General features: G+C 44.5%; 3 protein-coding genes and 2 pseudogenes across 6 annotated transcripts; 4 read left to right on the top strand and 1 right to left on the bottom strand.

The window, feature by feature from the left end:
- Positions 1-4,510: 4,510 nt before the first annotated feature.
- On the top strand, positions 4,511-6,705 carry LOC138075627 (zinc finger protein 33B-like; annotated as a pseudogene).
- A 4,969-nt stretch (positions 6,706-11,674) lies between these two features.
- Positions 11,675-24,953, bottom strand: ZNF12 (zinc finger protein 12). Its single transcript, XM_068969516.1, has 6 exons — positions 24,760-24,953; positions 23,236-23,300; positions 16,278-16,404; positions 15,681-15,776; positions 13,420-13,524; positions 11,675-13,314 (listed from the first exon to the last, which is right to left on the bottom strand). The coding sequence occupies exons 2-6, from the start codon at positions 23,248-23,250 to the stop codon at positions 11,675-11,677; spliced, it is 1,983 nt and encodes a 660-aa protein (XP_068825617.1). The 5' UTR covers positions 23,251-23,300; positions 24,760-24,953.
- A 2,873-nt stretch (positions 24,954-27,826) lies between these two features.
- Positions 27,827-28,363, top strand: LOC138075626 (large ribosomal subunit protein uL11-like; annotated as a pseudogene).
- A 6,160-nt stretch (positions 28,364-34,523) lies between these two features.
- LOC138075624 (speedy protein E4-like) lies at positions 34,524-39,900 on the top strand. The gene is made up of 7 exons (XM_068967513.1): positions 34,524-34,607; positions 34,708-34,789; positions 35,475-35,675; positions 36,473-36,531; positions 37,189-37,274; positions 39,523-39,691; positions 39,841-39,900. Exons 1-7 carry the CDS (start codon positions 34,524-34,526, stop codon positions 39,898-39,900), a joined length of 741 nt encoding a protein of 246 aa, XP_068823614.1.
- Positions 39,901-46,974: 7,074 nt separating this feature from the next.
- RBAK (RB associated KRAB zinc finger) lies at positions 46,975-55,539 on the top strand. Of its 4 annotated transcripts, XM_068969514.1 has the most exons (6): positions 46,975-47,028; positions 52,633-52,759; positions 53,028-53,123; positions 53,290-53,404; positions 53,516-54,962; positions 55,035-55,539. In XM_068969514.1, the coding sequence occupies exons 1-6, from the start codon at positions 47,014-47,016 to the stop codon at positions 55,191-55,193; spliced, it is 1,959 nt and encodes a 652-aa protein (XP_068825615.1). In that variant the 5' UTR covers positions 46,975-47,013; the 3' UTR covers positions 55,194-55,539. The 4 variants fall into 4 exon arrangements, with proteins under 4 accessions (XP_068825615.1, XP_068825616.1, XP_068825614.1 ...); XM_068969515.1 differs by having other exon boundaries at positions 53,290-54,371; positions 55,032-55,539; XM_068969513.1 differs by having other exon boundaries at positions 53,290-54,962.
- The last annotated feature ends 8,204 nt before the right edge of the window (positions 55,540-63,743 follow it).

Genomic DNA, 63,743 nt, shown 5'->3' with positions numbered 1-63,743 from the left:
TCATACATATGTCTTACCGACATCTGCACCTGTTTTTGAGGTTTGCCTTTCCAGACCCTGAAGAAAGGATTTAGGACTGTGCGTGCTGTGTAGTTAACGCTTGTGTGTTTTACACTATTTGATGTTTGAGCTCAAGTTCACACCTGTTTTGAAGTGCTCTGTACTCTCTCCCCTCTTAGAATTCACATTTCAGTTAGTGGCTGAGCCACAAGGACTCAGACCTCACCATGCACTGTGACACCGGAGAGCATGTGGGGCCTCTTTTTTTTTTTTTTTAACTTTTCCTTCATTTGATGGGTAATATATAAGAGATATGCTCACCTATTAATATTCATAGGTTTGACTATTCAGAAAGCATTTCCTAAGTATACAGGCCTACATCACTTACTTTCAGATTCTGATTCATAAGGCATATAGATTGACACCAGGCTATGACAGTTTATCCTCCATGTTTTGAAAAAAAATTTCCAGGTAAATCTGGGGTGGGGGAGGGATAATTTAGGAGGTTGAGATTAATATACACACAGTACTGTATGTAAATTAGATAACCAACAAGGACCTACTATATAGTACAGGGAACTCTGCTCAATACTCTGTAACAGCCTACATGGAGAAAGACTTTGAAAAAGAACAGATATTTGTTTATGTATAGCTGAATCACTTTGTTATCTGCCTGAAACTGATGCCACATTTTAAGTCAACTATACTGCAGTATGAAATAGGTAATTCTGATACTATTTGAGAGCTGCCAACTATACATCTACTCAGAGGGACTCAAAGGCAAGTAGAGATACAATAAAACCTGCTAGGAGCATAGGATGTAATTGGGAGAGAACAAAATCATGTGATACATATTGAAATTCAGTGTTATCAAGTACTATTGGATAAAGTTAGTCCTTTCCATAGTGTGTTAATAAAAAAATATAGGCAATAACTGCTTCAGTGTTGGAGAAAATGGAGTTTAAGAGGCATCATTTTTTCAAAGTATGTGAGGAAAGGAGTTGGGAGAGAGAGAAGCAGAGGGGGAGGGAAAGGGAGATACATTTCCTGGAGGACTTCTAAATTTTTGTGGAAGCAAAGCTGAAAAGCAGACTACTGAGTGTAAAAACCTGTCAGACTGTGACTTGTGATTGGGGTGAATATTTAAAAAAATATTTTATCATGTATTTTTGTAAGGATATCTTGAACAAGTACTATGCCTTATTTTCCCATTGGCTTATAGGTAGTGGGCTGTATCTGAATACATACAATGTTTTATCCCATACCTAAGATTTCCTCTGCTATGTCGTCTGACATCCATGTACACTCATATTCCTTGTTCTACTTCCTATTCATGGTTTTTGTTGGGGTAATCACCCAGTTATCTGTGTGTTTCCCTCAGCTTTAGTTTCTTCTTTTAAGTTCTGATGGTCTTTGCAAAACAGCAAATCTATGTGTGTTCATTATAGTTTTATGCTCCCTTTTCCAATATAGCAAATGTTTTCTATTTTTCCTTTTTCTGATCAAAAGAGAAAATACATGCTCAGGATTTCATCATAGGAGCTTGGGACTAAAAAGTGAGAATCACTGATGTAATAAATTATATGTACATAAGAAATATGTTAGCTTTTCTCAAGTACACCTAACTTTTCTTACTTATGACCTTATAGACAAAGGCCGCTCAGTCGTGTCCAGCTGTTTGCAACCCCAGTGAGATAGCCTGCCAGACTCCTCTATCCATGAGATTCTCCAGGGAAGAATTCTGGAGTGGATTGCTATAACCTTCTCCAGAGGATCTTCCCAACCGAGGGATTGAACCCTGATCTCCTGCATTGCAGACAGATTCTTTACCATTTGAGCTACAGGAAAGTGCTAAATCTCATCCCATCATCCCTGGGTGGACAGAATGATCTCTGTTTGCTTCCAAGGCAAACCATTCAGTATCACATGAATCCAAGTCTATGCCCCAACCAATAATGCTGAAGAAGCTGAATTTGAACAGTTCTATGAAGACCTACAAGACCTTTTAGAACTAACACCCAAAAAAGATGTCCTTTTCATTATAGGGGACTGGAATGCAAAAGTAGGAAATCAAGTGATACCTGGAACAACAGTCAAATTTGGCTTTGGAATACAGAATGAAGCAGGGCAAAGGCTAACTGAGTTTTGTGAAGAGAACTCACTGGTCATAGGAAACACCCTCTTCCAAAAACACAAGAGAAGATTACACATCACCAGATGGTGAATACCAAAATGAGACTGATTATATTCTTTGCAGCGAAAGATAAAGATCTATACAGTCAGCAAAAACAAGACTGGGAGCTGACTGTGGCTCAGATCATGAACTTATTGCCAAATTCAGACTTAAATTGAAGAAAGTAGGGAAAATCACTAGACCGTTCAGGTATGACTTAAATCAAATCCCTTATGATTATACAGTGGAAGTGACAAATAGATTCAAGGGATTAGATCTGATAAACAGAGTGCCTGATGAACTATGGACAGAGGTTCATGACATTGTACAGCAGGCAGGGATCAAGACCATCCCCAAGAAAAAGAAATGCAAAAGGCAAAATGGCTGTCTGAGGAGGCCTTACAGATAGCTGAGAAAAGAAGAGAAGCAAAAGGCAAAGGAGAAAAGGAAAGATACCCGTTTGAATGCAGAGCTCCAAAGAATAGCAAGGAGAGATAAGAAAGCCTTCCTCAGTGATCAATGCAAAGAAATAAGAGGAAAAAATAGAACAGAAAAGGCTAGGAGTCTCTTCAAGAAAATTAGAGATATCAAGGGAACATTTCATGCAAAGATGGGCAAAATAAAAGACAGAAATGGTATGGACCTAAAAGAAACAGAAGATGTTAAGAGGTGGCAAGAACACACATAAGAACAATACAAAAAAGATCTTCATGACCCAGATAACCACAGTGGTGTGATCATTCACCTAGAGTCAGACATCCTGGAATGCGCAATGGGCCTTAGGAAGCATCACTACGAAAAAGCTAGTGGAGGGGATGGAATTCCAGTTGGGCTATTCCAAATCCTAAAAGATGATGCTGTGAAAGTGCTGCACTCAATATGCCAGCAAATTTGGAAAACTCAGCAGTGGTCACAGGACTGGAAAAGGTCAGTTTTCATTCCAATCCCAAAGAAAGGCAGTGCCAAAGAATGTTCAAATGATCGCACAACTGCACTCATCTCACACGCTAGCAAGGTAATGTTCAAAATGCTCCAAGCCAGGCGTCAACAATATGTGAACTGTGAACTTCCAGATGTTCAAGCTGGATTTAGAAAAGGCAGAGGAACCAGAGATCAAATTGCCAGCATCTGTTGGATTATCGAAAAAACAAGAGAGTTCCAGAAAAACATCTGCTTTATTGACTGCACCAAAGCCTTTGACTGTGTGGATCACAACAAACTGTGGAAAATTCTTAAAGAGATGGGAATATTAGAGCTCCTGACCTGCCTCCTGAGAAATCTGTGTGCAGGTCAAGAAGCAACAGTTAGAATTGGACATGGAACAACAGACTGATTCGAAATCTGGAAAGGAGTACATCAAGGCTGTCTATTGTCACCCTGCATATTTAACTTATATGCAGAGTACATCGTGCAAAATGCTGGGCTGGATGAAGCACAAGCTGGAATCAAGATTGCTGGGAGAAATATCAATAACCTCAAATATGCAGATGACACCACCCTTATGGCAGAAAGCAAAGAAGAACTAAAGAGCCTCTTGATGAAAGTGAAAGAGGAGAGTGAAAAAGTTGGCTTAAAACTCAACATTCGGAAAACGAAGATCATGGCATCCGGTCCCATCACTTCACGGCAAATAGATGGGGAAACAATGGAAACAGTGTGAGACTTTAATTTTGGGGGCTCAATAATCACTGCAGATGGTGACTGCAGCCATGAAATTAAAAGACACTTGCTCCTTGGAAGAAAAGCTATGACCAACCTAGAGAGCATATTAAATTAAAGCAGAGATATTTCTTTGCTGACAAAGGTCCATCTACTCAAAGCTATGGTTTTTTCAGTAGTCATGTATGGATAGGAGAGTTGGATTATTAAAAAAGCTGAATGCCAAAGAGTTGATGCTTTTGAACTGTGGTGTTGGAGAAGACTCTTCAGAGCCCCTTGGACTGCAAGGGGATCCAACCAGTCACTCCTAAAGATCAGTCCTGAATATTCTTTGGAAGGACTGATGCTGAGACTGAAGCTCCAATACTTTGGCCACCTGATGCAAAGAGCTGACTCATTGGAAAAGAGCCTGATGCTGGGAAAGATTGAGGCCAGGAGGACAAGGGAACGAAGAGCATGAGATGGTTGGATGGCATCACTGACGCTATGGACATGAGTTTGAGTAAGCTCTGGGAGTTGGTGAATGACAGGGAAGCGTGGCATTATAAAAATGTTTCAGATAAGGACTCTGATGAAATTAATACATGTGGGAAGTTGCTTCTTGGTAATAATCAAGAGGATACTCATCCTGGGAAGCATCCAACAACCATAACCAAGATGGGAGACCCCTAAATCATAATGAGGACCCTTGTGGGCAACAGAAGATTTGGCCTTCGGGACCACCTGTTGAAGGTCATGAGTGTAGAGCAGCCACCTCCAGTGAGGCAGCCACCATCCCACCACAGAAGACTCAAACAGAATAGAGTACCCAGGATTATGAGGAACAGGGAGGGGCAAGATACCAGTGACAAGTTAGCTCTCCAAATCCAGCAGGAAATGCACAAGGGAGAATCACCCTGAAGTTAATGAGCATGAGACATCAACCCTCTTTCAACATCAGGAAACTAATGTAGAGAAAACCCACAAATCTCATGGAAATGAGAATTTCAGCAAGAAATCTCATGTTACTTTAACCTCATAAAACTCACAAGAGAGAAAATATCTGAATGTAGTCACTGCAAGAAATCTTTTTACCAGGAGTCCCACCTCACTGAACATCAGAAAACACACAAGAATAGGAGCCATGTGACAATAATAAATGTGGGAAAACCTTCCAAACAGCACAAGACACCATCCAGCAAAGAACTGATGCAGGAAAGAAAACCTGTGAATGTGACAAAACCCCTGGGAAATCAGCCATTACCAACCAGCAAAAGAAGCTTCATGTGTGTGATGAATGCAAGAAATCTTTCCATGAGATCTCAGCCCTAAAGCTGAGCCAGAGTACTCACATGAGAGAAGCCCTACCAGTGTAAAGATTGTGGGAAATCCTACACAAAATCAAAATTCAACCATCACCAGAAAATTCCCACAGGGGAGAAAACAGGAGTGTAAGGATTGTGGGAAATTTTTCTGTGTGAAATCAAATCTAACTAAACACCAGAAGATGCATACAGGGGAGAAAGCTTTCAAATGCAATGACATGGGAAAACTTACTCACAGATGTCACAATTTGCTGATCACCGGAGCACACACACAGGGGAGAAGCCCTGCAAATGTGATGAATGTGGAAAATCCTTCTATTCTGTGTACATCAGCATTGCACCTTCACCAGGGGAAACAGACAGAGAAGAAACCCTATGAAAGTACTGAATGTGGGACATCCTTCTACTCTTAAGTCAGGCCTAATTATTCATCAAGTCTCTCATACAGCAAAGTACCCTTATGACTAATGAATGTGGAAAAACCTTCTGTGTGAAGTCTAATCTCACTAAACATCATAAAATTCACTCAGGGTTGAAACCATATGAATGTAGTGAGTGTGGCAAATCCTTTATGAATTTGACCCTCACTGTCCATCAAAGAACTCATACCAGGGAGAGACACCATGGGTGCAGTGAATGTGAGAACTCCTTCTACAAAAAGTCAGACCTCACAAAACATCAGAAAACACACAGGGGAGAAACCACACAAATATAGTGAATGTGGGAAAGCCTTCTGTATGAACTCAACCCTCATACACCAGAGGACTCACACTGGGGCGAAATCCTTTAAATGCAGTGAATGCGAGAAGTCATTCTATGTGAAGTTGCTTCTTAATAGTCATCAGAGAAATCACACAGGAAAGAAATCCCATGTGTGTAAAGTATGTGGGAAAGCCTTCTCTGAAGTCAAGCCTAACTGGTTTATCAGATGACACACTCAGAAATACTTTGAAAGTAATGAATGTGAGAAGTCAACCCTCAGCACCAGAGAATACACATGGGAGAAACCTTAAAAATGTAAAGAATGTAGTAAAACTTTCTTTCAGAAGTCACACCACACTTAACATCAGTGAACACACACAGGGAGAAACCTTATCAATGTGAAGAATGTGGGAAAAATTTCCTCCAGAAATCACATCTCATTGAACATCAGAGAACACACACTGGAGAGAAACCCCATGGGTGTAGTAAATGTGTTAAATGTTTCTGTTTTAAGTCAGCCCTAACCATGCATCAGAGGACTCACACAGAAGAGAAGGCTTATAAATGTAGTGAATGTGAGAAACCTTTCTGAAATCATACCTTACTGTGCATCAGAGAACTCACACAGGGAAGAACCCCTTCAAATGTAATGAATGTGGAAAAAGGTTTTATGTGAAGTCAAACCTCATTAATCATCAGAGAATCCACACAGGGGAGAAGCCCTATGAATGTAAGAGATGCGGGAAGTCCTTTCTGTATGAAGTCAACCCTCACAGTACACCAGCAAACACCACAGGGGAGAAGCTTTATGAATATAACAAATATGGGAAATCCTTCTACAAGAAGTCAACTCTAAATATGAAGTGATTCACACAGAAGAGATATCCTGAATGGCAGCAGATGTGGAAAATATTCCTGTGTAGAGTCATATGTGTCATACCTTTGAGAATTCATGGGAGAAAACTTGAGCTCATGTACATCATAGAGCTCATTAGGAGAGAGGGTCTCTGAGAATGTTATTTGTAGAGAGGGGGTGGAAGCAAGGTTTCTTTGATTTTTCCTTTTTATGAATTTTTAAACTTTGAACAAATGAGTGATTTACATATTCAAAAGTAAAAAGATTCTGAAATTGAAATCAACTTAATGCCAAATTGGCAACTTGACCACACAAAAGAAGTAATTCTTTGAAGAAATATTGCACTCTGTTATGATTATACATCCTTAAATGAAAGTGTTTAAGGACAAAAATGCCAGCCAAAAATTATAAAATCACTTATCAGTTTTCTTCCTGATAATATTGCTGTTTATTTGAATCTATTTTGTGTACATTGTAGGAGAAAGCTAAAAGAAATTATAAAAGTTACTAGGAATCAAAACATCCAGTTTAAGAGATAAGACAACCATAGAAATCAAAGAATTCATGTGACCTCCCTATGATGATAAATATGAATCAAAAAATATTATTCATTTTTAAAATTACATATTTCATAGCTCTGTCCACTGAGTAACACCCCCCAGAGTGGTGAGCAAAGTCAGTTCCCAACATTGGCCCCTACAAGGAACTCCTTGGAGAAACAGCTCAGTCTAGGTCACACCCCGGGTGTGCAAGGTGAGCCTGGGCCTCCTCGGTCAAAAACGAAGCAAGCACTAATCAATGGGAATGTGTCAGAGGTCAAATGTGAGTCAAACATGAGGCAATGTGAAGGCACTCCCCTAGTTTTGCAGGCTGGCTGTGTTGGGTACACCTCTAGTGCTTGACCAGGCTGGTTCCACTCTGCCTTAGTCTTCACTTCCAGCTTACAGAGTTGCTAGGTGAGTGCATAGGGACTTTCCACATCTTTTCTGAGTCATGTCCCACCCTGCACACATACAATGTGCACATGGAAGCTTTTAAAAGCTCTTATCCCCACACACGTCAGTTTTCCAACCTCTTCCTTCCCCGGCTTCTCAGTATGTCTGCTGCTCACCTTGACTATTATCCTGCCCCAGGTTGCTGCCCCCAGTACTTGTGCCTTTAAATGCCTTTGGCACCAGCCATCTGGGAAGACTGCTGTAAGCCCAGGAAGCAACAAAGGGAAGCCCTGCTCCCTTCTTACAGACAGTGGCCAACAGGTGAGATATACAGCCCAGTTCCATGGGAATGAAGTCTGATTCTTGCCTGCCTCAGGAGCCTGTACGTGGAGCACCAGTTGTCACCCATTGGCTGCTGACCTGAGGTGTGGGGGGATGTTGGCTGGGCAGCTCTGCCAGAAAAGGCACAGGTATCATTTAGGCAACTGAGCCATAAAATTCTGGTTAAAACTGAACAGAATAAAACATTATTGAGGATTGTAAGTGCGGGTCTTTAATTTTCCTGTGTGTATGTCTTCAGTATTTCTGGAGGAGTCCTGGGCACAATGTTAACTGTACTACTCAGCTCAAAACATGTATTATCAGTGTTGGTATCTGTGTGGACCCCATTCTTTCTTCATGCTAAACCCCAGTTCCATCTCTTCCCCCACAGGCACTCACTGATAAAGGTAGGACCTTTAGCACTCACCATTGTAACTTCTGTAAGGGTGTGTGTAACTTTAATTGATATAAGCATTGTTTACTTGTATGAAATCTCATTCCATTAATTTTTTCCATTCATATCTAAAAGTGCTAATTGGATGTGCTACATGGAAGTAGAACACACATTTCTGATTGCTAGACACCATCCCAATGCATGATCCACCTTTTACCCACCTCTTCTAGTGATGGTCACCTAGGATGCCTCAAAATCTTGCTGTGGTCAAACTCCCTGTATACACATTCTCTTGTGTATAGAACTTCTCAGGGGTTTATAAACATAGGGACTACTGCACGATACAGCATTAAATTTAAAATGTATGTCCAGGTCAGTATCATTTTATACACTTCTGTAGGATACAAACATTACCAGTCACCAGGACAGAAACATTATCACTGCAGTGGAATAAAGAAGAGAGGGTCACTCCACAGTCTCAGAATATTGCCCTGGTGTTAACAATGGTCTTCATTTTGACCTGTTTTGAGAGGCCAACCAATGAACCACCATTTCACTAACATTAGGATGACTGGGGCCAGGTGGGGTGGGTGAGAACCTTGGAGAATCTCTCACCTGTAGGTGCTGGCAGGGGTCAACCCCTGGCTTAGCCCCTGGAAATCCACTGGGAGTTCCTAATCTGCTCACGCTCCACAGGATGAAGTCACTGTGCATATAAAGAGCAAGCATTTGCGCTCTGCCCCAATTCCACATTCACTCCTTGCTGCTGGATGAGTGGGCCATCTCCCATGGTGCCTTCTTTCGTGAATGCAGGTCTTGCCAGGAATAGTTTAAAACTTTTCAAATATTGCATTCCATCCATCAAATATAAGACAAACCATTATTTTAAGTACCTCTAAGGAAGAAAAAACACCAGTTAAATTAGAATATGTTACACTATTTCAGAGATGTAATAGTATGAAAACACTGGTGTCTCTGAAACAATAGAGAAATTCTACAACCGTATTACTGAAGAGGCAGTTGAGGGCCACATACACATGGGCCCTTTGGTATCAGGCACTTTGTAACAGAAAAAAGAACGTGGTAAATCATTTATAAGCTTTCCAAATATTTTACTTAAAATGCATACTGGGTACTTAAGCTACTGCCCATTAGTGTGGGAAAGCTTCAACAAGTATACTATGAATATATACTTCCTACATAAAACTACACACTGTACCAGAATCTTAGTACCTGTTACATAGCAGACTCAAGATCATCTAGACAAATCTGATGGAAAAGTGATGAGCAAGAAAAACAGGAGCCATGAGTGACAGAAACACATGAGAAACATAGCATCTCATCTCTGCAGAAAGGGGTGGATGACTCAAATAATACAAGCTATCAGGCTAATCACTGGAAAAGAAACAAAAGTGAGTCCTTACCTTACCCATATATCATCAACAACACGGTAGCAATGACCCATGAATAACAAATTAACCTAAACAAAATTTATGTCATGCATTAGGGAAGGAAAGATATACCTGACATCATATCAGGCTCCAAAAGTTCTTAGGTCAGTAATGTAAAAATTGAGGAAAACACACACATTGAATTGTTTCAAGTTTTCTAATACTCAAATATTTGAGTAATATTTACACCAAAATTTACAGAAAATAAATCATCTCTATGTCAACACCTCAAAAAAAGTGATTTACCTAAAGCCCACTTCTCAATTACATAACTCCTACAAGCTCTATATCTTTAGTTTTCACTGGAAGCAACCTAAATCAATCTACAATTCAGTTTTTCACAAGAGAAACAGTCCAGAGATAGAGTGGCTACAAGGCTGGCTGGTTCGGTAGCTCAAGAGCATCATCCAGGTCCCAGGTTCTTCCAGACTTTCTGCTCTGCCATGCACAAATTATAACCATCGTTGAAAGACACAGCCAGGTAAGGAAACGTTGAACAGGATCCCACTGCACCTGGCATGATTCCTTGAACCTTTGAAGAAACCTTTTCCAGAAATAACCTGCTCAAGATATTTCCTTTACCTGTCTAGAATGGGGTCCTCCAAATACTCTAAACCAATTACTGGCTATGAGAAAGGGATTATCATTATTGGTTGAAACTAATCAGGATTTATCCCGTTTCATCAACAGGAATGGATACCCAGACTCAGGCAGCCAAAAACAAGGAATGAGTGACTAGGTTGGTCACTTAGCAACACCAGCTACAACCCGTATGAACCTGCTCTCTCAATCCATTCAGGAAGGAACAAACCATGGTGCTTAAAAACACCACCGTATCAAATAAAAATACAGTTAATTTCTAGGTTACATAGTACATGTGCTCTGCACACTTACACTTACAAAGGCATCTAAATATAAAACTAAGTGAAAAAAAATAGATTAAAACGAGACTATTTTAAGTACATTTTTTTAAACCATACTGATTGCAATGAGTCCTACAGCTGTCCCTTACTACAGAGACTTGTGGCATTAACTATTTTAAATTATCTATGCAATTTTCTACTTTATGCACAGATTTTTATCTCTTGCTGATTCAGATACAGTTAAAACACTATTAAAAACATTGGTTTTCTTATGGAAGACTTAATTCATTAACAATGATAAAATCCATTTATAAATGCCAGGGAAGAGCACAAAGAGAAGTATACTTCATATTTTTCAAATATTAGTTCATTATCTATACATATTTAGATGCTAGCATAGTGGTGCTACTTAAAATACCTTAGAAATTATTCTAATAAGGATACAATGCCTTTTCTAACATGATTCAAGCCGAACATACAACTCCTGTAATGCAGCATCCTAAAAAGCAAACAGAAACACCCAAACACCCTCAGGATCCACTCATGTGTGAGCTTAATGTTGCCATGCTGCCATCTTAATTAGCTACCCAGCGATTTTACAGCTTCTATGTACATAAGGAGCATGTTTATTCAAAACAACCATCCTCTGTGGTTTCTTTCTTTTTCACAAAAGCTTGACATTTTATCAGAAACAAATTTTAGTTTCATAATTTTCAACAGAATGTTTTCCATGTTCCTTGATATCTCCTTGATCTGAATTCCCTGATATGTAAAAGTTTGAATTCATAGTGAAACTATGTCCAATTTAAATACTGATAGATTTTTTTACTCCTGTCAGCATGTCATGTGGGCTAGTTACAGCTGTGGTTTCCAACCTGCAAACTTTCAGGTTCCAAGTCTGAAAAATACTCACAGGTTTGTTCACACCCACCTGTATGAACTCTCCAACTTGGGATGGTAGGAGTTACTTATTCATTATATGGAGAGGGTTCTGCGACGTTATGAGAGATCTGACTTCAGAGAAGCCTTCCCACATCAAGTACATTCATGTTCCCTCTCCTGTGAATTCTCTGATGGCTGTTGAAGGCTGATTTGTGGTAGAATTTTTTCCCACATTCGGTACATTCATATGGCTTCTCTCCTGAGTGAGTTCTGTAATGTACAGTGAGGTATGACATCCGAGAGAAGGCTTTCCCACATTCATTACATTCAAAAGGTTTCTCTCCTGAATGAATTCGATGATGTATAGTGAGATACGACATCTGAGAGAAGAATTTGCCACATTCGTAACACTCATAGGCTTTCTCTCCTGTGTGTGTCCTCTGGTGTCTGTTAAGGGCTGAATTCTGGCAGAAGGTTTTCCCACATTCGTTACATTCGTAGGGCTTCTCTCCTGAATGAATTCTGTGATGTATCGTGAGGTATGACATTTGTGAGAAGAACTTCCCACATATGTAACATTCATAGGGCTTCTCTCCTTTATGTATCCTCCGGTGTCTACAAAGGGCAGAATTCTGGTAGAAGGTCTTCCCACATTCATTACATTCGTAGGGCTTCACCCCTGAGTGAGTTCTGTGATGTATGGTGAGGTACGACAACTGGGAGAATAACTTTCCACACTCATTGCACTCATAGGGCTTCTCTCCTGTGTGGACTCTCTGGTGTCTCATGAGGGCTGAGTTAAGGTAGAAGGTTTTCCCACACTCGTTACATTCATAGGGCTTCTCTCCTGAATGAGTTCTGTAATGCACAGTGAGATATGACAGCCGAGAGAAGAACTTTCCACATTCGTTGCACTCATAGGGCTTCTCTCCCGTGTGTGTCCTCTGGTGTGTGGTGAGGGTAGACTTGCGGCAGAAGCACTTCCCACACTCGTTGCACTTGTAGAGTTTCACGCCTGTGTGAATTTTCTGGTGGTCATTAAGGGCTGACTTCTGGGAGAAGGTTTTTCCACAGTCATGACAAACATAGGGTCTCTCTCCCGAATGTGTTCTCTGGTGCTGTGTGAGGTGTGTCTTCTGGCAAAAGGCTTTTCCACAGTAGCTACATTCATAGGGCTTCTCTCCTGAGTGAGTTCTCTGGTGTTGAATGAGGTGTAACTTCTGGTAGAAGGTTTTCCCGCATTCAGTACATTCATAGGGCTTCTCCCCTGTGTGTGTTCGCTGATGGACAGTGAGGGTGCCCTTCTGGCAGAAGGATTTCCCACACTGATTACATTCATAAGGTTTCTCTCCTGTGTGAGTCCTCTGGTGGATAATAAACTTGGACTTTTTACAGAAGGATTTCCCACATGCATTGCACTCATAGGGTTTCATTTCCAAATGAGTTGTTGGGTGCACACTGAGGTTTGACATTTGGAGAAAGGCTATTTCAGATTCATTCCACTTGTAGGGCTTCTCCTCTATATGGTTAACAAACACTGTATCCTTCTGAAAGGCTTTCTGGCATTCGATATATTCAAAGGGTTTCTCCAAAATGTGAATGTTCTGATAAATACTTTCTCCATTTAGAGCATAAGCCTCCCTGTTTTGGTTAAATTCATAAGGTTTATCTCCGAGATGAGTTTTTTCAAGCTTCACATGGAGAAGTGATCTCCCACAAGCACTACATTCATCAGGTTTCATTCTTGTATAGCTGCCATCACTACTAATATATTCTGAAATAGACTTTAAACTCTTTTCACATGAATCACACTGATAGGATCTTTTTCTTGAAGGAACAGGGCTTGTTTCCACATTACAAGTCTTACCAAGACCATTACCTCTCCCTTCAGGCAGGGTTTTGATGTTAATGGATTCAGTTTGCCTTGAATGTTTGTCTTCATTTTCCTGGCTTCCCTCCATCAGATCATGAACTTTCCAGACTTCTAAAAAGAGGCAAGATTAACCAATTTTTATGCAACTTCCTAGGTAAGAAATGACATGTGATTTGTACACAAGCATTTCATTGTGGCACAGGTGCTAGCTCCTTGGACAGGTGAAAACCATTCCAAGTGTATTTTCCCCCCTTATTTTGGTTTGGAATAAACTTGCACATGCACACACACAAGCTCCATGATCTCCAGCGGTGAAGAAAGCTGATAAAAACAAGTGATAAAGAATACACCTGCAGTGCAGGAAATACAGGTCTGATCCCTGGGTCAGAAAGATGCCCTGGAGGAGGAAATGGAAACCCACTCCAGTACACTTACCTGGGAAATGCCATGGACAAAGGAGCCTGGTAGGCTACAGTCCATGTCTGCAAAGAGTCAGACATGACTGAGTACATGCACACATTAATATTTCAAAATTTTATTCAAAAATGGGTACAGAAGGTAAAAATGTGGAACAATGATCTGAAGATAGAGGATGTTGGATAAATGCCTGATTCTTAGATATGAAAGGGCTCACAGCAAACAGGTCAACTGACAGGGGAGCAATGAGTTTAGCTGCTGCACAAGGACCAGGAGGACTGTGCAAGAGGTCTCCATTTCACACCAAGTCGCTTCATATCGTGGGGAGACACAGAGCAGAGTCCAAGGTGCTACCACTTACACTGAGATGGTTTGGTACCAATATGCCCTAGCTTATATTCAATTGCAAGTCTCTGCTCCTGTTGTTTTACTAAATTTGCCTGACTTCCAGCCTTTGATCTACTCAAAATCTATCTTTCCTGAGGCAAAAACCTGAGAAAAGATAGGTTTCCTCAGAATCTATCAAAACTTGAGGAGGATGGGTGGAGAAACCCAAGTAAAAAACACAGTCAACAGACTTCTTGATCAGACCTAGATTTTTTTCCTAAAGCATCACCTTGAGATGGAGTTAAAGTCGAGGGAAGGAAGAGACTGGTATTAGAGCTGAAAGGGAAAACTTGACTTCAGACTTATAGAATGTGTAATCTGGACAAATAACCCACACCTCAGTGAAACAGAAGAGACTTTAGAAGTGTGGATCAAATGAAGTTTAGCCAGAGTTTCAGCAAACAATACAAAATTAAAATTTCTGGGCAACATAGGGACAATACTGCATGATTCTGAAAGGAAGAGGACTTTAAAACTGCCTTTAGGAATCAACAGAGAATGGCTGTAGGCTCATCCTGTGAGACTATTGATAAGATGGATTCAAAAGTCAGGGGAACACATCTTGCAGATCCAATGAGAATGGAGGAGCAGCTACAGCTCTCAGGAAACAATGAACCAGGAACAGGTAGACAGAGCAGCATGAAACACATAAAAGCCTTAAATACCTGAGATTATAAATACTTAAATACCTTAAATAAATGCCTTACATAAATACCTTAGATACTCTTCAGACCTTCTGAAGAGCTTGGGGAATAAACGACCAGAGGGTGAGGCAGACCCTTCAGGGATGTTTCTGGAGGGGGCAGGGTGGAGGTGGTAAATGAATCAGGACTCATTTCTGTCTCCTACTTGACTGAGCACCTGCTCAGACACAACATGATTCAAGATACTGCCGACAGAACAGAAAGTAAGAGACAAGATGAAAGCGAGCATCAGGCGGAATAGGGAGACCCTGTGATGCTGTCACCAAACTCCAGCAGAAATGACCAGTGCCGTCATTAGGACAGCACAGGTGAACTGAGTTCACTGGTTTATGCACAGGATGGGGCTGTGAACTCTGACTTCAAAGAAAGAGAAGTGAGAAGTGAAGCCAGGGATAGAAACAAGCCTGAGGCGTTTCACGGGAAAGAAGAAGGAAACTAATGAGAACATGGAGAGTCAGGAGTTATTCTCTAATGACAGACTATATATATGCCTGCCAACAAAATGCCATAAGAAGTTCTGAGGTTTAAGAGGAGGAAGGAAGCAAGCAGGTTTTGATTCAGAGCAGAAGCCAGAGTGGGAAGCTCTACCAACACAAGCTGCTGTGGGGAAGTAAAAAGCCTTAGGGAGTAAGATTCGAGTTGCTGGAGTGCAAGAACAACTCTCTTCAGTCACTTCTCAGGTTTGGCACCATTAAAAAGCTCCAGCGAAAAACACTCCTGAGTGATCACCCTCCTTACTGCCACCCCCCACACACACACCTGAGTGACTCTGAAGCAGGAATTCTCCTTCCACCACCCACGGCTCTTCTCCTTGCTCCAATTTGGTGATGACTTCCGGTTTGATAATGTGACACCCTGTTAACAGATACAAGAGAGAACTTGAACTTGGCTGCTGGGCTTCCAGATCTGTCATGTAAGCAAAAGGCTGGCTTACGAGCTACAGGAGAGAAGTGCCATTGGTGCTGTGCCGGAATCAGAACCTACCCAGAGGTAGAGACCACATACAATACCTGGTACCCCAGATGGTTCCAGTTGTTCTGTCAAGTTCAAAGTTAAAGTGTGTGTGTCTGTGTGTGTGTATGCTTGGTCAGCTGACTCTAGGCAACCCCATGGACTGCAGATAGCCAGGTTCCTCTGTCCATGGGATTTTCCAAGCAAGAATACTGCAGTGGGTTTCCATTTTCTACACCAGGGGATCTTCCCAACCCAATTCAGTTTTGTAAGATCGAACCTGAATCTCTTACATCTCCTGCATTGGCAGGTGGATTCTTTTACCACTGTGCCGCCTGGGAAGCCCACAAGTTCAAAGTTAAAATCATTAAGTCAGAGGGAAATCTAGTTTATCTCTCTCCTCACCCACAGAGATGAGGTGGCTGTAGTTCTCCAGCATCACGTCCCTGTAGGTCGTCTTCTGCTCAGGGTCTAGGTGCTGCCACTCCTCCTGTGTGAAGTCCACGGCCACGTCCCTGAATGACACTGACCCCTGTAATGGCACCGTAGTGGGAACTGGGTGACATGGAGCAGATACACAGGGACAAGAGCTCACCCAGGTCACTGGTCAAGTTTACACTGTGTACCTTTTCTATATTATGGGCCTTACGGAAGGAAAATAAATATAATACACTGCTGTGAGTTTGCTCAATGTACAGGAAAAAAAGAAAATACAGCCTTACACTGTGAGCCAGCAAGAGTCCTGAGGACGAGACCAGCAGACAGAGCCTGTGCCCTCGAGTAGCACAGGCCTGAGGGCAGTGTGCAAACCCAAGATGCACTGCGCTCCTTCATTCTGCTTCCAGAACATTAATAATGTCGGTTGGTTCTCCTTTGTCCTCCCCGGTCGGTCCTTCACTGGCCCCTGCTCTCCTCTGAGTCATCCTCAAGTCATCATAGGCCCCTGGGGCTCAGTTCTTCTCTTGTACCCTTGGCTTTGATGGTGATCTCATCTTGTCTCATGGCTTTAATAACCTGCGCTGTGGCACGCTGTGCTTAGTCACTCAGTCGTGTCCAACTCTTTGCGACCCCATGGACTGTAGACTCCCAGGTTCCTCTGTCCATGGGTATTCTCCAGGCATTAATAACCTTCTACACTTCAAGATTTCCCAATGTTTATCACCAGCCCAAGCATCTCTTCTGTTCCTGCCCTGACCTCCTCCTACAACTCACAGAAGGAGCCGAGCTGTAGTATTCACCACAGTTACCAAGGTGATGAGCAAGCCAGGCAGCACATCCCAGTTCCATATTTTACTACAGAGATAAGCCTCCCTCGACCTGACCCTGGCCTGCTCCTCGAGCTACTGGAAACAGCTTATTTCATCCCGCCCTAATGCCCAGCCAAGGACTTGGAATCCCTTCATCCCCCAACGCCTTCCAGGGACGGAGCTCACTTACTCCTGATGAGGGGCACAAAGCACACAACAGAACTGGAAACTGCCACACCCAGACCTGTGAGTGCGGATCTTCTGAGTAAATTCACAAACACTCACACTCACACAGTCATTACAGCCTGTTTCCTCCTGTACCATCACCTCTAGAATAAAGACAATAATGGTGCCTGTCACATGACACAGATCAGTACCAAACAGGCGCTTTCACGGAAAGCACTTAACACAGTTCTTTGGACATAACACACTTTTCAATACCCGCTATTATTGTTGATTATCTACTGTGTATCTCGTCACTCTGCAAATCAGAATGAATCAGAAAACATAGAAGTAAACTTAAATAACTAAACGTAATGGGTCTGTTAAATTTATGCAATTGCCCAGAAAAGATTACAAAACAGTGCCAGTGTGTTAAAACCAATAAGGTTCAGGTACTCTCAACAGACAGAGAAGGCAATGGCAACCCACTCCAGTACTCTTGCCTGGAAATCCCAGGGACGGGGGAGCCTGGTGGGCTGCTGTCTATGGGGTTGCACAGAGTCGGACACGACTGAAGCATTTAGAGGAGCTAATCCATGTCAAGGTCAGGTGGGGCGGCAGCGAGGAGATAGCCCTCGTCCAAGGTAAGGAGCAGCGGCTGCACTTTCCCGGAGCAGCCATGAAGAGACACCCCACGTCCAAGGTAACAGAAACCCAAGTAAGACGGTAGGTGTTGCAAGAGGGCATCAGAGGGCAGACACACTGAAACCATAATCACAGAAAACTAGTCAATCTAATCACACTAGGACCACAGCCTTGTCTAACTCAATGAAACTAAGCCATGCCCTGTGGGGCCACCCAAGATGGGCGGGTCATGGTGGAGAGGTCTGACAGAATGTGGTCCACTGGAGAAGGGAATGAAAAACCACTTCAGTATTCTTGCCTTGAGAATCCCATGAAAGGCAAAATGATGGGATACTGAAAGAGGAACACCGCAGGTCAGTAGATGCCCAATATGCTACTGGAGATCAGTGGAGAAATAACTCCAGAAAGAATGAAGGTATGGAGCCAAAGCAAAAACAATACCCAGTTGTGGATGTGACTGGTGATAGAAGCAAGATCCGATGCTGTAAAGAGCAATATTGCATAGGAACCAGGAATGTCAGGTCCATGAATCAAGGCAAATTGGAAGTGGTCAAACAGGAGATGGCAAGAGTGAACATCGACATTCTAGGAATCAGTGAAATAAAATGGACTGGAATGGCTGAATTTAACTCAGGTGACCATTACATCCACTACTGCGGGCAGGAATCCCTTAGAAGAAACGGAGTAGCCATCATGGTCAACAAAAGAGTCCGAAATGCAGTACTTGGATGCAATCTCAAAAACGACAGAATGATCTCTCTTCGTTTCCAAGGCAAACCATTCAATATCACAGTAATCCAAGTCTATGCCCCAACCAATAATGCTGAAAAAGTTGAAGTTAAATGGTTCTATGAAGACCTACAAGACCTTTTAGAACTAACACCCAAAAAAGATTTCCTTTTCATTATAGGGGACTGGAATGCAAAAGTAGGAAGTCAAGAAACAACTGGAGTAACAGGCAAATTTGGCCTTGGAATACGGAATGAAGCAGGGCAAAGACTAATAGAGTTTTGCCAAGAAAATGCACTGGTCATAGCAAACACCCTCTTCCAACAACACAAGAGAAGACTCTGCACCAGCTGAACATCACCAGATGGTCAACACCAAAATCAGATTGATTATATTCTTTGCAGCCAAAGAAGGAGAACCTCTATACAGTCAAAAAAAAAAAAAAAAAAGACCAGGAGCTGACTGTGGCTCAGATCATGAACTCCTTATTGCCAAATTCAGACTCAAATTGAAGAAAATAGGGAAAACCACTAGACGATTCAGGTATGACCTAAATCAAATCCCTTATGATTATACAGTGGAAGTGAGAAATAGATTTAAGGGACTAGACTCATAGATAGAGTGCCTGATGAACTATGGAATGAGGTTTGTGACACTGTACAGGAGACAGGGATCAAGACCATCCCCATGGAAAAGAAATGCAAAAAAGCAAAATGGCTCTCTGGGGAGGCCTTACAAATAACTGGGAAAAGAAGAGAAGTGAAAAGCAAAGGAGAAAAGGAACGATATAAGCATAGCATCTGAATACAGAGTTCCAAAGAATAGCAAGACGAGATAAGAAAGCCTTCCTCAGCAATCAATGCAAAGAAATAAAGGAAAACAACAGAATGGGAAAGACTAGAGATCTCTTCAAGAAAATTAGAGATACCAAGGGAACATTTCATGTAAACATGGGCTTGATAAAGGACAGAAATGGTCTGGACCTAACAGAAGCAGAAGATATTAAGAAGTGGCAGGAATACACAAAAGAACTATACAAAAAATATCTTCACGACCAAGATAATCACGATGGTGTGATCACTCACCTAGAGCCAGACATCCTGGAATGTGAAGTCAAGTGGGCGTTAGAAAGCATCACTACAAACAAAGCTAGTGGAGGTGATGGAATTCCAGTTGAGCTATTTCAAATCCTGGAAGATGATGCTGTGAGAGTGCTGCACTCAATATGCCAGCACATTTGGAAAACTCAGCAGTGGCCACAGGACTGGAAAAGGTCAGTTTTCATTCCAATTCCAAAGAAAGGCAATGCCAAAGAATGCTCAAACTACCACACAATTGTACTCATCTCACATGCTAGTAAAGTAATGCTCAAAATTCTCCAAGCCAGGCTTCAGCAATACATGAACCGTGAACTTCCAGATGTTCAAGCTGGTTTTAGAAAAGGCAGAGGAATCAGACATCAAATTGCCAACATCCGATGGATCATGGAAAAAGCAGGAGAGTTCCAGAAAAACATCTATTTCTGCTTTATTGACTATGCCAAAGCCTTTGACTATGTGGCTCACAATAAACTGGAAAATTCTTCAAGAGATGGGAATACCAGACCACCTGACCTGCCTCTTGAAAAACCTATATGCAGGTCAGGAAGCAACAGTTAGAACTGGACATGGAACTACTAGTTCCAAATAGGAAAAGGAGTACGTCAAGGCTGTATATTGTCACCCTGCTTATTTCACTTATATGCAGAGTCCATCATGAGAAACGCTGGGCTGGAAGAAGCACAAGCTGGAATCAAGATTGCAGGGAGAAATATCAATAACCTCAGATATGCAGATGACACCACCCTTACGGCAGAAAGTGAAGAGGAACTAAAAAGTCTCAACATTCAGAAAACGAAGATCATGGCATCTGGTCCCATCACTGCATGGGAAACAGTGGACACAGTGTCAGACTTTATTTTGGGGGGCTCCAAAATCACTGCAGATGGTGACTGCAGCCATGAAATTAAAAGATGCTTACTCCTTGGAAGAAAAGTTATGACCAATCTAGATAGCATATTTGAAAAGCAGAGACATTACTTTGCCAACAAAGGTCTGTCTAGTCAAGGCTATGGTTTTTCCTGTGGTCATGTATGGATGTGAGAGTTGGACTGTGAAGAAGGCTGAGCGCTGAAGAATTGATGCTTTTGAACTGTAGTGTTGGAGAAGACTCTTGAGAGTCCCTTGGACTGCAAGGAGATCCAACCAGTCCATCCTGAAGGAGATCAGCCCTGGGATTTCTTTGTAAAGAATGACGCTAAAGCTGAAACTCCAGTACTCTGGCCACCTCAGGCAAAGAGTTGACTCATTGGAAAAGACTCTGATGAGGGATTGGGGGCAGGAGGAGAAGGGGTTGACAGAGGATGAGATGGCTGGATGGCATCACTGACTCGACGGATGTGAGTCTGAGTGAACTCCGGGAGCTGGTGATGGGGAGGGAGGCCTGGCGTGCTGCGACTCATGGGGTCGCAGAGTCGGATGTGACTGAGCGACTGAACTGAACTGAGGTGACTTAGCAGCAACAGCAGCAGCTCTCAACAGAACATGGAGACAGGAGTGGTTCAGAAGAGGTTAAGGAAACGACCTCGTCAAGCTCAGGGTCTATCAGAGACAATGATGAACTCCTAATGTTGACTGAAAATCAAAGTTATTCATGTGGAACAACTGAAGGTGCAGAATGGCTCCTGTCCCCTGACCCCAAGCTCTACATGCCAAGATGACTGGGACCCAGACTTTGCAGGCCTGGGAAGGCTGAGGGTGCCCTGCTGCTGATGAGACACACCAGTAGAAGGAGTCACTGCCCAAGGCAGACAGAGGATATGTACAGCACTGCCCTGGTCTAGCCTGGAGAAGCCTGTCTCAGAGAGCAACAGCAAATCTTCCAGAACTCAGCCCATACTCCAACTAGACGTCACCAGACATACCTGCGTCTGCCCCCTGAGGACTGGGGGGTCCACACATTAAAAGTCTTCACCAAGTGCAAGAGAGTGGCTGACGCAGTGCCCAGAACAGGAAAGAGAAAGCAAGAGCCAGAAGAGAAGCACAAGGCCAATGAATTCCTCTCTCCCCACCTCCACCCACCTCCTTGAAAGAAGCTGTACTTCAGTAGTGACCAAGGAGGGTGCTCCTATTCACTTGTGTGGATAAGACTAAGAATCTTGTGGTTTTGAGAAATTTTAAAAAATGAATAGTATTCAACCTCTCAAAATGAAAAAAATTAAAGAATTATATGCTATTGCTGGAAAATCAAGTAAAAAGACAAAAAAACTTGGAAAACAATGTTCACTAACATGACTCCTAAACACTTAAGGCTACTCTGTTAGTCAATAAGACAAGCAAAACAAATCAGTGCTGAGACAGGAAGATGGAGTGTGGACATGAACAGGCCCTTCATACAAAAAGAAAAACACACCAGTCTGAAAAGACCACATACTGTACGATTCCAACTACGTGACATTCTGTAAAAGACAAAAATACATTGACGGTAATAAGATGAGCAGCTGTTGGGGGCTGGGGGCAGAGAGAAAGACAAACAGGAGGTGCCTTGGGTTGTTTCTGGTGGCAAAGCAGTTCTATACTGTACTTCTTTGGTGGCTGAAGGTCATTCACTACACATTTGTCAAGACCTGAATACAGAGTGACCCCTAATATAAACTACGGACTCCAGGTGATAATAAGGTATCAACAGTTGAGAGGATGCACCGCACAAGTGTGAGATGACAACAATGGAGGAAACCAAGAGGGACAGTTATCGGGAACTCTGTACTGTCAGCTCAATTTCCCCATAAACCTAAACCTGTTCTAAAAAGTCTATTAATTAAAAAAAAGAAACAGCTTCTAAACCTATGAAAATATTCTCAACCTCACTCATGACTGAGAAAAAACCCAAGGGCATGGACGTGCACTACATACTGGGGCCCAGGACCAGCAGCAGCGGGAACTCACTGAGGCCTCCCCCTTGCCAGACTGCCATCCAGCTGGAGCCCCAAGTCCCCCTGACTTGATTCCCTCACCCATCCTCCACCACATATCACATCAAGGAAACCTTTATCACCCAAGGATAAGTGTTTGGAAAGGACAATGTAAGGCAAGCAATAGATGGTGTTTGTCACTTTTTGCAATGAATGTCAAGAACTCAAGGCTTGTTCTGTGACTTTAAGACCTCTGGAGGATCCTGGAATCTACCCATAGAACTTGCCAGAAACACTTGGTGCTGACCTGCTCTCTATGCTTTGTCTAACCCTATCTTTTACCTATTCCTACTTTTCCATTTTAAATTCTGAACTATTGGGCCTCCTAAAGTGTTATTACAAATCAGTGAAAGTGCTAGCTGCTCTCTGGAGTCAATCCAAGCTCCTCTATCCATGGAATTCTCCAGGCATGAATACTGGAGTGGTTTGCCATTCCCTTCTCCAGGGGATCTTCTTGACCCAAGGATCAAACCCGGGTCTCCTACATTGCAGGCAGATTCATTACAATCTGAGCCAGGAGGGAAGCCTACAGAACGGAGTAGGGAGTAAATAAGTAAACAGCAAAACTCACCAGAGATTGATTCATTTTCCGCTGCTCTCGGAATAACCTGCAGGACTGTGAAAGCAGAGGTGGACCTGAAGGAGGAAATGCAGGTAGTGAGGCGACCCAAGAAGAGCTAGTGTGAACGAGCCCTGCCCAGCACTTCACTAGACACTTGTGGGAAACACGCCCTTTCACGTTCCAGCAGGGCTCAGAAGAACAGAGACTGAGGACAAACCCACAGGCCTGTAATTCCCACATGATTACGGTACTGCGGGAAAACACTTTTTCATCAGTGGATGAACATCGAATCCTACTAAAGTAAACTTCCATCATTAAATATAAAATAGTAACAATAAACAATTACAGTTTTCTTACTAATTCTGTTAAGATCAGAAAATCCACAGGATGCTCTGAGTAACGCAATACACTCAGGCGAGGCTCAGTCTTTGACTTATTTGTACAAACTTAAACGCATTACTTTGCCGACTAAGGTCCGCCTAGTCAAGGCTATGGTTTTCCCAGTGGTCATGTATGGATGTGAGAGTTGGACTGTGAAGAAGGCTGAGCGCCGAAGAACTGACGCTTTTTAACTGTGGTATTGGAGAAGACTCGAGAGTCCCTTGGACTGCAAGGAGATCCAACCAGTCCATTCTGAAGATCAGCCCTGGGATTTCTTTGGAAGGAATGATGCTAAAGCTGAAACTCCAGTACTTTGGCCACCTCATGCGATAAGTTGACTCACTGGAAAAGACTCTGATGCTGGGAGGCATTGGGGGCAGGAGGAGAAGGGGACGACAGAGGATGAGATGGCTGGATGGCATCACTGACTCGATGGACGTGAATCTGAGTGAACTCCGGGAGTTGGTGACGGACAGGGGGGCCTGGCGTGCTGCGATTCATGCGGTTTGAAAGAGTCGGACACGACTGAGCGACTGAACTGAACTGAAACTCAATGCTCAAAAAAGATCTCTTATTAAGAAGCTGACAGAGCACTTTCCCCTGGAGTCTGATCTTGCTAACGATCCCACCTGCAGACCCAATGACCTGGGACAAGTCACCTCCCTTCTCAGGCCCAGTCACCTCCTCCCTCATCTGAGGCAGCGGGACAGACGCCTCGAAGAAGACTCATCCCGCACTAACTACACGGTGCGTCCACCAGGCAGAACCCGCGGAGGAAGGGGGCGTGGCGTGTCAGCGGAGGCTTAGATTACAGAACCAAGTGCTGATGAGCCTTGAGAGACACGTGCAGGATCGCTAGAAGGCGAGAGAGAAAAAGGAGGAGGGGCCTCGGGGATGGAGGGAGGGGTGGACGCGGCACGTCCGGGCCAAGCCTGGGGCCCCCACTGCCCCAGGACACCCAGAACTCACAAGCCCCAGCGGAGCCCCAGCGGAGCAGCCGGCCCTGCCCTCTAGCCCGGCCTCTCGACCCCGGTAAAGCGGTCAAATCTTCTCAGTCGCTCTCTCGTGGGGTCCGGAGTGGGCTCCCCAAGCCTTGCTCTCCGAGGGGCGCAGGATCAACAGCCGCCTGGAGACCGCAGACGCACCACCTACCTCTTCGAGACTCGCTGACCGGCTCCGGGCTCCCCAGGCTCCGGCCGGGGACTGCTCCTGCGGAGCGCTACTCTCGCCGAGTCCCTCCTCTCCGCCTCCCGAGGCCTCTGGGCCCGAGGAGCCAGCTCTGGGCCTACGGGACAAGATCCCTTCAGGCCAGCGTCGTTCCCGAGGCTTCACCGTGTCGTGCGCTGCAGACGGTAGGCACCGGGCCCCGCCGCTCCTTAGCCGTCGCCGCCGCTCGCCCGGCCTCTCCGACCCAGCCCGAGGGCTCCGGGGCTCGAGATCCGGGGTCTCGGCTCCAGCCTCCGCCCGGCCCGCGAGAACCCTCGCGTGCACAGCCCGCGTCCGCTGGATGCCAGCCCTGCCAGACGGCGTTCCAGTCCCGCAGGCCCTGGAATCCCCGCCAGCCGGAGGCCAAAGCCTGGGAACGAGGGCGAGCGGTGACCTGGCCAGCGACGGGGAGCAAAAGCGCCGGTGCGCGTGCGCGAACACGCACACAGAACGCAGAGCCCCAGCGCAGGAGGACGCCGGAAGTCTGGGCACCGGGGCCCGCCCCTGGGAGCCGGACAGACAGCAAGACTCTATTTCCCAGAAGTCTCCGCGCCATGAAGTTAGGGAACCTCGTAAATGTCTCCACCTCATCTGGAGATGAAGCAATGCTGTGCCGAGAGGATGGACCCTCTGAACCAGGGAATCAATATCCCATTTGTTAACTCCTGTTAGGAGTCAAGGAAACATATGGCCTCAGGTGGGGTCCTGTGTGATTGCCTCCTGGATCCCTGGTCCTTTCCCTGCCCAGAGGTATTTTAGGTTAGACCTGAGGATCTCCGACAAACGAGAGAGGGGAAGGAGTGTATCCTGTTTGGTGGTGGTGGTGGTGGTTTAGTGGCTAAGTCGTGTCTGTCTATGGGATTCTCCAGGCAAGAATACTGGAGTAGGTTGCCATTTCCTTAACTGAAATACTAACAGTTCAGTTCAGTTCAGTAGCTCAGTCATGTCTGACTCTTTGCCACCCCATAGACTAGCATGCGAGGCTTCCCTGTCCGTCACCAACTTCCGGAGCTTGCTCAAACTCATGTCCATAGAGTCGGTGATGCCATCCAATCATCTCATCCTCGGGAGAAGGAAATGGCAACACACTCCAATATTCTTGCCTGGAGAATCCCAGGGACAGAGGAGCCTGGTGGGCTGCCGTCTATGGGGTCACACAGAGTCAGATATGACAGAAGACACTTAGCAGCAGCAGCAGCAGCAGCAGCATCTCATCCTCTGTCGTCCCCTTCTCCTCCTGCCTTCAATCTTTCCTGCATCAGGGTCTTTTCCAATGAATCAGTTCTTTGCATCAGGTGGTCAACGTATTGGAGTTTCAGCTTCAGCATCAGTCTTTCCAATGAATATTCAGGACTGATTTTCCCTAGGATTGACTGGTTGGATCTCCTTGCAGTCCAAGGGATTCTCAAGAGTCTTCTCCAACACCACAGTTCAAAAGTATCAATTCTTCAGCGCTCAGCCTTCATTATAGTCCAACTCTCACATCCATACATGACTACTGGAAAAACCATACTTTTTACTCGACCGATCTTTGTTGGTAAAGTAATGTCTCTGCTTTTTAATATGCTGTCTATGTTGATCATAGCTTTTTTCCAAGGAGCAAGTGTCTTTTAATTTCATGGCTACAGTCACCGTCTGCAGTGATTTTGGAGCCCTCCAAAATAAAGTCTGTCACTGTTTTCATTGTTTCCCCATCTATTTGCCATGAAGTGATGGAACTAGATGCCATGATCTTAGTTTTCTGAATGTTGAGTTTTAAGCCAACTTTTTCACTCTCCTCTTTCACTTTCATCAAGAGGCTCTTAAGTTCTTTTTCACTTTCTGCTATAAGGCTGGTGTCATCTGCATATCTGAGGTTATTGATGTTTCTCCCAGCAACCTTGATTCCAGCTTGTGCTTAATCCAGCCCAGCATTTCATATGATATACTCTGCATATAAGTTAAATAAGCAGGGTGACAATATACAACCTTGACATACTCCTTTCCCTATTTGGAACCAGTCTGTTCCATGTCCAGTTTTAACTGTTGAAATACTATGTTTCATTAAAATGCTAGGATATAATAAATGTTCAGCCATGATAATAAATGTTCAATCATGGGCATATGGTTTCTCCAAGGAAGGAAAAGAGAATAGAAATTGTAGCTTTTCTAGATTACACAGTCAATGCATTAAAAACAGTAGAAAAATCAGAAAGTAAAAGTGAAATCGCTCAGTCGTGTCCGACTCTGCGACCCGTGGACTGTAGCCCACCAAAATCCTCTGTCCATGGGATTCTCCAGGCAAGAATACTGGAGTGGATTGCCATTTCCTTCTCCAGGGGATCTTCCCGACCCAGGGATTGAACCCAGGTCTCCCACACTGCAGGCAGACACTTTAACCTCTGCACCACCAGGGACATACAAATTGAAAAAAGAAAATGGATACCTGCGAGCTTACCTTTTTAACAGGATATTGTTTATGTTAGATAAAAATGTCATTTTTCAAAAATAGAATCATAAGGACAATGATTTATCACTATTTTGGGGGTGAAATCATGTAACCGTGTTCTCGACCAGTTACTTCTCCAAACCTGGTATCGGTAAAATTAAAAATAAAATCTTCTGCCAATCCAGAAAATCCTCTTCCCAGATGTAGAAATAAAGAAAACAGTTTTATTGTTGAATAACCATGAAAGCAGGCTGTGGGACTTCCCTGGTGGGCTCTGCCCTCCAAACACAGGGGGCTCAGGTTCAGTCCCTCCTGGAGGAATTAAGATCTGGCATGCTGTGGGACTGGCCAAAAAAAAAAAGCAGGCTATGCTGTGCATCACAAGGGAACCACTATTTGTGTAAATGAGATGAACCTCATCTTTTTATATAGCTCAGGAGAGAATCCATTGCATACATGTTTAAAATAACAGTAATTTGTCTTCTGTGAAAAAACTTGACAACATTTTCAGCTTGGAGGAGGCAAAGATGCTACTTCCTTGGGTCGTCAGAAATCTGCGTTGTTTTGACACCATCTGCCTCCACCATGCCGCCTAAATTCAACACCAACAAGATCAGAGTCATATAGTGAGGTGCATAGAGGGGAGGTCGGTACCATGTCTGCCCTGGCCCCCAAGACTGGCCCCAGGGTCTGTCTGCAAAAGAGGCTGGTGATGACATCACCAAGGCAACTGGTGATTGGAAGGGTCTGAGAATACAGTGAAACTGATCATTCAGAGCAGACAGGCCCAGATTGAGTGGTACCTTCTACTTCTAATGAACTGCTGAAGCCCTCAAGGAACTGCCAAGAGATAGGAAGAAGCAGAAAAACACTAGATACAGTGGAAACATCGGTTTTAATGAGACAGTCAACATTGCCAGGCAGATGCATCATCGATCTCTAGCTAGAAAACTCTCTGGAACCATTAAAGAGATCCTGGGGATTGCCCATTCTGTGGGCTGCGATGTTGATGGCTGCCACCCCCATGACATCATAGATGATATCAACAGTGGTGCAGTTGAGTGCTCTCAGCTTGAGCCTGGCAAACTTCCAGCCCTCGTGCCACAACTAAAAGCCCCATAGAGCTGCAATGAAGACCCAGCACAGCCAAAGTAAAAACAAGGCAAAACCAACAGCAATTAAATCCCGGTTGTGGCAGTTTCCTTGGGCTGTGTCACAAAGTATACCAAACCAGCGGACTTAAACAGCAGAAATGAATTGTCTGACAGTTCCGCAGGTTGCAAGTCCAAATTGGGCCGTTGGCAGGAGTGGTCTCTCCAAGAGCTGTAGGAGAAGATCTGCTGCAGGTGGAGGGGGCAATTTCTTCACTACGTATACACTAGGTAGGTACCAGGTAGGTGCTTGTCAGGAACTCTGATCCTGGCTCTGCTTATCCACAGCAGCATGAGGCAGCTTGAGGGGTTGTCATGGACCTGTTGGCAGGAGGACTAGAAGCTGGTTCACATATTTGCTCAGCCCTGGACCCACCGCTTGGCCACAACCCTTCCATGTTAGGGTCTAGGTCATGGTTCACCCCTTCCTGCTTATTTCATTCAATGGTGACATGCTTTCTTTAGGACTTCCGACTGCACCAGCGGGGCTTCCCTGGTGGCTTACTAGTAAAGAACCCACCTGCCAATGCAGGAGAGGTGGGTTCGATCCCTGATCTTGGAATATCCTCTAGAGAAGGAAAGGGCAAGCCATTCCAGTATTCTTGCCTGGAGAATCCCATGGACAGTGGAACCTGGTGGACTACAGTCCTTGGGGTCACAAAGAGTCGGACACAACTTAGGAACTGAATAACAGCAATTGCACCAGCCTGGGCAGCTCATCTCACCCAGAGATTTCCGTCAGAAGCATGTCAACAAGAAAGTTCAAATTAGGCTCTAGCTCAGTGCTGTGGAATTAGAATCGGCGAGCCTGGGTCCTGGCATCTGTTTATTATTTTCTCCATGTGATTCTCAGCTGAAAGGATTGTATTGACAAAGCACTTTCATTTCACACTGCAGTACAGTTATCTTAAACTGCATTCATAGGAGGGAGAGAGAAGAGAAGTGATAGTTCTGCTTTTCCCCCTGAATACACTGTTACTGAACAAAACTTGAGTCTGCTCACATGCCCACAGTAAAGCCAGTCTCCTGACACTGGGTCGTGAGGAAGGAAAGTGGAACAAGGTGACAAGCAAGGAGTCCAGGCAGCTAATGGTCAGCAGGCCCCAACTCCCCCAGTGACTTTCAGGGAAGAGTTTTTAAAGATGGGGTGTGATTGTTGGTAGGAATATAAGGTGCAGCCTCTATGGAGGATAGTGGGGAAGGCCCTTAAAAAACTGAAAATAGAGCTACTATGTGATCCAGCAATCCCATTCCTGGGCATATATCAGGAGAAACCCATAACTCAAAAAGATACGTGCACCTCTATGTTCATAGCCATGTTATTTACAGTAGCCAAGACAGAGAAGCAACTTACACATCCATCAACAGGTGAATGGATAAAGTTGATGTGGTGCACATACACGATGGAATGTTAGGAAACCTTTAAAAAGAATGAAACAATGTCACTTGCAGCACCATGGGTGGAGCTAGATATCATAATACTAAGTGAGGTAAGTCAGAAAGAGAAAGTCAAAAAAATATGATCTCCTTCCTATGTAGAATCTTAAAAAATGATACAAATGAACTTACTTACAAAACAGAAATGGACTCACAGACATAGAAAACAAATTTATGGCTAAGTTCAGTTCAGTTCAGTCGCTCAGTCATGTCCAACTCTTCATGATCCCATGAATCACAGCACGCCAGGCCTCCCTGTCCATCACCAACTCCTGGAGTTCACTCAGACTCACGTCCATAGAGTTAGAGATGCCATCCAGCCATCTCATCCTCTGTCGTCCCCTTTTGCTCCTGCCCCCAATCCCTCCCAGCATCAGAGTCTTTTCCAATGAGTCAACTCTTCACATGAGGTGGCCAAAGTACTGGAGTTTTAGCTTTAGCATCATTCCTTCCAAAGAAATCCCAGGGCTGATCTCCTTCAGAATGGACTGGTTGGATCTCCTTGCAGTCCAAGGGACTCTCAAGAGTCTTCTCCAACACCACAGTTCAGAAGCATCAATTCTTTGGCGCTCAGCCTTCTTCACAGTCCAACTCTCACATCCATACATGACCACAGGAAAAACCATAGCCTTGACTAGACAGACCTTAGTCGGCAAAGTAATGTCTCTGCTTTTGAATATGCTATCTAGGTTGGTCATAACTTTCCTTCCAAAGAGTAAGTGTCTTTTAATTTCATGGCTGCAATCACCATCTGCAGTGATTTTGGAGCCCAGAAAAATAAAGTCTGACACTGTGTCCACTGTTTCCCCATCTATTTGCCATCAAGTGATGGGACCAGATGCCATGATCTTCATTTTCTGAATGTTGAGCTTTAAGCCAACTTTTTCACTCTCCTCTTTCACTTTCATCAAGAGGCTCTTTAGTTCTTCTTTGCTTTCTGCCATGAGAGTGGTGTTATTCACATATCTGAGGTTACCGGTATTTCTCCCGGCAATCTTGATTCCAGCTTGTGTTTTTCCAGCCCAGCGTTTCTCATGATGTACTCTGCATATTAGTTAAATAAGCAGGGTGACAATATACAGCCTTGACGTACTCCTTTTCCTATTTGGAACCAGTCTGTTGTTCCACGTCCAGTTCTAACTGTTGCTTCCTGACCTGCATACAGATTTCTCAAGAGGCAGGTCAGGTGGTCTCGTATTCCCATCTCTTTCAGAATTTTCCACAGTTTATTGTGACCCACACAGTCAAAGGCTTTGGCATAGTCAATAAAGCAGAAATAGATGGTTTTCTGGAACTCTCTTTCTTTTTCCATGATCCGTCGGATGTTGGCAATTTGATCTCTGATTCCTCTGCCTTTTCTAAAACCAGCTTGAACATCAGGAAGTTCATGGTTCACGTATTGCTGAAGCCTGGCTTGGAGAATTTTGAGCATTACTTTACTAGCGTGTGAGATGAGTGCAATTGTGCGGTAGTTTGAGCATTCTTTGGCATTGCCTTTCTTTGGCATTGGAATGAACACTGACCTTTTCCAGTCCTGTGGCCACTGCTGAGTTTTCCAAATTTGCTGACTTATTTATGGTTACCAAAGGGGAAATGTGAGGGGTGGAGAGAGAAATTAGGAGTTCGGGGTTAACATATACACACTATGACATATAAAATGGACAATCAGGACTTTCCCAGTAGGCCAGTGGTTAAGACTCTTCACCCCTAGTGCAGGAGGTGCGGGTTTGCTCCCTGGTCAGGGAACGACAATTCCCACATGCCACACGCTAAGGCTGAAACAATAGGCATTCCTGTACAGCACAGGGAACTCTACACAAGATCCTGTAATAACCTGGGGAGCTTCTTGGTGGCCTAGTGGTTAGGATTCCAGGCTTTCACCACTGTGGCCCAGGTTCAGTCCCTGGTCAGAGAACTGAGATTCCACAAGCTGCACAACATAGGGGGGAAAAAAAACACTGTAGGGGAAAAGAATCTGAGAAAAAGAATATATATATATATATATATATATATATATGTATAACTGAAACATAGACAGCATTATAGATCAACTACACTCTAATATAAAATTTAAAATTTAAGTGAAGGAAAAAGAGTGCGGGAGGGGTGATGGTGGGGCTGTGTGATCAGTTTGTGGACCTTCCTCTGATTGGCTGATGTCGAGGTAACCAGGAGTCAACATCATTAACCTTCTGGTTCCTACTGGCCTGGGATCTACAAGCTTGTAACTTCTTCCACCTGATGGAGTTTTCAGTATCTGTGAAACACCTCACAGGGCTTGGCCCAGAATATTATCTATACCCCTTGAGCAGGAACTAAAGGAACACTGACTTTGTTTAGTGGCTAAACTATTATTATTTTGTCTCTTTTTGGCTGTTTTTCTTTCTTTGTGCATGTTCTCACTTCTTTGATTAGATTTATTCTTTGGAACTTGGAGAAGGCCTAGGAGGCTAAAATTTTCTAACGGCAAGATGCAGGGGAAGACAGGAGGAGAATTCATCCCAGAAGACCCTGAGGTTCTGCTTAGTTACAGCAGCAGATTCAATCTGGGTTGTTTATGCCATTTTTGGTCAACATAGCAACAGACCCCACACAACTGTAACCTGATTGGGCAAGGTGGGCAGGGGAAGATTGGATTATGCAAATCCAGATTTGAAGATTAGATTAAACAGTCAAGGCATTTTGCTGTTCATAACAGGAAGACAGAAAACCAATCTTCCTATATTTGAAAGCTTGTTAACTGGGAGAGAGAGTGAATTTCTGTTTTGTTATGGGGAGACCTAATCAGCATTGACGGGTGAAAGCCTAGTGGCTCCAAACCTGAACTCATTTGCCTCCTAACAATTGAACGTCGTCCACAGCAGAAGGTCCTCAAGCAGCCATGCTTCTCCCAGCAGTGCCCATGTGAGGAGAACCAGTCTAGTGGCAGCTGCGGAGGAACTCAGACATGGTTTGCACGGCCTCTGAGACCTAGGCCATCTCAGAAAGTCGTGAAGAGCAACCCAGGGAGACGGTCTCCACACCTTCGATGAACTGCTCTGACTCTAGATGACCAACTAGAAACACGTAAGTGATCAAAATACAAAATAAAACTTTGGGCACACCCTGAACAACAGAGGTACTTCTCATCAAAGTCCAAACAATGATTCAAAAGCAGGGCTCAGAGCCAAAGTTGTGCAAGCACCCAAGTGTTCGTTGACAGATGAATGGATAAAGAAAAATGTAGTGTGTATGTTGATACAATTAATCCATAAAAGGGGAGGAAACTTTTAAAATCTATACAGAGAGCATTCATTTATTTATTTAATGATATTTGATATTTCTTTTTATATACAGTGAAAATTCGATAATTCCACTTTTAAGAGGAAGAGTTAGTATTTCTCTGTAGAAACAAGTTTCAGCAGGAGAGGCATAAAGGGCTTCCCAGGTGGTGCTAGCGGTAAAGAACCTGCCTGCCAAAGCAGGAGATGGAAGAGATGCAGGTTCAATCCCTGGGTCAGGAAGGAGGGCACGGCACCCCCACTCCAGTATTCTTGCCTGGAGAATCCCATGGACAGAGGAGTCTGGTGGGCTGCAGTCCATAGTGTTGCAAAGAGTCGGACACAACTGAAGTGGCTTAGAATGCCCGCGTGCAGAAGAGGCGTACGCATGCGCAAGGACACAGCGGATACAGGACTACAGCCCTCCAGCCTCCCCCATGTCTGATCCCCCGAAGAGACCTGCTGGTTCTTCCTCCAGATGCCTGGAACCTGATGACTTCTCTCCATCTTTTCAGACATCCCCTTTCTGGACTTAGCCACACCCGAACTCCTAACCACATCTGGGTCTCCCTAGTTCCAACTCTTGCTGAGTCTCCACCCCATTTTTTCACATCTTGTGGGGTCTCAGTTCCCCGTCGAGGGGTTGAACTCAGCCTCAGCAGTGAGAGCACAGAGTCCTAACCACTGGACCACCAGGGGGTTCCCTCCACCCCACCCATTAACGCAGCAGGCGACATTAATTTTTTCCCTTTTGATGCAAATTGGACCATGGCTCCTCTCCTTCACTGGTTTCCCATTGCACTTAGGATACATCAGAACGGCCTCAGATCCAGAGTTTTCTTTCCTTCTTGCCTATTGTGTTCCATCCACACCAGCTTTGGGGGTCTAAGAAGGAAATTTTGATTTAGGCTACCACAAGGGTGAACCTTGAAGATGTTACAGTCAGTGAATCAGCCAGATACAAATGGACAAATGTTATACAATTCCACTTCTATGAACTCCCTAGAGGGGTCAGATTCAAAGAGACAGAAAGTAGAAGGATGGGTGCCAGGAGCTGGAGGAGGAGGATGGGGAGTTAGTGTTTAATGGGGACCAAGTTTCAGTTTGGGAAGATGAACACATTTTGGAGATGACAGTGGCAATGGTTGCACAAAACAGAAGTGTTTGATGCACTCAACTGTGCCCTGAAAGAGGGCAAGCCCACTGGGAAGGGATGAACAGGGAATCCAACACCTGAAGAATGGTTTTGGGCGATGGTCAGGAGTTGGGTCAGTAGCAGGGGATACAATTTCCCCTTAATCTCCAGGAGAAGTGGACGCCTCGGTCAAACAGTTACTTGTGTTTTTCTTCAAGCTGGTTGCCAGATTGGAATGACCAGTGACGTCAGAGGCTTCTGACCTTCCTGATTGGAAGAGCAGACTCCCATAGTGCTCGATGGTGGAGGTGGACAGCAGCATCTCCCGGAACATCCTCCACTCCCAGTTCATCCTCAGCTTGAAGAAGGGACACCACGCTTGCGTTTGGCCAGGATCCAGAAGAGCTAAGACAGAACAGAGTCTAGGTTGCGTGGAAGAAGAGTTCGGGAGAAATCATGGCCAGTTGTTGCCTGAATTCCCAGTTTGAGGACCAGAGACCCCAGTCCAGCTCCTTGGGGCTCCCCATGGTGATGCTCGTCAGTGAAGAAAGCCCAGGACCCTCAGGTGAGCGAGCTGGGCATGAGAAGGAATTTCAGGGGGTTAACACTGGGGAGGAAGGGGTACAGAGGTCAGGAAGGAGCTCCTGTCTAAGGTGCGCGTGGAAGGAAGGAGATACTCAGAAAGTCAGAGGCTTGGGGAGGAGAGGACAGGAGCTGGAGACACAGAAAACCTGGAAAGCGAGAAAGGAGGTTAGGACCTGAGATCCAACAGTGAAAGAAAGGAAGAGGGGAAACAAAGAGAGGGTTCCTTTTTTTTTTTCCTGAGTGGGAGAAATTGCTTCTCTGGTGAGTCGGTGGTAAAGAATCCACCTGCCAGTGCAAGAGACTTGGGTCTACTCCTGTGTTCTTGTCTGAAAATCCCACGGGCCGAGCAGCCTCGTGGACTACAGTCCATGGGGTCACAAAGAAACGTGACCTGGTGACTAGAACAACACAGTGGGAAAAATTACCTGCCATGAGGCAGAGAGTTTCAGGATAGAATCTGGAAAAATGGCCCCCAAAACGGAGGGAGGGGTAGATGGATGTCAACAGAGAAAGGTGGAAAGGACAACAATCTATGAGACTGGGGAGGCCGGATGGGGAGAGCGGGGGATGGGAGTGGGAAAGTTTAGGGGTTGGGGAACCAGTGGCTGATTCCAAAGACAAAAGCTTCCCATCAAAAGCTTCCTAACCCTCTTTTCCTTTCTCAGCCCTCTGGGCCAGCTCCAGCTCCCTGCCTTGGCGCCCTGGCTATAAGAGGAAGTGGTCAGAGGCATTTGGAGCAGAGGTGGAGGACGAGGCCCAGGGCAGCTGGATCGTGAAGTCGCTGAGCGGGCTCAGGATGAAGTTGAAGAAACAGCAGGTGTTTTTGGTGCTGCCTGAACACCACATGGTCTTCAACAAGATGCTTGGTAAGGACCCTTCCCCATCAGCCCTGCAACCTCCTGTTCTATAATTAAAAACAAAAAACAAAACTTCTAACGACTACATTTTTCCAAGGGAGAGGAATTCCCTGCTAGCTGATGAGCTCTCAGTCCCTGGGGGACTCTGTACTGAGCACTCACCAGGGACACTTAGGAATGAGGCAGGATTAGATTAGACTTAGAAATGATACTGATGGCTCAGTGGTAAAGACTCTGCCTGCAGTGCAAGAGACGCAGGTTCAATCCCTGGGTTGAGAAGATCCCCTGGAGAAGAGAAAGGCTACCCACTCCAGTATTCTTGCCTGGAGAATCTCATGGACAGAGCGTGGTGGGCTATGGTCCATGGGGTCGCAAAGACTCGAACATGACTGAAGCGACAGAAGCGACAGAGCACAGCAGAGCAGAGCAGAGATCAGTCTTGGAAACGACAGTCTTGTAAGATGAGGTTAACTTGGTAGCTGCACCCCTGAGGATTCTTAGCCCTCACTGAATCTAGGCTGTTTGAATCTACATGCCTGACATGACTGTCAGGTGAGAAACTGTGATAACTTGACGGCTTCTGCAGTGGTACGTGCACGCATAACGAAGGGGCACTGGTCCCTCTCATTTGCCACCCCTAGAAGGGGAGTCACCCCCTTTCCTCATCCAGTGAAAGGTCTTCCCTCCCCCTACCCTGAGTCACATCCCAAAATTTCCCCATTGGAGGCATCGTTCTCCCTCTTTGTTCTGGAATGTTCTCCTGGCAGCCCTGTTCCTATTGTCTAACATCTGCCCTCTTTTCACAGAGGATCATGTCATTAGGAGATTCCTGGCCTGGGACAGAAACCTGAAGGTATCTGACAAGGTGAGTCATCCCGAGAGGGATTTCTGCTCCAGCACCTGCCCGGGGTGGGGTGGGGTGGGGGTACTCTCTAAACCCAGATTTCCACTCCCCTTTCCAACCTGATGCCTTGTCACCAACTCCCTCCGGGGGCCTGGAGGTGTCCTCTGGGGTTTGAGCCCCAGGCGAGCTCACTTGGTGGTCACCTAAGTCCCCTGCTCTGCTCAGAGGAGACTCATCTTTGCTCCAGCTCATCAAAAACCATCCAGTGCTGGCTGCCCTCAAACCCACAGCCCCTGTCCTGGGAGCATCGTGGACTTTCCGTCCTCTCCTCCTCAGAAATAATCAAGCTCACCCAACATGCAGCGGGGGCTCTTCTCCGAGGGGCACCACCCAGTTCCCATCTCCCGCTCTTTGTGGTTGCCATTTAGTCGCTAAGACATGTTGACTCTTTTGAGACCCCACGGACTGTAGCCTACCAGGCTCCTCTGCTCAGGGGATTTTCCAGATAAGAATACTGGAGTGGGTTGCCATTTCCATCTCTCAGGGATGGAACCTGAGTCCCCTGCGTTGGCACGTGGCTTCTTTACCACTGCACCCCCTGGGAAGTCCTGCCGCTCCCTTCTCTGGTTTTGCTCTTCTAGGATGTGATCTCTCTCTGTTTTCCTTTCTGTCCATCAGTATCTCCTGGCGATGGTGATTGCTTATTTCAGCCGAGCCGGCCTCTTCTCCTGGCAATACCGGAGGATCCATTTCTTCATAGCTCTGTGAGTAGCTTGCTCTATCTCCCCATCAATGCTCAGCACCCTGGGAGGGTGGAAGGAGAGGTATGGGGCTCGTCCCTTTCACCTTTAAAAAACAAAAACAAAAACGCCTATTTGTACTGTTTATGGTGGAGTGCTTTCTTTTTGAATTGAAGTATGTTTTTTTCCCTTAATATATATATTTAATTGAAGTATGGTTGACTTATCGTGTTTCAGGTGCTCAGCAAGCTTATTCAGTTATACATATACACGTTTTCTCAGATTATTTTCTATTAAAGGTTATTACAAGGTATTTTGACTATAGTTCCCTGTGTTAGTCACTCAGTTGTGTCCAACTCTGTGACCCCATGGGCTGGGGCCCACCCGGGTCAACCCCTGTGCTATTCAGTGAATCTTTGATTCTTGTTGCTTGTCTATTTTTTAAATTAGAAATCTAGCATTCTATTCATACTAAGTCAAACAAGTATAGTCAAAATGTCATAAATATTTTGTTAGGCCAAAATTAATAAGTTTTCTAAGATATATATACATATTATATATATATATGCATGCAAAAGCTTTTCTACTACACTTGATAAAGTATTGAGACAGAACATCAAAAAAAATGAAATGGACAAATTAGAAAACATAAACTAAATGAAATGGGAAGACTGAATATAAAATAGAAAAAGTGACACTAGATAAAAGTAAAAAATCATATGTATATATATGATCCATATATATATATATGAAGTATGTTTTTTATATTGTTGTCAAAACAAACCCTAATATCAGTCAAAAGACGGAAGGAAACAAACAAATCCTGCTAAGAGGAGAGGAAGAAAGAACTGACAACATCCTGTCCCCAAGTAAACAGGCCTGAGAGTTTCATTTCCGGTTTGAATTCTTCTGTCTCACTCCTTACCATGTTCCATTTTTGGGTTCCCATGACAAAGGCCACGATTGGGGTCCTCATTACACAGCTGAAATCCGGTGTAAAACCCTCCCCACTGATGTTTCTTCCAAGTCTCTCCCAGGCCAGTCGGCTTTATTTGCCCGAATATTCTTCTAAAGACACGGGTATGACCTGTATTCATTGGCTAATTACTCACCAAAATCAAGGCCAGAGTTCAGGTTTGGAAGTCAACCCTCTCGACAGTTGCCATCACCCTTGCTTACCATCCGGATTCTTTATTCCTTTGTTTCACTGTTCCCTCCAAATGCCCTTTCCTCTATTTTCTGTTTCATATCCTTATGCTTTCTTTCCAGATATCTTTCCCACACACATTTATCTGAAGAAAATGACCTTATCCTTAAGTTGAGTTCAAACACCAAAACCTTCATGGTGCCTGAGCTCCCTAATTTCTGAATCCTACTAACACTTTCCTTAAAATCCTATTATAATGTGATGTTTTGCATTATAGTCATTTCTTCTCTCCCTTCCCCCTTCCCCAATCCTGTTACAGTAACCACTGGGGAAGGCAGGTCTTGTCAAAATGCCAATGCATTGGTATTTTCCTCAGCACAATTCTTTTTCATTTTGCAACGGTTTGTTATAGTGAGTCTCCAAGGTAATCCGTATTGCATTTGGCTATAAAACATTCTTCCATTCATTCAGTGAAACCTTATAAAGGGCACCCTATGTGATTGGGGCTTCCCCAGTGGCACAGTGGTAAAGAATCCACCCGCAATGCAGGAGATTTGGGTTTGATCCCTGGGTCAGGAAGATCCCCTGGAGAAGGAAATGAAAACCCTCTCCAATATTCTTGCCTGGGAAATCTCCTAAACAGAGAAGCCTGAGAGGCTACAGTCCATGGGGCCACAAAAAGTCAGACACAACTTAGTGACTAAACAACAACAATGTGCTGGGGGATATGAGGTGATGGGAAGAGAGACTCGAGAAGGGCTGCTGAATTAATGCATCAATAAGAGCCAAGCCCTAAACATATCATTTAGTAGGAAAGGGATGAATGCAGAAATAGATCAGTTCCAGCCCTCAGGAACTGTACATGTACCTACAACCTAGGGAGTCAGGTGTGTGTACATAAAACCAATGGAAAGGGACAGAGGTTTGGATTTCATCCTCATCAACAAGGTGTGAGAGATGCCCTTCTGAAGGTCCTGCCCAGCAGTGGCTCTTTGATGACTGGGGATGCTGGGGAGGGCTGGGCAGGTTGTGTGAAGATGCTCAGCCCGCATCCTTTCTAGAAAGCTGACCTCAGGAGGAGGCCCTTCCTGTCCTGCTCCTGACAGCCGCCTGATGTCTTTTCAGCTACCTGGCCAGTAAGATGGAGGAGGACAACCAGGCCCCCAAACAGATCATCTTTTCGTTCCTCTATGGAAGGAACCACTCCCAGCGTCACTTGTTCCATAAACTGCTTTTCCAATTCATCTGTTCTATGAACTGGAAGATGAGGGTCACACAGGAAGAGTGTGAGAAGGTAGGTGGGCTGTGGGGGCTTGGAAGTGAGGGTGGTGAGGAAGGGAGGGATCATGAGGATTGGGGGAAAAAATTGGAGGCTGGACAAGGGGAGGTGAGGGGTCGACTTGGAGAGGCATCATCATTTCAAGGGGCTGTTCATCTTTGCAGATCCAAGCTTTTCACCCGAGGCTCTGGGTGTGGGATCGAGATCGTGCCCTCTTGCCCTAGGGGCCCCCCAGGACCACGAGGGCCTGAGATCACCAGCCTGAGGAAAGCTAGGTCTGTGTCCTCGCAGATGTAGGCAGAATGATGTGTTGTTCATTGAGGATTCCAATTGTGGACCACCATCACCTTCCCTCCTGTGACTTAGGCCAGCCGGGCATACAGCCAGATGCTGACTCAGCTCCCAGCTACAGACTGACCACCACACACAGAAGCAAGTACAGTGGGGTCCATGGGTGCCCGGCCTCGGGGAAAACTACTTGTCACAGGCATGGGTTTGGCTGCAATCATTTCACCCAAAACAGTGGGGTCCAAATAGCAGCTTTGATGGGATGTTGGTTTTTGTGAAAAGTGAATGCTTCTAATTTTTTCCATATATTGTGTTTTGAGTTTCTGTTTTTAATTCATCTGTGGCCTTTCATCCCTATGGGATAGCGACTCTTAGAATCTATCTTCCACAAATTCATTGTCTACAAATAGGATGTTAGACAGAACAGCCTACATGGTCAACAATAAAAGAGAAATTATGACTAGCTTTATTTCATCCAAATTCACTTTCAAATTCCTTATCTCCAGATCACCTGTGGTTATTTCCTCTGACTCACCACTCCTGGACCAGTCACCCCTCTTGTACAATGACACATTTCCCACCTCAAGTTTTTGGTCAAGGGAGTTTATCAGAACCAGTGAAGGTTAAGAAATGCTATCTTCAGCCTGGCTTATTATGATCTACCAATGGTGTTATAGATGTGGGCAGAGAATTAAGCAAAGGTTTGGCTTAAATTGTAAACTAACTGTCTTAGTCCATTTGAGTTTCCCTGACAAAATACTGAAGACTGGAGATATTCCCTGGAGGTCTAGTGGTTAAGACTCTGTGCTTTCAATACAGGGCACGTGAGTTCAGTTCCTGGTTGGGAAGTTCCGTGTACTTCCGCATACTTTTGCAGTGTGGCAAAAAAAAAAACAAACAAAAAAAAACTACAGTTGAGTGGGTTAAACACAACAAAAACCATGGGCCTTTTATAACGGCAGTAGTCTCATTCATGGGGACTCTACACCATGACTTAGTAACCTCTCAAAGATCCCACCTGCAAAAACCATCACCTTGCTGCAGTTAATCTCTCTGTCATGTCCAGCTCTTTGAGACCCCATGGACTATAGCCCACCAGGTTCTTTTGTCCATAGGATTTCCCAGGCAAGAACACTGGAGTGGATAGCCATTCCCTTTTCCAGAGGTTCTTCTTGATCCAGGGATGGAACCTGGGTTTCCTGCATTGCAGGCAGATTCTTTACTGTCTGAGCCACTGGGGAAGCCCAATACTATCACCTTAAGGTTTATGATTTCAACATAAGGATTTTAGGGGGACACAACATTCAGACCATAACACTAACCAAGTTTAGGAGTAAGTATTATTTAAACATTAGGATCCAGGCTGAGGATTAGGGATCAGGCATCCGGTCTTATGATTCATAATGTTGACTTTTTAGTAATGTTTGTAGCATGGTTGCAAGTTCAGATTCTGAGTGGTGCAAAAGGACCGAGGTGAGTTAAAACTACAGCGGCATTCTCTGAGTGCCAGCTGCCCGAGCAGAATCACCTAGAATCTTGGCCATAAAGCAAATTCCAGGGCCTGACCTTAGGTGTATTCAGTCATTTCTGGAGTTGGGGTTACCAAAGTCCAGAAATCACACTTGAAAACACTGGTTCAGGATTGGGGTTTAGAATGGAGAATTTGAGGTAAACCTGGGATTATTAATTAGCCTAAACTCTGGTTAGAATTGATTGAGAATGTAAATAATACCTTTGTAATAATTTTATTTAGTTATTTATTTTTGTCTGTGCTGGTTCTTTGTCGCTGTGAGGGCTTTTCTCTAGTTGCTGTGTGTGGCTTCTCATCGCAGTGACTTCTCTTGTGGAGCACAGGCTCTAAGGTGCTCGGGCTTCAGCAGTTGTGGCACACAGGCTCAGCAGTTGTGGCACACGGGCTTAGTTGCTCCTTGGCACGTGGGATCTTCCCAGATCAGGGATCAAACCCATGTCCCCTGCATTGGCAGGTGGATTCTTTACTACTGAACCAGCAGGAAAGCTCGTAAATAATCTTTATATCTGGAGAGTCGCCCCTTCAAAATCTGACACCCTAGCTCTCTCACTTCCAGATCACCCAGAGGAGATGAGGATTTTCAAGGGAAAGTCAATTCAGACACTGATGATAGCCACAAGGAAGGACAAGGGAAGCCTCTGTGCAGAAAATGGGAAAGAATCCAGCATCTTCTAGAATGAACTGAAGAGAGTCTTCCGGTCGTACTCCTAGGAGTGGAGTGTGCTTCCAGGAGTCTTTGGCGAGACAATAAGAAATCAGGGTTTTTTTCAGATTCTTTTCTTTCCTAAGGCACCACCCCAATTTTCAGATTAATTCAAATCTCCCCTGAGTTAGATGTTGGTGACCCCATTTTTATACACTAGTTTGCCCTAGTCTAGATTCATTTGAAGGTAAAATGTAGGGGGCTTGGGATAGGAAGGAATTACTTTAAAATATAAAATTAGAGCCATAGCATCATGATAGATGACTCAAAGTTTGCCATCATCACTGGCTTATTTTGAGAATGTTGCCTGTAAAATTATTGTATTTATTTTTATATTTTATTTTTATATATCTACTTTAAATAGTTTTGAAACAGTCTTTGTTTTGAAAACATGTTATTCCTACAAAGTTTTGTGATGAATATTATAGCTGTTGTGTATAGGTAAATACAATTTTGTATACATTTTCAAGAGGTTTTTGTGTTTTTAATCTATTATATTTACATAATATATCGATTCTACTTATAGCTAGGTGGGTCATTCCTCCTAATTTTTGTAAACATAAATTTTAACTTCTAAAGTTCTTATTATTGAATTATGGTAATTCAGTTGTAATTTTTTTAGCTTGTCTTGAGACGTTTGTATGTAATTTTAGATTATTAAAGAGGATAATGCTGGTAATATAATAAAGATGAAACTCTTTTCACAGTCATGATGTGTGTGGTCATTACCAGTTTGGTTTGCCTGTTTGCAGTCAAACGAAATGTTATGTTGCTTAATGGCGTTGTGATTACCCAACCACATTTCTTAACTCTGAAAAATAATCCTGAATTATTTTCCATGTAGAAAAAGCAATCAAAGATGAGGCAGATCTCACCTCATTCAAAAATTCAATACTGAGAGACAAGTGCTGGGTAAAAGGAAAAACAGCTTTATTGAGGAAGCCGGCAACCCTGCAGAGAAGTTGGCTTCATGTCCCAAAAGCCCAACTCTCCCCTCCCCAGGTTTTGCTCGAGGATTGTAAAGGGAGCAGAGGAAGGGGCTACACGCTGAAGAGCGGGTTATGGGATGAGTGATCAGCTCATGACACTCTTTTCATCTGTTGGAAATTTGAAATGAACACCATCAATCTCCAGGCAGGAAACCAGGAGATTTTCTCTCTTAATGCAAGAGCTACTGCTGCTGCTGCTGCTAAGTCGCTTCAGTCGTGTCCGACTCTTAGTGACCCCATGGACTGCAGCCTACCAGGCTCCTCCATCCATGGGATTTTCCAGGCAAGAGTACCGGAGTTGGGTGCCATTGCCTTCTCCACAATGCAAGAGGCCTGAGGTTTAATCCCTGGTCAGGGAACTAGATCCCACATGCTGCAACTAAGAGTCTGCATACCACACCAAAGACTGAAACTCCTGTGAGCTGCAACTAATACCCAGGGTAGCCGACTAAAAAAAATTTTTTTTAATGGCTTGGAAAAACTAGATTTCTTTTTCCCTAGAAGAGAAAGGAAGGTATCCTAGGCTCAGTTCAGTTCAGTTCAGTCGCTCAGTCGTGTCCGACTCTTTGCAACCCCATGAATCGCAGCACACCAGGCCTCCCTGTCCATCACCAAATCCCGGAGTTCACTCAGACTCATGTCCATCGAGTCCGTGATGCCATCCAGCCATCTCATCCTCTGTCATCCCCTTTTGCTCCTGCCCCCAATCCCTCCCAGCATCAGAGTCTTTTCCAATGAGTCAACTCTTCACATGAGGTGGCCAAAGTACTGGAGTTTCAGCTTTAGCATCATTCCTTCCAAAGAAATCCCAGGGCTGATCTCCTTCAGAATGGACTGGTTGGATCTCCTTGCGGTCCAAGGGACTCTCAAGAGTCTTCTCCAACACCACAGTTCAAAAGCATCAATTCTTCAGCGCTCAGCTTTCTCCACAGTCCAACTCTCACATCCATACATGACCAATGGAAAAACCATAGCCTTGACTAGACGGACTTTTGTTGGCAAAGTAATGTCTCTGCTTTTCAACATGCTATCTGGGTTGGTCATAACTTTTCTTCCAAGGAGTAAGTGTCTTTTAATTTCATGGCTGCAGTCACCATCTGCAGTGATTTTGGAGCCCCCCAAAATAAAGTCTGACACTGTGTCCACTGTTTCCCCATCTATTTCCCATGAAGTGATGGGACCAGATGCCATGATCTTCGTTTTCTGAATGTTGAGCTGTAAGCCAATTTTTCCACTCTCCACTTTCACTTTCATCAAAAGGCTTTTGAGTTCCTCTTCACTTTCTGCCGTAAGGGTGGTGTCATCTGCATATCTGAGGTTATTGATATTTCTCCCTGCAATCTTGATTCCAGCCTGTGCTTCTTTCAGCCCAGCGTTTCTCATGATGTACTCTGCATATAAGTGAAATAAGCAGGGTGACAATATACAGCCTTGACGTACTCCTTTTCCTATTTGGAACCAGTCTGTTCCATGTCCAGTTCTAACTGTTGCTTCCTGACCTGCATAGAGCTTTCTCAAGAGGCAGGCCAGGTGGTCTGGTATTCCCATCTCTTGAAGAATTTTCCACAGTTTATTGTGATCCACACAGTCTAATACTCTATTATTGCTAAACTCTGTTTATTAATACTTTAATTAGATATTTCACAAATGATCAGAAGCAGACATGATAAACCCCTTTCCCTTATTTACCACAGTTGTCTGTGAACACTGATTCTAAGACTTGAAACACTCAAGGTAAGGAAAATATTATGGCTTTGTGGTAAAGAAACTCCCTGCCAATACAAGAGAGGTGGATTCAGTTCTTGGGTTGGGGAAGACCCTCTGGAGGAGGAAATGGCAACCCACTGCAGTATTCTTGCCTGGAAAATTCCATGGACAGAGGAACCTGTCAGGCTACAATCCATGGGGTCGCAAAGTTTCGGACACGACTGAACGACTGAGCAAGCACAAGGAAAATATTAGGACACCAGGACATAAAAGGCAAGATGCCTGAAAAAGCGGTGACATTACAGACATTCCCTTAAATTAAAAGGAAGTTTGATTCCCAAGTCCAAGAGGCCCATCCCCTCAACACAGCACCTCTTCACAACCTGATGAGGTGAAGACACTTAAGACGTTCCCTTAACTTCCTGGGGCGTGCAGACTTCTGGGAAATAGAGTCCTGGTATTTGCCCGGTTCCCGGAGGCGGGCTTTGGCAGGCGGACTTCCGGCGTCCCCCAGCGCTGGAGCGTCTCGTCCGGTGTGCGTGTTCGCGCACGCGTACCGCCTCGGCGCCTCTGTCGCTTCCTGTCGCTGCCCGGGTCACCACTCACCCTCGTTCCCAGGCTCTGGCCTCCGGCAGGCGGGCATTCCGGGGCCTGCGGGGCTGGAACGCCGTCCGGCTGGGCCTGCGTCCAGCGGGCGCGGGCTGTGCGCGCGAGGGTTCTCGCGGGCCGGGCGGAGGCTGGAGCCGAGATCCTCAAGCTCGAGCCCCGGAGCCCTCGGGCTGGGTCGGAGAGGCCGGACAGGTGGCGGCGGCGGCTAAGGAGCGGCGGGGCTCGGGCCCGATCGTCTGCTGCGCACTGAACTGTGAAGCCCTGGGAGGGACGTTGGCCTGAGGGGAGCTCGTCCCGTAGGCCCAAAGCCATCTCCTCGCCCGCAGCGGCCTCGGGAGGCGGAGAGGAAGGACTCGGAGAGAGGAGCGCGCCGGAGCAGTAGCCCCTGGCCGGAGCCTGGGGAGCCCGGGGCCGGCCAGCGAGTCCCGACGAGGTAGATGGTGCGTCTGCGGTCTCCAGGCGGCTGTTGATCCTGCGTCCCTTGGAGAGCAGGGCTTGGGGAGCCCGCTCCGGACCCCACGAGAGAGCGACTGAGATTTGACCGCTTTGCGGTCTAGGGGTCGGGCTAGAGGGCAGGGCCGGCTGCTCCCAGCCGGGGATTGGGCTTCCCCGGGGCCTGTGAGTTCTGGGTGTCCTGGGGCAGTGGGGGCCCCAGGCTTGGCCCGGACGTACCGCGTCCACCCCTCCTCCCTGGCGCCCCTCCTCTTTCTCTCGCCTTTTTGGGATCTTGCACGTGTCTCAAGACTCATCAGCACTTGGTTCTATAATCTAAGCCTCCGGTGACACGCCACGCCCCCCTCCTCCGTGGGTTCTGCCCGGTGGACTCGCACCGTGTAGTTAGTGCGGGATGAGTCTTCGAGGCGTGTGTCCCGCTGCCTCAGTTGAGGAAGGAGGTGAATGGGCCTGAGAAGGGAGGTGACTTGTCCCAGGTCATTGGGTCTGCAGGTGGGATTATTAGCAAGATCAGACTCCTGGGGCAAATGCTCTCTCCGACTGTATTGCAGCTTTCTTAATTTCAAAACAAAACAAAAACTCTTTACAGTGGTAACCTGGTTGAGTCAGATCATTTATAATGCCATGCCTTGATGCTCATTTATCTCACTTTTGAGAGCTTCACATTCTCCATTTCCATGGAATCTTTTATTTTAATCAGTTTAAAGAGACAGGAATCTTTGATTTTAATCAGTTTAAAGAGACAACGGAGTATTTAAACAGTGCCACAGGGAGGGGTTTTGTTTTTTGTGGTGTTTTTTTGCACTTTTTATTTAATGCTGGCAAACTGTTTGAAAAGTGAGTCAGTGTTTATATTCACCAGTGAGAGTAACCTGATGTTGTTGGAGTTACAGGGGTTCAAATGTGTGTTTCTCCTGTAGGACCCCTTTAGCCTCTTCTGAATGTTTCCAGGAGGTTCCTGCCTAGGTAGCCCAGGTTACTCACGGCATCAACTAATTGCTTCCCTTCCTCTAGGTACACGGGTTCACAGTCTAGCTTTTTCCAAGAGCAGCAGAAAATGAATGAATCCCAGGTGAGTTTTCCTGTCTGTTTATATATACTCGCGCTTTGTTTTGTAATGCCTTTAAGGAAGTATATAAGGATCCACACTTTTTAAATGGGCGGGTAGAAATAAATTAAAGACGCTGTCATGTAAAATACATGTTACAGGGACAAATTGGCATCTAGATTCTGTTTAGTTCACATGTAAAGGTAGTGTGATGCTTTAGGACTCCTGGAATCCAGCTGCAAATATGATCGATTTTATAGAAAAAGGAAAATACCATCCATCCCTTATGTGATTTATGTTGACTACAAGGAGAAACCATTTCTTGGAGAATTTCATGTGCGCATGAGAAGAGTGCCTGTTGCGCTCTCAGAGTGTTCTGTGAATATCATTCACATCAAGTTGTTAGTGTTGTTCAGGTATACTGTGTCCTTTCTGAGCTGCCAATTTTCCCATCGATCATGAGCGAGGGCTGTTGAAATCTGTGGTTGTGGTTTGTCTGTTTGTCGTTGGCAATTCTGTCAGTTTTTGCTTCATGAATTTCATTGCTAAGTCACTTCAGTCATGTCCGATTCTGTGCGACCCTATAGATGGCAGCCCACCAGGCTCCCCCGTCCTTGGGATTCTCCAGGCAAGAACACTGGAGTGGGTTGCCATTTCCTTCTCCAATGCATGAAAGCGAAAGGTGAAAGTGAAGTCACTCAGTCATGTCCGACTTAGCGACCCCATGGACTGCAGCCTACCAGGCTCCTCCATCCATGGGATTCTCCAGGCAAGAGTACTGGAGTGGGGTGCCATTGCCTTCTCCACATGAATTTCATTAAAAGATACCTAAACATTTAAGATTGTTATGTCCTCTTGATTAATTAGCCACTTTGTCATTGTTCAGTGACCTCCCATCCTGGTAAGAATGTATGCTGTGAAATGGAATCTCTGATATTTATAAATCCACTCCAGTTTTCTTTTGAGTCATGCGATGTGCAATATCTTATTCTGTCCTTTAACTTTTAACCTATTTGCATCTTTATATGCAAAATATAGCATTTGAAGACAGCATATAGTTGGGCCTTGTTTTTTATCCAATTTGAGAATTCTATTAATTGGGGTGTTTAGGGTATTTGCATATAATGTAAGTATTAATACAGCCAGTTAGGTTATCGTCTCGTGTCTTTATTTTCTGTTCATCCCATCTTCTTTGTCTTCCTTCCTTTGAACTGACTTTTTTAATGATTCCATTTTATACCCTTTGTTGGGTTGTTAGAACACTTGTTATTTTACTGGATACTTTAGGGTTTATAATATATAACTTTTTCATAGTTTATATTCAAGTTATATACTATTTCACTTAGAGTATAAGAAGCTGCAGTTCCATCTCTCCCATCTTGGTCTTTACACTGTTGCATTTTATTTTTGCAGGTCATACCAATCCCATAATACATTGTTGTTTTTAATTAGTTATCTTTAAAAGAGTTTTAAGTGATGAGAGAAAAGGCATAGTTCCCATTTCTGGTGCTTCTTTGTTTTGATCCACATTTTTCTCTGCTGTCATTTTCCTTCTGCCTGGGGGGCTTTCTTTAATATCTTTTCTAGACCATACCATACTGTTAGTTGCTCAGTCATGTCCAACTCTAGGCGACCTCAGGGAATGTAGCTCACTGGGATCCTCTGTCCATGGACTTCTCCAGGCAACAATGCCGGAGTGGGTGGCCATTCCCTTCTTCAAGGGAACTTTCTGACCCAGGGATCAAATCCAGGTCTCCTGCATTGCAGGTAGACTCTTTACTGTCTGAACCACCAGGAAGCCCTGTATTTCTTCTAGTTGTTATTGAATTCTTTTAGCTCTTGTATGTCTGAAAATGTCTATTTTACCTTCCCTTTTAAAGGAATCATTGCTGCTATTGTTTTTTACTCCAGTGTCTTCTTGTTTACATGGTTTCCACCAGAAATCTGATGTTATCCTTATCTTTGTTCTTCTGTATATAAAATCTTTTTTTTCCCTTCTCCTCTTGCTGTGTTTATTCTTTTTATCACTGGTTTTTAGCCATTGGATTGTGATGTGTCTTGGTAAAGGCACATCTCATTTTATGCCTCACAGCTTATCCAAGAGCAAAGAGAATCATTCCATTCATTCTTTTTTAGGAATGTTTTTAAATTTTTCTAGTATATATTTTGTACATTTCTGTTGCTGTTGTAAACTGCATGTATGCCCAAATTACATCTTTTTCCTTTTTATGTAATGAGAGCTATTGCTTTTATGTGTGTTAACTATAAATTCTGTTACCTAACAGAGTTCCTTTTACTGATTTAGTTCCATTGTTGATTTTCTGAGTTTTCTAGGTATAATATATTATCTGTTAATAGAAATACTTTTACTGACCTTTTGTTAGGCCTGTAATTGTTTTCTCTAATTGGAGATGATGAGTGTTTTGCCTTGTTTCTAATCTTAGTGTAATCTTAGTGAGAATGTGTCTGTTGTTTCCCCATTAAATTAGTCCTGGCTGTAGAACTCAGAGAACTGAAGCATAAATATGTATTTGTAAACTTAAAGTGTATACATGTGGTTGTACGTGTATGTGTCACACATACTGTGCATGGTAGGGTATGAGTACGTATAGACACAGGGCTTCTCTGATGGCTCAGTGATAAAGAACCTGCCTGCCAACTCAGGAAATTCTGGTTCAACATGAGTTGGGAAGATCCCCTGGAGAAGGAATTGGCAACCCACTCCAGTATTCTTGCCTGGGAAATCCCATGGACAGAGGAGCCAATGGGTTACAGTCCATGGGTTCGCAAAAGACCCACACAACTTAGCAACTGAACAAAACCACCACATACACGTATTCATCTTAGTGAACTTTCCATCAGTTCCTATTTTCTTGAGGGTCTTTTTTTAAAAAAAAAATTAGGATTCATTTGAATATTTTCAGAGGTCTTTTCAGCATCTCTGGAATTGTGACACTTTTCCTTTTAGCTGTATTATAATGGCAGATTGTATTAATGAATTTCCAAATATTAAACCAGATGATATGCTTAGAAAATGTCTCATTTGGGGTTTTTTTTTTTTTTTTGATTGCTCAGTCTTCTAACCCCTGCCACTTCTTGTCTTCCAAACTAAATTAACCCAGAAGATTTTTACTTCCTATGTGTGTGCTCAGTCAGGTCCAACTGTTTGAGCCCCTTTGGACAGTAGCCTGCCAGGCTCCTCTGTCCATGGGATTTTTCAGGCAAGAAATATTGGAGTGGGCTAGAGTTAAACCAGGATAACTAGTGTTTGTTTTTTAATATATATTTAACTTTAGGATTTTTTTTTCTGATCGTAAAATTTTAGAAATTTTATCTGAATATTTCTTAATCTATATTTCCCCCAGTGTTGTTCTTTGCAGATTATATGGCCCCTTTTAAGGATGTTTTGTTTTATTTTGTTTGTTTATTTTTATGATCTTTATTGAGGAATATCTGATGATTTTTCATCTGAAAATGTTGGATCTGACTTTCATACCTATGATTTTTCTTTCATCATTCCAATTTCTTGTTTTCAGAGAAATTTTCTAAGTTATATATTCTGTGTCCCATTTGATAATCAAGCTTCTTACTCCAGGATTTTTTTTTTTAATTCCACAATCCAGTCTTCAATTTCTAAGTATCTCCAGTTGCTGTTTCTTAGCAGAATGTTCTCATTTTCTGGAAGCAATATTCTGCTTAATTTATTATAAAATATAAGTCAGTGTGAGTTGTTTTCCTTTATAAATTTGGTTTCATCATTGTTGAGTTGTTTATCCTGATGTTTATTTTTTATTTATGTTGTTTTCCTCAGCTGACAATTCTTGATTTTTTAAAATTTCATCTTTTGAGAAAATAATTTCTAATCAGTGATGGCTCAGTGGTAAAGTCCACCTACCAGTGCAGGAGACATGGGTTTGATCCCTGGATTATGAAGATCCCCTGGAAAGGAAATGGCAGCATGTTCCAGTATTCTTGCCTAGGAAACCCCATGGACACTGGAGCCTGGTGGGCTACAGTCCATGGGGTCCCAAAAGAGCTGGACACAACTTAACAACTAAACAGTAACAACATTGTGAGCACACTTAACCAGTGACCACACCTCATCCCTCTTTCCTTCAGGGAGGGGGTGGCTGCAGAGCTGTGGAAGGGAGTGGGTGAGGGTGTGTCCTTAGGCATCACTGCATTTTCTCCTCCACATTTTTTATTGTGGGAAAAGACACATAACAAAATTTAGTATGGTATCCGTTTCTAAGTATACAGGATAGCGGTCTTAAGAACATTCATGTTGTTGTGCAGTCATCACCACTATCCATCTCCATCTGTTTCTCATCTTTCAAAACTGAAACTCTGTACCCATTAAACACTGACTCCCCATTCCCCTTCCCCAGCCCCTGGCGATCACCATTTTCTCTCTCTTTCTAGGATTTTGACTACTTTGAATAGCTCATCTAAGTGGAATTATGCAGTATTTGTCCTTTTGTGACTGACTTATTTCACTCAGCATAATATCCTTAAAGGTCATCCATGTGGTACCATGTGTCAGAATTTCCTGCCTTTTTCAAGCTGAATCACATTCCATTGTGTGTATTATCACATTTTGCTTAACCATTCATCCATCAATGGATGGTTATTTCTGTGTTTTAGTATTTTTTTTTTTCCTCCCATGCTTTTAGTTTTTGCAAATAATGTTGCTATGAACCTGGGTGTACAGTATCTCTTCAAGGCCTTGCTTTCATTTTTTTTGGAGGGTGGAGACCCAGAAGTGGAATTGCTGAATTATGTGTTAATTCTGTTTTTCATTTTTGGGGGAGCCACCATGCTGTTTTCCATAGTAGCTGCACCATTTTACTTTACCACTAACAATGCATAAAGGTTCCACTTTCGCCACCTCTTGTGAGTTATAGAGGATTCCTGAGATTCAGAGGATTTCCCCTGAACTCAGCCGAACCTGCAAAGCCTTGTCTGCCAACATATAATTAAAATGGTTCACTTCTCTCTTGGTAGACCACTCTCCACCTTGTATGTGTCATTCTAATAATTCCTCGAGCAGTCACTCAAGTAACACATTTTATTGCTCCCAGAATGAGATGCTTGAGATATCATTTGAGGGCAGTAAAAAATTTAGCCAAGCAGATGGCTCCAAGTAACTGGTGAGAACAGAGGGGCCAGAGGATGAAAGCACAGAACCAGGATGGCTGACTGCTGGGCTGCACGAGCATGAAGAGGTGGGAGGCAGAGGCCTTGCCCGTAGAGGCCACTGAAAGGAATGATGGAGTGGAATGCATGTGTTCACTGACCCAGTGCCTCCCAATGGGCTGTAAGCTTTTTTGAGCCAGAGTGGGGTTTCACCTTCCTTCATCCTCTGATAGAGAACTCAGATACTTTAAACACAAAGTTAGAACTCTTTTTCATTTCTTTTGGTTTGAGAGTTTTTTGGAAGTTTTGTTTTTTGACACATTAAAGAACTCAAAGGTAGTGTGTTTCTAACATGGCTTGTTTTCCTCTCAACATCTGTTAACACAAATGAGGCTTTCAGTCTTCACAGTTACTTTTCCCAGTGAGCTGGAGAGCTCCTGTCCTTGTGTGTTAGGTTCATGTCACCCAGTTCCCATCGTGGTGCCATTACAGGGGTCAGTATCGTTCAGGGATGTGGCTGTGGACTTCACCCAGGAGGAGTGGCAGCAGTTGGACCCTGAGGAGAAGATGACCTACAGGGACGTGATGCTGGAGAACTACAGCCACCTTGTCTCCGTGGGTGAGGAGAAATGCTTTCTGAGTTGCTGCTCTGTGGGGGCTTCCAGTTTAAGGACTTTATGCTTGACTTTGAGGAAATCAATAAAACCATTTAATTCCTTTTGGGCACCAGTTAAGAGTAATTTGTATCTTTGCTTCTTCATTGAAAGGCTCTAGTTTTGATTAAGTGCAAAAATAGACACTTTATTCTGCAGCTCCTGAGGCAGCAGCTTCTGTTTAGGGACCCAGAACCCAGCAGCTGGTCCATGTTGGCTCTTTCTCATTCACAGGTTATGACAGCACCAAACCCAATGTGATCATCAAGTTGGAGCAAGGAGAAGAGCCATGGGTAGTAGACAGCAAGTTCCTACAGCAGCAGCATTCAGGTGAGATGGTGGGATGTGATGTTTGTAAATGGTCACTTGGTTTTATCTGTGGAGATTGACCCTAAAGCTAGAGTCAAGCCTGCAGTAGGCCCTTGAGTACTGCTCTCATCCTATAATTTGGTGTGTTCAGATTCACAAGATTTGTTTACTTTTATTCTTTTTTTAGAAAAAGTCTGGAAAGTTGGTGACCTGATACAGAGAATCCAAGAAAATGAAGATGAATGTTCAAGGCAAGCTGTTTCTATCAGCAGCAGAACCCTGACCAAGGAGAGAGAGGATGCGTTTGATAAAACATATAACGTGGAAACAAGTCTTGCTCCTTTAAATCTAATGTCTTATAATTGTGTCTCATGTGGGAAGACTTTGGAATCTACTTCAGAATTAATTATTAGTGATGGAAGCTATGCAAGAAAGAAACCAGATGAGTGTAATGAATGTGGGAAAACGTATGGAGAGAAACTGTATGAATTTCATCAAAATGGGGAAGCCTGTTCTCAAAATGAAGAAAGTATTCAGAAAATTAGTATTTTGGAGAAACCCTTTGAATATAATGGATGCACAGAAGCCTTAGACAATGAAGCCGTTTTCATTACTCATAAGAGCACTTATATGGGGGACAAGTGCTATGAGTGGAATGATTCTAGACCTGACTTCATCCAGATGTCAAATTTTAATATATACCAGAGATCACAGATGGACTTGAAGCCGTTTGAATGCAGTGAGTGTGGAAAATCCTTCTGCAAAAAGTCAAAATTCATTATACATCAGAGGGCTCACACAGGAGAGAAACCTTATGCATGTAACGTATGTGGGAAATCCTTCAGCCAAAAAGGAACCCTCACCGTGCATCGGAGATCACATTTAGAGGAGAAACCGTATAAATGCAATGAGTGTGGGAAAACCTTCTGTCAAAAGTTGCACCTCACACAACACCTGAGGACTCATTCAGGAGAGAAGCCCTATGAATGTAATGAGTGTGGGAAAACCTTCTGCCAAAAGACACATCTCACCCTACACCAGAGAAACCATTCAGGAGAAAGACCCTATCCATGTAGTGAATGCGGAAAATCCTTCTCCCGCAAGTCAGCTCTTAGCGACCACCAGAGAACCCACACAGGAGAGAAGCTTTACAAATGCAATGAATGTGGGAAATCCTACTACCGGAAATCCACACTCATCACACACCAGAGAACACACACAGGAGAGAAGCCCTACCAGTGCAGTGAGTGTGGGAAGTTTTTCTCTCGGGTATCATACCTCACTATCCATTACAGGAGTCACTTAGAAGAGAAGCCCTATGAATGTAATGAATGCGGGAAAACCTTCAACCTCAACTCAGCCTTTATCAGACATAGGAAAGTACACACAGATGAGAAGCCCCATGAATGCAGTGAGTGCGGGAAGCTCTCACACCTCACCAGCCTTCACACAACTCATCTAGGAGAGAAGCCCTATGAATGTAGTGAGTGTGGGAAAACCTTCCTTGAAAACTCAGCTTTCGAAGGGCATCAGCCGCTTCCCACAGGGGAGAAGTCGTATGAATGTAACATATGCGGGAAGGTGTTCTCTGAGCTGTCGTACTACACCATACATTATAGGAGTCATTCAGAAGAGAAACCCTACGGGTGTAACGAGTGTGGGAAAACCTTCTCCCATAACTCGTCCCTCTTCCGACACCAGAGAGTCCACACAGGAGAGAAGCCTTACGAGTGTTACGAGTGTGGGAAGTTCTTCTCTCAGAAGTCTTATCTAACAATACATCACAGGATCCACTCGGGAGAGAAACCCTATGAATGTAGCAAGTGCGGGAAAGTCTTCTCTCGGATGTCAAACCTCACTGTGCACTACAGAAGCCATTCAGGAGAGAAGCCCTACGAATGTAATGAATGTGGGAAAGTCTTCTCTCAGAAGTCATACCTCACTGTGCATTACAGGACTCATTCAGGAGAGAAGCCGTATGAATGTAGTGAGTGTGGGAAAAAATTCCACCACAGGTCGGCCTTCAACAGCCATCAGAGAATTCACAGGAGAGGGACCTTGAATGTACTTGACATGGGAAGTCTCCTCTGAAGTTAGTTCTCATTCTAGAAAATCCTCTGCACATAATGGATGTGGAAAGTCCAGCTGAGAGTCAGATACCACTGTCTGAGAGTTCCTGTTTCTGAATGAGGAAAAGCGTTTAGGCATTGGGTTGATTCTAACCTGAATTTTCACAAAGACCAATCCCTAAAAACACAAGAAGCAAAGCTTTCAGCAACTCATTGGACAATTAGACAGTTTATACAAGAGTAAAACTCTATAAATATTTAATATTTATTTTGGATTCCAATTGTATTTACATATCAGGGAGTCATACTGAGGCAAAATCTGTTGAAGCGATGAATGTGGAAAATACATTGTCTTGGCAGTTATACTAAAAGCCATATTTCTGACATAAAATCTAATGTTTATAGAAACTATCAGAAGCTATCAGCTCTGAATAAACTTTCATTGCAGAAAATGAACTTTTAAAATATTCTGGAGTTGATAATGAGGACTCTAGCATTAAAAATGTACATGGCAGTTTCTCTCACATTTCCAAAATGTGGTTAATTCTATGCAACCCTATGGAAGTTTGGATTTCAATAATTTGTGAAAAGGCAGTATTCTTATTTGAATATTAAGCTGGCAAAATGTGCTAATGTAGGCATATTGTTGTTGAGGTGTTTCACAGGTACTAAATAGTTAAAATTCATAATTTTCTATTCTTTTGAGGCATTTTCAAATGGGCTTTTAGTGAGTACTACAAAGGAGCCAGTGACTTTTGTACAGTTTCCAGCTGCACTGGAGCAAAAAAGACTTAAAAATACTATTTTCATAAACCGTGCATAGATCACCTGGAATCTAGTCTGTTCGGTGAAGGACAGCTATACTGGTCACACTCTAAAATACGCCCGTCTCTCCTGCCACTCTTGTTTTTTAACCCACAGGTTAGAGTGTGCAGTTTGCCACTATGATGTAATCCAGAAAATCTGCCTGTGCTTTATTTGATGTGAATCTGGTGTCATTACTTTCTGTACTGACTTTTATTCCAGAATTTTGAAAACAAATTGATGCAGCTTTCTAGCAGTCATTTTTGGTTGATTAATGCAGCGTCCCTTCTCCCCTCTTTACTCACTGGAAGAAGTTAGGTATCTACTATTACTTCACATGACACAGAGGGTGAATCCTGAGTGATCTAAACCAGTCGTGATAATTTCATTCTGATTATTGGTAACTTGTTTATAGTGGTCACGTGACTGAATCCTGGGCTAACAACAGAAACAGTTCTGGAAAAAAGATAACAAAAGAGTGATCAAATGGGTCTTACTCCAGGAATGTGAGGATATGTTAATTAAAAAAAAAATCACTGTAATTAATCACGTTGAAGAAAAGTAACCTAGTATGCAGGAGACTCATGAAATTAGCATCCATTTGTGTTCTTAACAAACCACATATAGAAAAGAATTTCCTTTATTGGATAAAGAATATCTTCTGCTACAACAAACAGCATATTGAATGGTGAAATATTGGAACTTTTCTCCCCAAAAAAAAAGTGGTATCTGCTGTCCCTGGTTTTATTCATTATTGTGCAGAAAGACCTAGCCAGGGAAGCAAGGGAAGCAAAAGAATGAAAAGGCATAAGGATTACAAGTAAAACTTGTTTGTACATGGAAAATTCTAGGGAATATTCAGGTAATTAAAATTGAGTGAATTGACCAGAATCCCTGCAAACAAGGTCATTATGCAAAAATTGGTTTTTTAATATACCAGCAACAAACAAAATGAAAAGTTTAAAGCAATACCACTCACAGTAATAACAGAAATCCTTAAGTGCCTGAGGGGGGAAATTATCTAACTGTATTTTCAAGAATTGGGTCCAGAAAAAAAAAAATTCCAGAAGATTCAGTGGGATATAACTTGTTTATTGTTTCCAGGACAATCTTAACACATTATTGACTGGAGACTTATTAATGCCACAGGCTTTAGTTTCTGCAAAAATTCCCTGGTCAATGATGTGTTAAAAAGATGTCAGTTTTCCCCAAGTTAATTCATATATTCAGTGTGACCCTAAAATGCTAGCATTTTTTAATGGAAATGAATTCTCAAATTCATGTGAAAAATGTAAAGACCAGTAACAGTCAAAGCTATGTTCTAGAACAGATAGAAGTAGAGGACTTATAGTGCCAGATATCAAGAGCTGTTAGAAAGCCATAGGAATTACGTTCCTGTGGTATTGGCACAAAGATAAACAAATTGATCAGTGAAACTATAATAGAGATTCCAGAAAATCCATACATAATTCAGTCGTTTTTGGCAAAGGTGATAATGTGTTGTAATGTGGGGAAGGCTATTGTTTCCAATAAATGGTTTATCGATTAAATTTTATAATTTAATAGAAAATAGACCAGTTGAAATGCAATCAGATTAAGTATGAAATGTAAAATAATAAACTGCAATTCCGATACCTGGCAGCAGAATCTAGTGTAGAAGAATGCATGGTAGATGATCAGATCGTATTTGGGGCTTCGTGGGTGACACGGTTTCCTTTACAACTGCTCAACATTGAACAGAGATGTCCCAGTAAGACGATTTGCAGACACTGGTGGAGGTCTGGATTTGGCCAGCAGGCTGTAGTTACTGACCCCTGATCTAAAATTAAAAGAACTCCTACAGATCCACGAGAAAAAAGAAATGGCTGAAAGACTTGGGACATCACAAAAGAGACTATCTGCACTGAGAATAAACACATGAAAAGGTATGTTACATTTGCTAGTAATCTGGAGAAGTGAAGTGAAGTCGCTTCAGTTGTGTCCGACTCTTTGCAACCCCATGGACTGAAGCCTGCCAGGCTCCTCCATCCATGGGATTTTTCAGACAAGAATACTGGAGTGGGTTGCCATTTCTTTCTTCAGGGGAGCTTCCTGACCCAGGGATTGAACCTGGTTCTCCCGCATTGCAGGCAGACTCTACCATCTGGGTCACCAGGGAATTCCTAATCTGGAGAAGGCAGATTTAAAACCCCATGTGGCATTGCTGCCCAGCTCTGAAGTGGTTAAAATGAAAAGCGTAAAAAAGCATCAAGCTCTGGCAAGGATGTAACAGAAACCCATCTACACTGCTGGTGCTGTAGCCCACTAATAGAACCATTTGAGAAAGCTGGCACTTGGAGCCAAACCTGTGTGTCTACCCTTTTAACCCAAGCCTAGCAGTCATGCACGTGTCCATTGTACATGTAGATGTCCACCAAAGGATGTGTCCTGGAATGTTCATGGCATAAAACTGGAAAACAACTCTGAAGACACCTGTGCAATAGAACCTTAAATGTCAGTGGTGTTTCCACCGGAAAACACTGTAAAGCAAAGAGAAAAATGAAAGTTGCTCAGTCATGTCCAACTCTGTGTGACCCCATGGGCTATACAGTCCATGGAATTCTCCAGGCCAGAATACTGGAGTGGGTAGCCTTTCCCTTCTCCAGGGAGCAAGGAGAATGAGCAATAAGCACAGGTAATAACCGTTTCACATCTAATGCTGAGTGAAGGAATTCAGACACAAAAGCAAACAGACTATGATCCCATCTATGTAAAGTATAAGAACAGGCAAAACTTGTCTATGCAGTTAGAAATCAGGATAGCAGTCAGCTTCAGCAAAGGCTTGTGAGGAGTATTTATCTGGTGCTGGTGATAATTGGTTTGTAAATCTGGGTGCTGACTATCTTGAGTGTTCAGTGCACTCAAGATACGTGTGTTTTTCTGCATGTATATTACACTTCCATAAAACATTTTTAAAAGTCAAAGCCGTCTACCATTTTTGTTGCTCAGCCTTTTAGCCATATTTTTCTAGATGTACCTGAATATGCTGCATAACAGGAACTAAATGGTAGATTTTGCATAACTGTGCAGGAAATACTCTTAGTTTCAAGGGCCACTACTAAGGTTTCCTACATTGTGACCTTAAAGCTTAGTATAATGTATATCTTCAGTAAATATTTGGAAAGGAACAGGACCATTACATACATTGTCATGCTCCCCTTTGGCATATGTAAATGGGGTCTGGAACATACAAATAGGTTTGGACCACCTCTTCAATAAACTGATGTGTGTAAGCCTTTCCAGTTTTCTCAGGTGAAGTATTTTTTATATTAATTTGGGGTGCATCTTAACCATCACCTTGTCACAGAGGTGGCCTTTCTTTGGGGTCAAATACAATGGTGAGTTTAATGTGATGAAAAATTTGTTTTCAGGTTATCCTTTCAACGAACGTAAAATACACAGTTAACAGTGCAGATGTTACTGAGTGAAGGATATAGCTAAGACCTTGCAGCATAAAAGGTAAAAACCCTCAGCATGGGAGGTGGGGGAAGTTGGCTGGGAGTATGGCACAGCAATGAAGAATTAGGACATTAGATGGAGTGAGAGAAGTTGCTCGGCGTGTCCAACTCTTTGCGACCCTGTAGGCTGTAGCCTACCAGGCTCCTCCATCCATGGGATTTTCCAGGCAAGAGTACTGGAGTGGGTTGCCATTTCCTTCTCCAGGGGATCTTTCCCACCCGGGGATCAAACCTAGGTCTTCCGCATTGCAGGATGGAGTGCGCTGTGTATTATTTGTGCCTTGCTTGCTGGTGGAGGCGTGACCAAGGAGTTAGGTGTGACCCTCACATTGGCTCACTGTTCACTCTGTCTCCTGGGCTCAAGCACTAGGTATGTGGTCAAGCTAGGTCACGCCCACCCCCTGCATCATAAGCCCACTTCATATATTTACCCATGTTCAACTTGGAGCCCGTTAACTCCAGGTTTTATCTCTGAATTCTCTTAAGTAGGTCAAAAGACCTTAATGCAAGACCACTTACCCCTGAGGGCAAAAATTCACCAGCGGATCCTTGTTCCATCCCAAATTATGTCCAGGTTTGTTATCCAACCACCTGAGCCATTTAGAGGGGACACATGATATGTGGTGATGATAATGTCACAGGTTTCCCTAGTTATATGAGGGCCATAAGGGAAAAAGATGACTCCCCGGTCACCACAGGTAATCACAACAAAAAATAAACTCCGGTTCATACTGAAGAACTCAAAACCGTCATAGTTTCTTCCAGACTGGTGAACGGCCATTGAATCGCTGACTTGTGAGCAAAGGGTGTGGAGTGGGAACAGAGACAGTACAGCTGTGCCTTCGACGATACAGTAACAGGAAACAGATTTAATCTCATGCTAAACAACCGAAAAATTGGACACTACAGATGAAACCAGGGCTTCCGGAGTTGGGGCGTGGCTTTGCCCTGGGGGCGTGGCATTCATAACAAGTTGGGGTTGGGCGTAACAGTTGAGGGGCGGGGCCAGGCGGGGGCGTGGTCAGCAGTGGAGCTCGGCCTGGGCTCAGAGGCGCATCGGCCCCGCCGGCGAGAGCCGCACAGGCCTGTGGGCCAGAGAGTGACAGAGCTGTGAGAGAGGCGCCAGGCCCGCGGAAGCGGGGAGACAAAGGGCGGGGCCTCTGACCACCCACCTCTCGCCCACTCCTAGCCGCCCCGCCTGCCCGGCCATGCGGTGCGCGCTGCTCCTGCTGCTGCTGCTCCTCCCGGCTGCCCCCGGCCCCGCTGCCACTGCCGCTCCCATCCCGGAAACCAAAACCCAGGAGAGCCTGCAGCAGAGCCTCCTCCAAGGTCACAACAGCCTCTCATTGGGGGTTGGGGAGAGGAGGACAGGGAAGAGGGGCGGAGGCAGACAGCAAGGGTGGGAGCCAGAGGGACACCAAGAAGGGAGAGACATAGACATGATATATAGGGAGGGGGCCTGAGGGACAGAGGCGATTGGGCAGGACAGATGAGGGGCAGGAATAAAGAGATGATGGGACAGAAGGAAGGTGGGGCAGGGGGCAAGGATGGGTAAGAACAGGGGACAGGATGAGGGTGGACTGGTCCAGCCCTGAGAGTCAAGAGGATGGAGAGACAAGGGGGTGGCAGGGAGCCAGGAACAGGTCTGGAGGGGCATCGGAGATCCAACCCCGCACCTGCTCCCAGCCCGGGGGATCTGCCTGCGGCTTCTCTCCAGGAACTGCCCTGCACAGAGAACCAGGGCACTGGCTGGGGCGGGCACCCTTCCAGCCACACCTGGAGCCTGCTTGTTCTTCCCCAGGTCCCCAAGCTGGAGAAAACAGGGGCCAGCGGGCAGTCGCAAACCACCTCCCTCACTTTGGCTGTCCTCCTGTGGCATGATGTCGCTGCCACCGCGGTGCAGCCCTGAAGCCCAGGAGGCAGGACTGTGGCTTATGGGGGGGACCTGGGGCTTCCCCCACCCCAGTGAACACCCCCCAAGACCCACTTCTGAGGCCCCCTTCCCCAGGCTCAGCATCAGGGGCTGGGCGTGGGCATCAGAGCACTGGCAGACATGTACCCTCTCTTGCTTCTTTTTGGATTATTAAAATTGTTTTGAAGTTAAAGTGATGTGTTCATTGACAGCTCTGTTCTGTGGGGCCCAGTGGGGGGCACAGGCCATGGGGCTGTCTGGGCCCTGTGGGCAGCAGGAGCCATAACTCCAGCTCTAGGGATCCCAACTATTGTCTGGAGAGACCCCCTATTCCATCCAAGCCAGAGGCGCTGGCCCATAGTGACATCTGCCTTCAGGTGGTCGGAGGGGGAATGCCTGGGCATCAGGGAAAGAGCCAGGGGTGGAGCTGGGGGCCAGAAAGGGCAGAGAGTCTGGGGCTGGCAGAAGAAGGCAAGATGGGGTATAAACTGGCCCAGCAAGGGTAGGGGTGTAGCTTGCACAGGTGGGGTGCACCAGGGGCCTGGAGTGACCATGCCTGATGGAGATCTCGGGCAACAAGAAATGGGTCCCCGGTGGAGCAGGGAAGCCTACAGGAGGTGGGATGGTTGCCGCGCCTGCACTGTGGCCGTGGTGTGACACTGAGTGTCAACAACTGACTGGATAACCGAACCCTGATTGGTAATGCCAATTTTCTTTTCTTTTTTGGCTGGGCTGCGTGGCATGCAGGATCTTCCCTGACCAGGGATCAAACCTATGTCCCCTTACCACTGGACCACCAGGGAAGTCCTGCCAATTTTTACAGCGTAAATAATCCAACACTGGCCGATCTAAACATACCAATATGACCTGTACATTCTGCTTCTCAGAAAAGACAACTAACTGTCTTCCCCGTGAGCCTGCTGGTGCACACAATCAATGATTTTTAGGTCCCTGGCCAGCAGCTCTTCAATGCAGTTGGGCCTTCATTGATCTCTGTATGCTTTTTTCACTAGAGCGGTAGGTACTTTTTGCTAACCATCAATTCCATTGACCATACTTGGGATGCATGATGCCCAGTTATCTGAGGAGGACAGCCCAAGGATGCTATTATTTTATTTCCAAAAGTGGGTTTCACCATCATGAGTTATAAATTGAAATGTGAAAAAATCTTATGCTGTGGGCAGGACTCCTCTCTCCTTGTTTCCAGAAAGACCTCTCAGGAAGCACAGGATGTTTTCCCACCTCCTTTGCCCCCTGCTCACCTGGACTGGTAAAGAACCCGCCTGTCAATACAAGAGATTTAGGTTCAGTCCCTGGGTCAGGTAGATCCCCTACAGGAGGGCATGGCAACCCACTCCAGGATTCTTGCCTGGAGAATCTCATGGACAGAGGAGCCTGGCGGGCTACAGACCACGGGTTGCAAAGAGTTGGACACGACTGAGCACACGCAGACATACACAGCTAGACTCATAGCATTTGTGAGTTTGAAGCAGCACTGAGTGTGCTGAGCAGACCCGACCCGGTCTCTCCGGGGCCCCCTCTTCTCGGGTCCTTCTTCCCCTCACAGAAGACATCTATCACTATGTCACCTGTGACTGGCACGCCTAGGCTCCAGAGCGGCTCGCCGATCACCCTGGGCAGGAGTGCGTAGGATTCTCGGTGGAGAAATGAGCCCACGGGGGAAGGCGGGCTTCCTGGGGCGGAAACCACCGCGGTCCCCCGGGACCTGCGGGCAGCCCTGCCCTCTGGCGGCAGAACTCGGAACTGCACCGCCACCTCGCGTTCATTATGGAATTGTTCCTCTTCTTCCTAGCGAGCTTCTCTAGTGGTTCAAAGGGTAAAGCATCTGCCTGCAGTGCAGGTAGACCTGGGTTCGATCCGTGGGTCAGGAAGACCCTCTGGAAGAGGAAATGGCAACCCACTCCAGTACCTTTGCCCGGAAAATCCCATGAACGGAGGAGCCCTGTAGGCTATAGTCCATGGGGTCCCAAAGAGTTAGATGTCCTTTTCATTACAGGGGACTGAAATGCAAAAGTAGGAAGTCAAGAAACACCTGGAGTAACAGGCAAATTTGGCCTTGGAATGCGGAATGAAGCAGGGCAAAGACTAATAGAGTTTTGCCAAGAAAATGCACTGGTCATAGCAAACACTCTTTTCCAACAACACAAGAGAAGACTCTACACATGGATATCACCAGATTGTCAACACCGAAATCAGATTGATAATATTCTTTGCAGCCAAAGATGGAGAAGCTCTATACAGTCAACAAAAACAAGACCAGGAGCTGACTGTGGCTCAGATCATGAACTCCTTATTACCAAATTCAGACTCAAATTGAAGAAAGTAGGGAAAAGTGCTA

Source organism: Capricornis sumatraensis, chromosome 3 (assembly GCF_032405125.1).
Source record: "Capricornis sumatraensis isolate serow.1 chromosome 3, serow.2, whole genome shotgun sequence".
Taxonomy (NCBI): Eukaryota; Metazoa; Chordata; class Mammalia; order Artiodactyla; family Bovidae; genus Capricornis; species Capricornis sumatraensis.
The sequence above is the reverse complement of the archived record's forward strand: the minus strand, read 5'-3'. Positions and strand labels throughout refer to the sequence as shown.

Coding starts and splice junctions, on each gene's coding strand:
- ZNF12 (XM_068969516.1), bottom strand. Junction 15,777..16,277: donor CAGCCACCTCATCTCTGTGG/GTGAGGAGAGAG, acceptor ATCTGTTAACAG/GGTGTCACATTATCAAACCG. Junction 13,525..15,680: donor CCTGCTTCAGAGTCACTCAG/GTGTGTGTGTGG, acceptor GCCTCTTTTTAG/AAGTCTGGAAAGTTCATGAT.
- LOC138075624 (XM_068967513.1), top strand. CDS start 34,524: ATGGTGGAGGTGGACAGCAGCATCTCCCGGAACATCCTCCACTCCCAG. Junction 35,676..36,472: donor GGTCTTCAACAAGATGCTTG/GTAAGGACCCTT, acceptor CTCTTTTCACAG/AGGATCATGTCATTAGGAGA. Junction 39,692..39,840: donor CACAGGAAGAGTGTGAGAAG/GTAGGTGGGCTG, acceptor TCATCTTTGCAG/ATCCAAGCTTTTCACCCGAG.
- RBAK (XM_068969511.1), top strand. Junction 52,760..53,027: donor CAGCCACCTTGTCTCCGTGG/GTGAGGAGAAAT, acceptor TCTCATTCACAG/GTTATGACAGCACCAAACCC. Junction 53,124..53,289: donor CCTACAGCAGCAGCATTCAG/GTGAGATGGTGG, acceptor TTCTTTTTTTAG/AAAAAGTCTGGAAAGTTGGT.